Source organism: Oryza sativa, chromosome 2 (assembly GCF_034140825.1).
Source record: "Oryza sativa Japonica Group chromosome 2, ASM3414082v1".
In the NCBI taxonomy this organism is placed as follows: domain Eukaryota; kingdom Viridiplantae; phylum Streptophyta; class Magnoliopsida; order Poales; family Poaceae; genus Oryza; species Oryza sativa.
The window spans coordinates 23,223,951-23,295,835 of record NC_089036.1 but is presented as its reverse complement, the minus strand read 5'-3'; the positions used below and the strand labels follow the sequence as shown (position 1 = coordinate 23,295,835).

Sequence of the window (71,885 nt, the reverse complement as noted above, 5' to 3'; positions counted from 1 at the left end):
ACATGAACTTTTTCTGTCACTCTTCCACACTGGCGTGTCTAAGGGCATGTTTGGAGGAGTTTCGCACCTTCTCCTAGAATCTTTCAGCTGCCAGAAGTTCTCCAAACAGTTTAGAATTGGAAAAAGTACGAATTACCCCCCTGAAGTATTGGGTGAGTACAAATTACCCCCATAAACCAGAAAACCAGTTATTTTTCACCCTCAACCATCGATACCGGATGAAAAAACCCCCGAGCAGCTTTGCAAGCTATTTTGGTCTACGTGGCAGCCCAATCAGCAATTCTTTTCTTTTTAAATCAGCGGGCCCCTCTCTTCTACCCCTCACCTCTCTATCTCTCTCCAAAATACTCTCTCTTCTCCCTCCCTCACCAACTAACCTCGAGGACGGTGGCGGGCAGAACTCGAGGCGACGAAGGGGGAGGCAGAGCTCGGAACGATGGCAGTCAGAGTGGGCGGCGGCGAAGAGGGCGCGCGCAGCCACCAGTGCTCGGGACAGCGGTGAGGTCAGAGTGGGCGGCGGCGCGGCGGATGCGATAGCGCATGCAGAGCTCCAACCCGTTTGTCAACGCGCTGTCCAGCCTCGCCCACGACGCCCTCTTCCCTGGCGGCGAAGGTGCGGCGGTGGAGGCGAGCTCTTCATTAATGGCCAGATCCAGCCAATGTGGCTCTCGCCACTCGACGACGTCGGCGGCAGCGGCGAGCCAACGCGGGAGCATGAGGCGGGGGTGGAGGACGAGCGCGGCGAACGCCTCCCTACTGCGCATATGGCTGTCTCCGCCGCAACACCTTCATCTTCGACCGCGTCGTCGTCGCCCTCGCTGCCGGTCGTGCCGACAGTCACGCCACTCTCACCTCCGTCTCCATGCCAGGCGCGCTCGCCACCCTCGCCGCCGGTCGCGCCGCTCTCTCCTCCGTCTCCATGCCGGGCGCACTCACCGCCCTCGCCGAGGTCGCGTCGCTCTCGCCTCCGCCTTCATGCCAGGCGCGCTCACCGCCCTCTCCGCCGGTTGCTTCGCCAGTCACACCGCTCTCGCCTCCGCCTCCATGCCTCGCGCGCTCGCCGCCCTCTCCGTCGGTCGCGCCACTCTCGTCTCCGCCTCCATGCCTGGCGTGCTCGCGCCCCTCCTCCATGGCGAGCATGTGCGGGAGAGCGGGCCGGCCGCTTCTGCCGCGCGGTTCAGAAGGGGAGGGAGAAGAGAGAGGGGGGCGAGGATTTGACAAGTAGGCCCTAACTTTGTTAAAAAAAATGTTTGTTGACTGGACTACCACGTGTGCTATTCGAACCCTAAACCGCTCTCAACAGTACCATGGGAGGGGGGGGGTTTGTCCTGTATGAAAAATTCAAGATGAACGATGTCTGATTTTCGAATTTAGGGGGGGTAATTCGGTCGACTGTTATAGTTCAGGGGGTAATTCATACTTTTTCCTTTAGAATTTACTCAGATTTTGATAATCTATAGTTGTGGAATCCAGAAAATAAACTAAAAGCCAGAAACTGGAAAAGCCAACTTTTCTAGATTTTCACCTGCTAGATTCTCTCCGGCTGCTTCTCAGAATCTTAAACTTCCCCCAAACATGACCTAAATATCATGCCACAATGACAAAAGTAACGCAAAATTAGATATCACCTCTCCAATAATAGTTGTATAATTGGGCAATTGGAGAATCGAAGAGTGGCAGCTTAATTATAAGAGTGTTAACTTACATGAGTGGCAAATAGTCAAATGTCCCAAAACTTTTGCGGTATTGTTCGGTGGAATTCCTACGAGGCTATACTGTAGTATCAAGCGGAGGGCGAAGAATTATATGCAATTATTCAGTAAGGATGATTTTTTTATATAGATGAAAATTTCTTAATTAAAGAGGGTGTAGCGCGCGAGAGATTACCATTTCCATTGTTTTCGCTGCCTCCTACACCGATCACGCATTAATTGTATGGCATGATGACCGTATGAAGATGACCATATAACAAACAGACGATGATGGTTAGACTAAGTACAGTGTGGAGGATGGATACCGCTACACTTGTTGTACTCCTGTACTTGTAACATCATTTTCTCGTAACAGTGAAGCAGATCGATCATGCTCCACCTAACACAATTCCGTGAAAAAAAAAGATAGGCCTTCTGAATATTACCTCTAAGAATGAGACTTTGATTAACCATTTGAAATTCAACCACCAATCTATTATAGTATTTAAACAGTCTTAGAAGCATCGCATTTATTGTGTAGGCTAAAAATAGAAATACAATTTAAAAATAACTAAAATTCAGAATAAAATAAGAAATATTAAAAGAATAATCCATGTTGCGAAGATGTTACGGTTTTTTCTGGCTGTGAACTTAATACACCATCAGCGAAGATGGCAGATCTTCACTGGCGGTCGTCTATTTTACAAGCGGTCTACTTACACAACCGCTTCTAAAAATAACTTTTCACTACCTACACAGCTGCCCGGAAAAAAATTACTTCGCGCTATAAAAAAACCCTCTCCACCCCTTATCTTTATCCCTTCACTCCTCACCACTCATCCCTTCCTCCCATCTTCTCTCGAGTGCTGCAGAGGGGCACGAGTCGCGCCGTGGGCTACGGATCCGTCCTCCGGAGGGGCGCGGCCGATGGTTCCGGCGGCGGGAGGCACCTTGGGCAATGACAACGAGTGGGTGGCGAGGCTCCCGGCGGCTGACCAGCGGCCGAACTTGGGAGCCGCAGCAGGTCGATGGCGAAGCTAGGTCGGTGGCCGCTGTGAGGAGACGAGGTGGATCCAGTTCTGCTCCCGTCCACCCTACCTCCTGGCGATGTATTTTTTTTTCATATTCTTTGTGATTTGTGAATGGATATGAGTTTAATTAGTGATTTGTGATGGATTACAATGTTTGTGAATGAATTTGTTGAATGGATTATGAGATTTGTGTTGAATTTGGGATTTGTAAATGAATTAGGGTGGTAGAGAATTTTGGATTTGGGGTAGGGGATTTTGAACCTGTGGGGGATTTTCACTTGCGGTTCTCTTTACATACCTGCTAGCGAAATTATATTTTCGCAAGCAGCTCTCCTTACATACCCGCCAGCAAAATTACATTTTCACAAGCGGCTAATTTTCGCTTGTGAAAATTCTCTATTTTCACTGGCCTTTGATTACTGGCGGATGGGTTGGCCTTACCAAAAATATAAAATGGACGCCAGTAAAAATCATTTTGTAGAGGTGACTAAACGGATGTTTTCTACTTTTCTATAAATTATATAATTATGTTGTGCCTTCGTGATATCTTGATTTAAAGTTATAAATTTAAATGAGAACTTTGATGCCAATTATCCCGCATGCACGAGTATCTCTATTGGATGTGATTTTCTTAAATTTGGAACATAAATAAATATTCTTGTTTGTAATGAAGAATATTTTAATGAAAACAATTAATTCAACATGATCACGGTAGATTTGTACTCCCTCTGTTTTATGATATAAGTCATTCTAGCATTTCTCACATTCATATTAATGTCAATGAATTTAGACATATATATCTATCTAGATTCATTAACATCAATATGAATGTGGAAAATATTAAAATGACTTACATGGTGAAACGGAGGAAGTAGATGTTTTCGTAAACTTTATTTTCCTGTGATAAACTTAATCTGCATATATTATATATGCATGGGGTATTATTATATGATAATAAGCGAAACATAACTCAATTTTGTTTTTGAAATTATGATTTTAATATCTCTAGCATACATGATAAGGTAGATAATAATTTGATTAGTTACTACCGTCAAACCTGGTGGGACAAATTCGTTGTGCTGTAAGTGTCACGTTGAGTTTTTTTTTCAAGGGAATACGCCTCTACGTGCTGTTTTTTTTTTCTGACAGCCCTTCCTTTTTCTTTTATTCGTGACAGTCCCCCACAGCAATACGCATCCAGATGCCTCCGTTCCCCTCGTGTTTGTTCAGGTTTAGGATGCTTTGTTTTTTTTTTTTTAGGGATCAGGATGCTTTGTTTGGAAGCCAGGCCACGTTCAGAACTTTTTTACTTCTGTGACCAGGACCGATTCTATATCCAACGGTTGCTTTTGTTACCGTTGCTCTATCTGACGGCTATGATTCGTCCTAAGATTTATCTCATGATTCTCTCACTTGGAGAGAGATTGGGGTAACTTTTAGTCCTTTAAAGTGGATATAATAGTGTTTTTCTCGAGCTATTCTTGTAAATAATAAATAGAATAGCACAAATTTGTGACAGCTAGCAGAGGTCCTTCGACGTGCATCGCCAAAGGTGCTAGGTGGTGTACACTCATGATACACGATGGTGTAACTTTATTTGCCATTAGTTTACGGGCAAGTTTAATAGTACTTAGTATAAAAAACTATTAGCCATAAAATTCAACACATCATTTATAGGTAATTTAATAGTCTATTTATATAATAAATATATCATCAATTAATACTTGACACACCTCTGTAACACATACTTCTTCCGGTTTTTAAAATATGGCGCCGTTCTTTTTTTATGCATATTTTACCATTCGTCTTATTTAAAAATTTTATATAAATATATGAAAATGTAATTCATGTTTAAAATATCTTAGTGGATAAACAAGTCCCAACAAAAATAAATAATAACAATATTTTTCTACTAAGACAAATAGTTAAATATGGGGTTACAAATCTATTAAAAACTTGTTGAAACCCGTACAACTACTCTGCAACGTACATACTACAAATTTGTAATCTATTTTTTTTCTTTTTCTTATTATTTAAGCACAAATTTGATAGGGACAACTCTGGTATACTCTGGGAAAAAGATAAAACAACTTATGTAGTATAAATCAGAGGGAGCAAGAGTGCTCTAAAAGAAACCACCTCGCATCTAAGTTTTATAAAACTAGTGGGGGTGTGCGAAGGTAGGCTCAAGCGTTGATTCTGCTCGTTTAGCTAGCCCGCCTCTGACGCTGCATTATGGAGGGAGTAGGCTTGTAGCTAGCCCGCCTCTGCACGCTATATTTCAAGGAATCAGAGATCCATACAGACAGAGACGTTCAGCCATCAGACCTGCAGAGGCAATCCATCCATGGCATCTATCGTTCCTGTACTCCTGCGCCTGCTGCTCCTGCTGCTCCCGCTTCCCCTGATCCGAGACCACCTCTGGCCGAGCCACCGCCGGCCAACGCCGCAGGACGATGCGGGTGAGCTCCACCCGATCTTCCTGGTGCCCGGGGCGAGCTGCAGCGACCTGGAGGCGCGGCTCACCGAGGCGTACCGGCCGTCGACGGCGCACTGCGGCGCGATGAAGGGGAAGGGATGGTTTGGGCTGTGGGAGAACAACACGGAGCTGCTGGTCCACGACTACGCGGACTGCTCACTGGAGCAGATGACCCTGGTCTACGACCCCGCCGCCAACGAGTACCGGAACCTGCCCGGCGTCGAGACCCGGGTGCCCAACTTCGGCTCCGCATGGTCGTTCGGCTACAAGAACCCTGTTAACCGGTAAGTTTCGCTCCTACCAACCACGAGTCCACGAATCACCTGATTAAAATGGCAATATACTCTCTCGGTCCCTTATTCCCAGAAAAAAACCAACCTAGCTATAGCTAGAGCCTGTTTAGATCAATTTACTATGCCAATTTTTTTTGGTAAATGTTTTGATGGCAAAAGATTTGGCATTGAAGTTTTGGTAGTTGGTGTTTAGATGCATGGTAAAATTTTACCAGTTTATTAGTAATGACAGAGAGAGCACGGCTCCCAACACACTTTTTGGCAAAATGTGTTACTCTAGGCTCCCAAATGATAAATACCAAATTGCTAACTTTTTACCACTAGTGTTTAGATCCATTTCGGTAAAAATTGTTCCAAAACAATCAAACTTTTGCCATTTTGGAGGAACTAAACAGGGCCCTAGTTTGTGGGACAGATGAGCACATGGAGAGTGGATTTTAAACCATCCACTCGTTGTTTACATGTCACTAGTTATAAAAATATTTAGAAAACTATGAGAAGATATACTCTCCCTTTTTTTTATCCGCTGAACTAGGCCTAACCCTAGTACTGCCACCATGTGGATCTGCCTTCCATGCATTTCCACCTCCAATTGATGCAAAAATCGATTTCTCACTACTCCCCCATCATTTTTCATTTCCATTTTAATTCAACTTTTAATTCATCGAACCTGCATTGTGGGTTGAGTTGAGCCGAAGAGAGACAAGCCGAGCAGAGAAAGATATCAGACTGGGTTGGGGCTGAAAAAGATAGTTTAAAATAGTTTCCCATACACATGCATAGCTGACTCTTGAAAAGAGAAAGAATCATTAGTACTTCTTCCTTCAATTTCAGAAATAAATTATGTTTTAGATAAGATTGTAGTGAAAGTCTTAAAGCTTTAACTATTAATATTCTTTTAAAAAATAGTGTGTGTGTGTGTATATATATATATATATATATCATACAAAGAACTATAATAAAAATACAGTTGTATTTATTTATGTATATATTATAAAAAAGTAGTAAAAAGATATATTATGAAGACCATTTTGTTGTTCAAAACGTTAACAATTATACAAACCGGTGAAATTACGTGATTCAATGCTGGAGTAATTGCTTGATTACATATATATATATTTTAGTCTACAGAGAGCACAATGCCTTGGAAAGCTCAGAGACTGGCTGGAAGAATTGGGATACCGTGATGGGGACACCATGTTCGGAGCTCCCTATGATTTTCGCTACGCCCCGCCGGTACCCGGCCAAACATCCGAGGTGTACTCTCGCTACTTCAGCGAGTTCATGGCGCTCGTCGAGGCAGCGACCAAGAAGAAGCAGAAGAAGGCCGTCATCCTGGGGCACAGCTACGGAGGGATGGTCGCGCTCGAGTTCGTCAGGAGCACCCCGCGGGCGTGGCGGGACGCGCACATCGAGCGCCTCGTCCTGGTCGCGCCTACGCTCCAAGATGGGTTCGTAGGCTCGGTGATGAAGTTCATCACGGGGACGGGCATAATTTTCGTCCCGACAGCCACGTCCACGAGGCCCATGTGGAGGAGCTTCGAGTCCGCCATGGCGAGCTTCCCGTCCCCGGCCGTGTTCGGCCGCGAGCCGCTCGTGGTCACCAAGAGGAGGGACTACTCCGCGTGCGACATGGAGGATCTCCTAGCCGCCCTCGGCTTCGGCGAGGGCGTCGAGCCTTTCCGGCGACGGGCCGTCCCCAGGATGTACAGCCTCGAGGCGCCGATGGTGCCCATGACGTGCATCAACGCGGTGGGCAACAAGACGCCGCTGCAACTGGTGTTGTGGGACGACGACGACGATGACTTATTAGACGCGTCACCGGAGGTGGCAGCGTATGGTGACGGAGACGGCGAGATCAACCTGATCAGCATGTTGGCGTTTGACACGGAGATGGGTCGGCAGCCAGGACAGGAGAAGCGATTCAAATCCGTCAAGATAGCTAATGCTAACCATTCCACGATTGCCATTTATGATTTTGCACTAAAGAGGATCATTCAAGAAATTATTGAGGTGAATCAGGTACGTTAGTAGACACTCCGTACGTTGGGTTTCACGTATATATGTTGGGTTTCACTGTGCGCGGTAATCATATATATCACGTGTGGAATTCTGTGTAATAAATGAATCCCATGCAGCTTTGTGTATACCGATGGGTTGGTTGGTAAATAAAAACCAAAAATTACTGCTCCCACCATCCCAAATCAGAAGGTATATATCATTAATTTATTTCACGTTATATTCCAAACGAATATAAAATCAGTATCATATAAAAATACTTAAAAATATAAATCTAATGATATACATATATAATACTTAACATAAAAATAATTATTACAATCATTTTAACGTTATCGAGTTTGATTATCCTTCAAAAGATGACGCCCTATAATTTGGAATGATGCTAATATATTAGCTCAATTTAAGGTAATGGAAATATATTGCATCCTCGGCCTTTGTTATACTACGTACAATCAATAAGCTTTTTAGCTAAAAAGATAGTAGTTGAAAGGCCAAACCCTTACTACCATAACAAACAAAATTAGACAGTAGTTGAAAGGCCAAACCCTAACTACCATAACAAACAAAATTAATTGATAATAAACTTAAAAAACCATATACATTCTAACATATTACGTCACTCATAGTAGAATACAAATACAAAGATACTTGACTATCAACTCTAAGAAAGTAACACTATTGCGCGTAATATAATGCTCCTTCCACCATAACATCAACACTAATATTGAAGCTAGCTTAATGACATGAAGATAACCTGCGTGGAATTAAACAACTTTTTGTTATTAAAAACTTTATCATTTCATTAACATCAAAATTGACCAACGAAGTACACTAACCCTGAATAAAACCATTTTCAAGCGTCTAGCTAGACACTCCTCGGAGTAACTCGTCTAGCTAGGGACTCCTCGGTGCCAGTTACCAAAAATATTTCTGGTGGTTCGAGGAGGAGGGATATCCTATATATCTATAAAGTGATCATCTCCACTAAGTATAGTTAATGATATTTCTCTATTCTCTCATTAAGTCAAATCACCTCAACTGTTTCTAACTATTGGATGGTTGATCTATGGTCTAAATTATCTCCCTCCCTTTTCTTCTAATATAAAATCATACCACCATAGTTTTATTTTTTTATGATTAGTTTATATTACCTTGTTAATTTCTTTTTCTTCTCTCATTGAGTCACATTATCTTAGTTTTCCTTTTACATGATTAATTCATATATGATTTAAATTGTTATAAACCACATTATCATATGTTTTATATATACCTTTTTTTTCAATAGTCGGGCATAGATGAAAATTATACAAAATGTAGATATTTTACATGTTATTTGTACTAATATTATACAAAACTCCCATAAACGCGGGATATCATCTAGACACCATCATGCAAAACGAGCCATGTGGCAATCAAAGAATAGGTGCTGAATTGTTTTCTACACATTGCAGAAACCATCACTACCACAAAACAACCAATACAAGTCGGCACTATAGGTATCGGAAGTGCTAAAATCGACACCTATAGACCTTTTCCTACCTCCATGTAATGAAAACACAAACAACGACACCCTTAAGTGATTATAGGTGCCAGTTCTGTAAAAAACCAACACCTATACTATTGGTGTCGCTTTTTCAAAAAAAAAACAACACCTATAATAAATTAAAGGTGTCGTTTTTAACACCTTTTAAAAACTGAGCCGTGAGCCGAACCATCGAGGAGTGGATAATTGAGGAGAGTGCGTGGTGAGGAGACAAGTCTCTCTCTCTCTCTCTCTCTCTCTCTCTCTCGGTCTGATCGCTTCTCTCTCTCGCGCGTCTCTCTCTCGTCGTACCTCTCTCTCTCTCGCGCGAAGCAGCTCCCCATGGTCAGCGGCGCCCTCCCCTTCGCCAAATCCAACGGGAGGGGAGGGTGCCGGCAACTATATTTTGGATTTTTGGGTACTCGATCTAGCAAAACAAGTTAGATGGTCAAACTGTATCGGTTGACTACCCATAAAACATTTGTTTGTACAACACAAAAGAATAAATGAGTTACTAAAACATCAGTTAGTGACATAGAACGCAATATCAAAAATAAATAGAGAAAAAGAAACACCACCAAATCCACATAAAACATTAGGTTCTAATTGTTGAAAATCGTAAAATTAATACTTGTTGAAACATTAAAAAAACTACAACATTCACATGAACTATTGAAACACCATAAAATACTTATTGAAACATACAAATAACATCATACATAGCATTAAAAGCCCTATCGTTTTGCTTATGCTTATCCTTATTTTGTACGACTTGTTCACAACAAAAAAAACATGAGAAAAACTTTTATATACATGTTTTTAGCGATTCAAAAGCAAATGCTGTAAAACAAACTACAATAAAAAATTACAAAATTAACTCCAAAATTAAGTTTTAGAATTCAAATTTTAGCTTATAATCATAAGCGCAATGATGAAGATGCTAAAATATAAACTATTGCACCACAACATGATTCTCCTTGCCATCAAAGAAGGTGAACCTGGAATAATGCAGCCTTCTCAAATCGCTAGCTTTGATATGCTCTGCCCTTGTAACATTTGAAGGCTTGCGTGAAGACAACCCATGCAATGATGGATATGACAAGGAAGACCAAGAAAAACTTCACTGGGAAGGACACAATCATCATTACCATACTCTCAATTAGAGAGTGAGGTTCCACCCACCGCCACCGGATCCATGCATGGTCAGAACCCCTCAATCCGGGGCACATCATGAACCCCACCGATGGAGCAAACGGGATAGAGAGCACTACCTCTCTCATTCACTGGGGTGGAGACAATTGATCTTTTGTCGATGTCGTGTGGGCCAAACTCTTGCTGGGAGTCGTGTCGACCAAGGGAGGGATGTTGCACTGGTCGATGGAAATCAATGAATAGATGGGGAAGGAGTGGATGGGTGTGGTGCATGATACAAACATTTCTTTTTCCAGTATCGAGAGTTAGAGAGGAGGAGGGGGTGGATAATTGGTGTTATCTTCAGTTCCAACTACTTGGGGGGACATTGAGAACTAACAGTTGGTGAAACCTAGTGATCTTCAGTTTCACCTACTTAGAGGGGACATTGAGAACGATATAGTTGGCCAAACCTGGTGAAGCTGCAAAATGGTAAATACGGGGGTGGGTGTTTAGTTCAGGGGTGTAAAGTTTTACCGTGTCACATCGGGTATTATATAGGGTGTCGCATGAGGTGTTCGGGCACTAATAAAAAAACTAATTGTAGAATCCGCCAGTAGACCGCGAGAAGAATTTATTAAGCCTAATTAATCCGCCATTACCAAATGTTTACTGTAGCACCACATTGTCAAATCATGGAGCGATTAGGTTTAAAAGATTCGTCTTGCAAATTAGTTGCAATCTGTGCAATTAGTTATTTTTTAGCCTATATTTAATACTTTATGCATGTGTTCAAACGTTTGATGTGACGGCGTATAAAATTTTTGCTAGCTGACGCACTACCAGACTTCAGGTCTACCCTGTAGGCCGAAAACCGTCAGAATAATATGAATTACCATCAGAAAATGCTTTTCTGTGGGTGCACCGTCAAAAATTGCCGACAGAAAAAAGACTACGGAGAAATTAAATTTTTCTGTCGGTTTCCTGACAGAAATATCATTTTTGAAAGCTTATTTTTGATAGAAAAAAGACCACGGAGGAATTCCTGTCGGTTGGCTCACAGAAAAAATCAACTGGCGTCAGGTTTCTGAAAGCTTATTTTTGACGTGGACCCGTCAGGAAAAACCATCATCCACCGTCAGAAAAAATGAGTTCCACGCCCAAAAAAAAAATACACATGGCGATTTGGATAAATATATGAACATCAATCACAATCCATACATCAAAATTCAAGTTTGCAAAGCTTACATAAATAGTCCATCTAAGTTCAGTACATACAAATTCATTCAAACCGGATTTAGTAATATACAAAGGGTCCATAGAAAAGTTAAATGGTTCAGTTACAATTCATCAAACACATGTAAAAGAAAATTGTCTTCCAGCAGCAGTCCGTGTTCCGTGGTGCTTCAACCTTGGGCAAAGGAAGCTAAAAGGTTTAAAAAAAGAGGTTCAATTTCATAATTTTCTTCATTACAAAATAAATAACAATGATTATGAATACCCCAGTTATAGAGAAACAAATAGATTAGTACAGGGAAAAACTGAAGTGAGCAACATAAATTTCTCAACTACAAGCATGAAAATGAAATATGGCAACTGAAATGAAAAGTGACCATGAAAATACTTCCTGTAGTACTCTGCCAATTCAGATAAGACATAAATGCTAGGATAATAGGATCAGACTCATTTTCTATGGATGCTTAAATGACAAGTTTCATGGTGCAAATGCTAGGACATCTTAGACTAAGAAAAGATTTCATCCACTGAATGAGAAGCATACCTTGATTTTCATCATGTGCAACGTTCTGTAGATATTTAACTGCAGCACTTAAATATTCAAGCTATGGCATGTTAAGAAAAATACAAAGTGACATGAACAAGGTAAATTATAAAGGGTTTGTACATAAGAAAATTCTAAAAACAAGAGACTGAAACTAATTTATTGTTCTGATGGCATGTATCTATCCAACACATGTAGCAGTATGTGACTTGCCAAAAGATATACAAGGACTTAGACTTGTGAAGTATGTATATGCACTACTAGAGACTAGAAAGCACTAATGATTTCATGCATACAACCTGAGCTAAAAATATGTTTTCTTAGCTACTGAAACAGAGAAAATAAAACACTATAATACTCATTATTCACACAATCCTTACCATGAATTGCAAGGTAAAAATAGCATAAGAAAAGCATCTGCATTCTAACTAAATGTGACCAAGAAAGCATAGTGCATGATATTCCACTGATAGATTAATTTCATGTCAAACAACTCACTACCAGACACATACAAAGTTTTATGAATAGCAGGGACTCTAGTGTGGGAGTACCTGTCAATCTGTCATGCCACAATATTAGGTCTTCACAAAATGGCTAGAGAAAAATTAGTTGGTCCAGACATAATTACAAGGCTGAAACAAGAAACAAATCATTTAGATGTAAAATAAATATTATACTCTAGGAGTAATCCAAAAAAAATTAAATTTCTATTATAGAAACTAAATCACATAATGTAGACAATATGGGAACCAACTTGTCTTGCTTAATATTGGAAAAAATAATAATTAGCAACAACAGTAATGGATCAACTAATCCAATCTAGATTAGTTGATGAATGCAGCAACGCAGGTTTTGACACAAGAACCCAACCAATCTAGATCTACTGACATTCCACTGACAATCATTAAACTTGTTGTAAAGGGCCAATAACCCAATCCCTAGCAACTAATTGTGTTGAAACTATATCTACTACTGGGCAGTCATGTTAGAATAGGTGTCAAATATACTAGTCCTATTTGGTTACAGTTGGACTTGGAGTTGTAATAGGTGTTAGGGGGTGGAGTTAGAGTCGGACTCTGTAACCCGGCATCTCTCTTAAATAGAGAGGGGGGCACCACAATGTAACCATGGCGACTACAATGTAGCGTAGACACGCAGGGAGATGATGGCGGCGTGGCCATGGACTCGTAGTGGCTAGGAGCTATATTGGTTGGGGAGGAGCGCCCATAATCAGAGCCCCGGGGATGTAGGCTTCAGCTGAACCTCGTTAACAAATATCGTGTGTTCCTGTGTTGTCATCTGGCATGTCTTGGGTGATCGATGACTGAAGCGATCAGGAAGGTTAGTCGTCTTTCCGCTATATCGACTAACTTTTATAACAAGTGGTATCAGAGCATAAGGTTTCAGCATTGGATCAAGAAGACATGTGGAGGAGGAAACACGAGGTGGGGATCGCGCATCGACAGGAGATCGTCAGCCGTGGCGATGAGATCGATGGCGACAACGAGGACGTTGCGGAGGCCGCGACCTCGCTCGCGATCAGACCGGCGATGGCGGAACGTGACCGGAAGACGGGGCCGGGCGTGGCCGAAGGCGACCGGAGAGATCGGAGGGGTAGCGCCATGGACGGCGCGCCCGACGAATGCGGTGATCGCGGATCCGCGGCGGCAGGAGGCCAGTGACGGAAGGGCGAAACCGGCGAGCGTGGCGCGGCGTGGCGGACGTGGAGGGCCGGGGCGACGGGGTCGTGGATGGTGAACATGAGGGCTGCGACTGCGGTGCGTGCATAGGCACGGACAGATAGCACAGGTGCTGTCTTATACGTACGGCGTGCAAAGACTAAGGAGCAAAGGCAAGAAGCAAAACCAAATCGAGCAATTGCATGCAAACAAGGACAGGGAAGCTGCAGCTTTGGAACTCGTGCATGGCTTTAGCGTATTCACGTGAACATGAGCATGCAGGGCATGCATATCGTGCGTGCACAAGGGATCAAGGGGCAGCAGTACCAATGCTTCATACATATGGAAACTTTTGTGCCGTGGGAGTCTGACAGATTGATGAGCCAAAAAAGAAATCGAGTGGAGGAGTTGGATGATAAAACGACTTGTCGGAGTCGGACAAGGCTGACTCGACCGCAATTGCTATGGAGTCGGATTCAGAGTTATGTATGGATACGGACTCATGATCGCATCAGACTCGTATTGCTTGCCCTTTAAATAGGCAGCCGAAAAGAGAGAGCCGAACCAAAGCAACAAAGCGGCAGCGATTTTTTGGGCGGCTCGGCAGGACATTGGTCAGACGTGGTACAAGGGGCTCAATAGGCTTGTTGTGCAGAGGCTTGTGACAAAGTGCGCGCGTATGGGTGGACCAAGCCAGGCCGACGAGATCGTGCAGAGCAGAGGCACATCGAGGGCGGAAGATTGGTCACATCGGATTATAGCGAACGCGGTTTGCTGTTGAATATCTGAGATTGGATCACAAGACGGGATTGTGAAGACGAATACAGACGGTTCTGAGCAGGGCGAGTATTCTGGTGGCGACAGACCAGTCAGGTCGCGGGTTGGCAAGATGGCGCCGACAGGTATGAAATTTGATTTGGTGAATCCGGAAATTTTGGCTTGTGGCAGACTAGGGTCAAAGATTTGTTAGCTCAACAAGGAGTTTCAAAGGCTTTGAAGGGTGTCAAACCGGCCAAGATAGAGGATGACGATTGGGAGGAGATGCAGTTGCAGGCGGCTGCGACAATAAGGCTATGTCTCTCAGATCGGGTCATGTACCATGTGATGGAGGAGACCTCACCAAAGATAATTTGGAAAAAGTTGGAAGCTCAGTTTATGTCCAAGACTCTGACCAATAAACTGTATCTGAAGCAGAAGTTGTATGGGTTAAAAATGCAGGAAGGGGCGGATCTGACAGCACATGTGAACGTTTTCAATCAACTAGTCACTGATCTTGTGAAGATGGATGTGGAAGTTGACGATGAAGACAAGGCCATAGTTCTTTTGTGTTCGTTACCTAAATCGTATGAGCATGTGGTGACTACTTTGACGTACGGCAAGGAGACCATCAAAACTAAAGATATCACTTCTGCGTTGCTGGCTCGTGATCAGATGAGAAAGAATAAAGAGGGTGAAACATCTCAAGCGGAGGGTTTGCTAGTCAAAGAAGATCATGCTGGGCATAAGGTAAAGAAGAACAAAAAGAAGAAGATGGTGCAATGCTTCAGATGTGATGAGTGGGGGCATATAAGCAGGGAGTGTCCAACACTGAAGGGAAAAGCAAAGGCTAATACAGTGACTTCTTCAAATGACTCGGATAGCGATGGTTGTGATTTTCTCACGATGTCAAGTGCACAGTCTAAGGATGCAGAAGCGTGGATATTAGATTCAGCTAGCTTGTTTCATATGACGCCAAGGAAGGAGTGGTTCTCTTCATACAAGTCTGGTGAGTTTGGTTTTGTCTACTTAGGCGATGACACAAGTTATCCGGCCATGGGAGTAGGTGAAGTCAAAATCAAGCTAGAAGATGGAGGTGAACATGTTCTTCAGGGAGTCAGGCATGTACCAGGGCTAAAGAGGAATCTGATTTCGCTTGGAACCTTGCATGAAGAAGGGTTAATATTCCGCGGTAATCGGAATAGGAAGACCATTGAGATCATGAATGGCAAGATGGCTGTGATGACTGGAGAGAAGGTGGAGTCGCATCTTTATAAGCTGCGTGGGTGCACTGTTGCAGGTGGAGTCCAGGAGGAAGCGGTTGCTGGGATAGCAATTGCTTTTGGTGGCGGCGGGTCTGGCGCAGACTCGTCGGGCGGCTTGCAGTGAAGCTGCAAAGAAGACAACCCAAGTCTGGAGGACCGGTGGATCGGCATGGTGATTCTACTACTTCTAGGTGGCGTATATTCGCCAAGGTGGAGTTTGTTAGAATAGGTGTCAAATATACTAGTCCTATTTGGTTACAGTTGGACTTGGAGTTGTAATAGGTGTTAGGGGGTGGAGTTAGAGTCGGACTCTGTAACCTGGCATCTCTCTTAAATAGAGAGGGGGGCACCACAATGTAACCATGGCGACTACAATGTAGCGTAGACACGCAGGGAGATGATGGCGGCGTGGCCATGGACTCGTAGTGGCTAGGAGCTATATTGGTTGGGGAGGAGCGCCCATAATCAGAGCCCCGGGGATGTAGGCTTCAGCTGAACCTCGTTAACAAATATCGTGCGTTCCTGTGTCGTCATCTGGCATGTCTTGGGTGATCGATGACTGAAGCGATCAGGAAAGTTAGTCGTCTTTCCGCTATATCGACTAACTTTTATAACAAGTCACGTAATACAGATGAAAGCCAAAATAATCCACAAGTGTAAACTAGTATGACTTACCCTTTTTCATCCTGAAGGAGAACGGTTGGCTGCAACTTTGGAGCAGATTAAATTGAACTCCCAGATATCTCCGGCGGCGGCTATCTGAACAAATCGGTGGTTGGGATTAGCAGCGGAAACACATGCTAGCATGGACAGAGGTGCTCCAAACCGTTTCCTCACCATTGAAACACACATATTTTTGGATGCTTTTACTTACTGAAGAGGAGGGGAAGGAGGGCAGCGCCCATTCTCCTGCCGGCGCTGCCGGAGCCGAGAACCGCGAGATCTGGAGCACCCACACTCGGTACGGCTGGATCCGTGGTTCCCAGGGTTAGGTCATCCAGATCAAGAGGTTCTGAGCTTGGGCCTTGGGGTGGCTAGCACCGGCAGTGGAGGGGATGGTGGAAACTCGTCACCGGCAAGAGATGGTGGTGATGGTCGGCTGCATCTTGCCGATGGCGCTGGGCGGAGGCTCGGTAGCCGACCCGCCGTTCGTCGAAGGTATCGCACAGGCGCTCGCCATGCGGATCTAGAGAGAATAGAGGGGCGGCGGCGGCTCGAGGGTTTGGGAAGAGGGGTGGGGAATTAGGTTTTGGGACTTGGCTGCCTGAGTTTTATTTGATGGTTCTTGAGGCCCACTTGTCAGCGCTTTTTTTCTGTGGGTCTGTGTGAAAACCTATAAAAATAACACAATTTTTCTGTGGGTATAAGTAACCCCGTCAAGAAAATTAATATTCCTGTGAGTTGGCCGCGGAACCTACAGGAAATCTAGCGGCCCACAGGGTAGCTCTCAAGTCTGGTAGTGACGGGATGATCTTGATGTTTCATGGTGCCCGTATCAAGCAACTACTTCGTACTGTTGTGCATCTTAGGAATCCAAGCAATTAATCCTCCAACATCTACAGTTCTACGCCATCGTCGTTGGCTCGTTGTGTGCGTGGGCAGCATAGTACGTGTCCAGTTGTAAACCACTCATATAAAGTGACAGACTACCTAAGTAAAGTGACAGGCTACCTAAGTTTAGTATAGTGAACACCATAGTTGGAAAAAGTGTTTCGTCCCTTAAAAATATTTATTTTCACAATTTTATTATTTTTTAAATTTATATATGTATTAAATTTGTGGAGTGATATATCCCATATGATATCTATTGATATTTTTTTTATAAAAAAGTTATGTCACCATTCCGGTGGCATGAGTCCGATAAGAGCAGTGGAGATGTATTTTTATCTCTTATTAGGTCTTGTTTTCCCGTAAAGGAGGGATTTGAAGGAGATTTGTTCCATATCTATTAGTAGATATTCAAGTACGTTGTGTTTCACTGTGCGCGGTAATCATTAGTGGAGGATGGATACCGCCACACTTGTTGTACTCTTGTACTTGTAACATCATTTTCTCGTAACAGAGATGCAGATCGCTCATGCTCCACCAACCATAATTCCGTGCAAAGAAAAAAAAAGATAGGCTAGTCCTAACTTCTGAATATTACGTCTAAGAATGAGACTTTGATTAATTAATCTTTTGAAATTTCGACCACCAATCTATTATAATATTAAAACAGTCTTAGAGGCACCACGTTTATTGTGTAGGCTAAAAATAGAAATACAATTTAAAAATAATTGAAATTCAGAATATAATAAAGAATATTAAAAGAATAATCTATGTTGTGAAGATGTTGCGGTTTTCGCTGGCGGCGTAATTAATACACCGTCAACGAAGATGGCAGATCTTCACTGGCTCGTCTATTTTACATGCGGTCCACTTACTCGACCGCTTCTAAAAATAACTTTTCACTACCTATACAGCTGCCCGGAAAAAAATTACTTCGCGCTATAAAAAAAAATCCTCTCCACCCTTATCCTTATCCCTTCACTCCTCACCACCCACTCATCCATTCCTCCCATCTTCTCTCGAGCGCTGCAGAGGGGCACGAGCCGTGCCGTGGGTTATGGATCCGTCCTCCGGAGGGGCGCGGCCGACGGTTCTGGCGGCAGGAGGCATCTTGGACAATGACAGCGAGTGGGTGGCGAGGCTCCTGGCGGCTGACTGGCGGCTGAACTCGGGCGAGGCAGCAGGTCGACGGCGAAGCTAGGTCGGCGGCCACTGTGAGGAGACGAGGTGGATCTAGCTCTGCTCCTGTCCTCCCTACCTCCTGGCGATGGATTTTTTTTTTCATATTCTCTGTGATTTGTGAATGGATATGAGTTTAATTAATGGCTTGTGATGGATTACAATGTTTGTGGATGAATTTCTTGAATGGATTATGAGATTTGTGGTGAATTTGGGATTTGTGAATGAATTAGGGTGGTAGAGAATTTTGGATTTGGGGTAGGGGATTTTGGACCTGTGGGGGATTTTAGATCTGGTGGGGGATTTTCACTTGCGGTTCTCTTTACGTACCCGCCATCAAAATTACATTTTCACAAGCGGCTCTTCTTACATTCCCGCCAGTGAAATTATATTTTCATAAGCGGCTAATTTTCGCTTGTGAAAATACTCTATTTTCACAGGCCTTTGATTACTTGCGGATGGGTTGGCCTTACCAAAAATATAAAATGGCCGCCAGTAAAAAGCATTTTGTAGTAGTGACTAAACGGATGTTTTCTACTTTTCTATAAAATATATAATTATGTTATGCCTTAGTGTTACCTTGACTTAAAGTTATAAATTTAAATGAGAACTTTGATGCCAATTATTCCGCACGCACGAGTATATCTATCGGATGTGATTTTCTTAAATTTGGAACATAAATAAATATTCTTGTTTGTAAGGAAGAATATTTTAATGAAAACAATTAATTCAACAGGATTACGGTAGATTTGTAGATGTTTTCGTAAACTTTATTTTCCCATGATAAACTTAATCAGCATATATTATATATGCATGGGGTAATTATATGATAACAAGCGAAACATAACTTAATTTTGTTTTTGAAATTATGATTTTAATATCTCCAGCATACATGGTAAGGTAGATAATAATTTGATTAGTTACAAAAATTTGTTGTACTATAAAGATTCGTTGTACTTTATACATGCCGCTTTTTTTTTTCTGACAGCCCTTCCTTTTTTTTATTCGTGACAGTCTCCCACAGGCCACAGCAAAACGGATCCAGATGCCTCCGTTCCCCTCGTGTTTGTTCAGGTTTAGGATGCTTTGTTTTTTTTTTTTTGAGTGATCTGCTTTGTTTGGAAGCCAGGCCATGTTCAGAACTTCGTTCCCCTCGTGTTTGTTCAGGATAATTTGTTTGGAAGCCAGGCCACGTTCAGAACTTTTTTACTTCTGTGACCAGGATCGATTCTATATCCAACGGTTGGTTTTTTTTTTTTACCGTTGCTCTATCTGACGGCTATTATTTACTCAGAAGTCTCAGTGACGTGATTCGTCCTAAGATTATCTCATGATTCTCTTTGCACTTGAGAGATATTGGGGTAACTTTTAGCGAAAACACTAATTAGCGACCAATCGCGCGCGCCCTTCCGCACGTGACTGGACACGTGTCGCGCACGGAGAGGAGCGGCGGATCGCGCGTGTACGTACAGTTTTCCTTTTTTTTTTTCTGTTTTCTTCTGCGGACGGAGCGCGTGTACGGTTTCCTTTTTTTTCGTTTTTTCTGTTGTCTTCCGTATTTTCGGTTTCTTTTTTCCTTTTTTTTCTTTTTTATCTTTTCCAGGTTTTAATACATGCGTATGCAAACTTTATATACGTGTATTTTTTTTTAGATTTTTTTACGTATGTATACAAAGTTTATATACGCGTATACAAACTTTGTATATGTTTTTTGTTTTTTCTTGGCTTTCGGTTTTTTAAATATCTATGTATTTATATATACAAAGTTTGTATACACGTACACAAAGTTTGTATACAACAGTGTAACAGTAGTAGCAACAGTGTAGTAGTACTACTAGTAGTAGTATAGTAGTAGCAGTAGAGGTAGCAGATAGTTTACTGTAGCACCATATTGTCAAATCATAAACTAATTAGGTTTAAAAAGTTTGTCTCGCAATTTACACGCAAACTGTACAATTAGTTTTTTTTGTCTATGTTTAATACTATACACGGGAACTAAACTAGGCCTAAAAGTTTTTTACCTAAAAAGACAGTAGTTGAAAGGCCTAACTACCGTAGCAAACAAAATTGACAGATAAACTTAAAAAAACCCGTATAGAATCTAACAAATTACGCCACTCATATAGTAGAATAAAAAGATCCTTGACTACCAACTCTAAGAAAGGTAACACTATTGTGCGTAATATCATGCTCCTTCTACCATAACATCATACATCAATATTGAAGCTAGATGAAAGATATGAAGATAACCTATGTGAGATTAAACAACTTTTTTTTATTGAAAACCTTATCATTTCAGTAATGTCAAAATTGACAAACAAAGTACACTAACCCTGAATAAAACCTTTTTCAAGCGTCTAGGCACTCCTCAGAGCCCGTTATCAAAAAAATTTCTGGTGCTTCGAGAAGGAGTGATATCCTATATATCGATCCCTACTAAGCATAGTTAATGCTATTTCTTTTTTCTCTAAATTAAGTCTAATCACCTTAATTGTTTTTATCCCTTGGATGGTTGATTTAGGTCTAAATTATCTCCCCCTTTTTCTTTTGTTATAAAATCATATCACCTTAGTTTTGTTTTTATGATTAATTTGTATTACCTTGTTTCTTTTCCTTTTAAACGATCAATTCATATGTGATTTAAATTGTTATAAAATACATCATCAAATGGTTTATATATAGTTTTTTTTTCAATAGTCGATCAGAGATAAAAATTATACAAAGTGTATAGATATTTTTTCAATAGTCGATCAAAGTCCTAACCACATATATATCTCCCATTAATTGCCATGTCGGAAAGATTCATACCGTGAAAATTGATCTTAATTTCGACCCAGAGTGTAGGTCGCGTCGTGCCATTCCAACTGATCTCAGACCCGAGCCCGATCGCGTGCTCGGGCCGAACGGCTCATTTGACCATTTTCCATCTATAGCTGTTAGCCACAATAACGTATTCCCTACAATCGTAAATATTAGACGTTTACAGGGTTAAACTTCTAAAATATTGATCATCATTTTCTACTAGAATATGTTACTCTAATAGGTTCATGATATTATGTATGTGAATTTTAAGGCATTTTAAATATTGTATTGACGCAAGTGTAGATTATACGTAAGGCATTTTTAACCATTCGAGATGTTGTTGATGATGGAATTTAAAGATATTGATCTGATCTTATTTTAAACATCAAATAATTTTCATTAGAGGGATTAATGACTATATATGTCACGCTATACGTTATATTTTGCTAAACTCCCTCCATAAGCACTGCATTAATTCAAGCCATCAAACCTAGAGAGACACTCTCCACCCACACCCCCATGGCATCCATTCCACTCCTGCGGCTGCTGCTCCCTCTCCCTCTTCGGGAGCACCTCTGGCCAAGCCACCACCGGCCAAACGATGCCGGCGTCGGAGCCGGCGATCTCCACCTGATCTTCGTTGTACCTGGGGTTGGCTGCAGCAACCTGGAGGCACGGCTCACCGAGGCGTACCGGCCGTCGGTGCAGCCGAGCTGCGGCGCGTTGAAGGGGAAGGGTTGGTTCGGGCTGTGGGACAACAGCTCGGACCTTTCGACGTACCACTACGGCGACTGCTTCAAGGAGCAGATGAGCCTCGTCTACGATCCCGTCAGCAACGACTATCGGAACCTCCCCGGCGTTGAGACCCGCGTGGCCAACTTCGGCATTGCGAGAGGGTTCCACTCGAAGAACACTTTACACCCGTAATATATTCATATTATATGTTGTTTTAACATTTTCTTATTTGATTTAAATTAATTTTGATCAAACTTATAGAAATTATAGCTGCATTTCTAACACAAAACAAGCATATTATTAAATTATTCTGAATATTAGTTTTAATGAAACTAATTTGGTGTTTGATAGATTTTTTTATAAATATTCAATCACATCAATCTGCTGATGATGTAGTACTGTAGTAATCTGTAGTAATTATTACTTAGAATAGTTATAATGTTGCCTACGCTGATCTACTGTTTTTCTTCTGTGTGCCTGATTTGTAGAGAAAGGTGCCTTGCAAAGCTTATAGAATAGCTGGAAGAGATGGGATACCATGATGGAGACAACATGCACGGAGTTCCCTACGATTTCCGTTACGCTGCTCCAATCCCTGGCCAGGCATCCCAGGTTTACTCGCGACACTTCAAGGAGTTCATGGAGCTTGTGGAGGCTGCAAGTAGGAAGCATCGCAAGAAGGCCATCATCCTCGGGCACAGCCTTGGAGGGATGGTCGTTCTAGAGTTCGTCAGGAGCACTCCATTGGCGTGGCGAAACAGGTACATCGAGCACCTCTTCCTGGTTGCGCCTACGCTCGCTCCGGGGTTCATGGGCCCCGTGAAGAACCTTGCCTCCGGGCCAAACGATATTCTCTGCGTCCCAGATGCTACGGACTTGTCCCTGCGACCAATGTGGAGGAGCTTTGAGGCTAGCATTGCCAACTTTCCATCTCCCGGGGTCTTTGGGCACGAGCCGATCGTGATCACAAACCAGAGAAACTACTCTGCGTACGATCTGGAAGATCTCCTTGCCGCCGTTGGTTTTGGCGACGGCATCGAGCCTTTTAGGAGACGAATGGTTGCGAGGATGAGCTACTTCGAGGCGCCCATGGTGCCGTTGACGTGCATCAATGGAGTGGGAAATAGAACGCCACGGCAATTGGTGTACTGGGATGGCAACTTCGATGAACCGGCACAATTGGTGTATGGTGATCGAGATGGGGCTGTTAATCTGATTAGCATGTTAGCGTTCAACGAGGAGATGCGTCGGCAGCCAGGACAGAGGGGGCAATTCAAGTCGATCAAGGTCGAAAACGCTTCCCATAGGGGGATTCTTACGGATGAATGGGCGCTAAAGAGGGTCATGCAAGAGATTCTTGAAGCGAATCGGGATTCTTCGTAGGCTATTGTGCTTATAAAACTTCTGTTTGAATTGATTTACAAGTATGTACACCGGTGGTTCCCTAAATTGGGATTCTCTAGTATTCTTTTGTGAATCGGGGTATGTATAGGGAAGAAAGATTGATATATGTATCATCCATACCATTTGACACATGAAAAATGTTGCATATTTCCCATTGTATTAAATATTTCTTGCCCATTTATATGCAAATATCCTTGGGTACCACTACGACAAAACAATCATCCCTGTCAACTCATTTGTGCCAATAAAACTAAAACCGCCAAAAATAAGCCATCCGTGCTGGCGTGTAACAACAACGGGAAGCGATAATCCCTCAGAGTGTTATCCACCGGTATGTATACATCAGTGACTATGTGTGCCGAATCTTCTTACCAACTGTAACACCCCGAATTCCATATAACCGATGAGAACTGTTTTGAGGAAATCCTATGTTCAAAACTGTATTCCTTTGTGTGTATTAAGTATCTGGTTCTCAGGGTTATAGATACCACATACCTAACAGTAGTTGACTAAATCTCGACAGGACCCACCACATACCATGTCTTATACGGAAACAACCTTCGGATATAGGAGTAGTTCCGCATAAGGAAGGATGAATAAAGTTCTACATGGAAACGACAAGGACTACTCGGATTGTATCTATATTGGTTTCCCTAGCTCTACTTGGACAAGGGGACACCTATAGGTATAAATACAAGGCCTCCTAGGAGGAGAGGGGACACGGAACAATAGATCAAGACACAAGAGCAACATACGCCAAGACAAGCCGCCGGATATCGACATCGGAGATAAGCCTATTTAGTCCCCATACGGTTCCTACGACTACTGTCAGGAGGGATCTAGCGCTATCTCTGATCTCACCGGATGCGGATTCGAGGAGGAAGACTACCCTGTTGTCGACTACGAGTCAGCACTTCAGACCGCCAAGTCGACAACAGTTAGATAGGCTACCCCAAATATTGTACTGGTGTGATTATAGTGAATAAGAGCAACGACCGACTTCGGCCAACAGGAGTAGGGTTATTACCTGACAATTCAGGGGCCCGAACCTGTATAAAAATCCTCATCCTATCTCTTTTACTACAATCTCGCATATATCCTAATACCAACGATCTCCATACTATGCAAATACCAGAATCGCGACATCAAACATCAACACTAGTTTCAAGAGCTCAAATCAAAACAATCGTTGTAGCCCGAAAATCTCACTCTAAAGTCCTCCCTAAAATAAAATCTCGATGTCAAATTCAAATCCTATCTTAAACCCTTCTCCACAAATTCTTTCAAATTTCCGATATATCAAAATTCACTGAAATCAGGAAATCTCCTTTGCAACCATGTAGGTTGTCAAGATTTTCCAATAATAAATTAAATTCTAATATCTCTCCATTTCATGTCTTTTTCCAAATTTATTCAAATAATTCTAAATAGCGAACCATTCCAAAAGTTCCTTGAAATTCTTCTATTTCCCTCTCATCTGTCACCTTTTCTTAAATCTACTCAAATACATTTCAAAAACCACAAAATCTCATTAATCCCTCCCCTTTGAAAATGAACCAAATTAATCCAAAGAACATCTAAATTTAATTCAAGACTCAAACCTCATATGAAATATACCAAAACTCAAGCAAACATCCTTCACTAGAATTCCTATAATATGTGCAAATTTGTGCATCAAATTAGATTCCAATATTGTAGCGCCCGTTCCATCGTGGCGCCTAGTGGGAAAATTAAATCTTAAAAAACCTAATTGCGAAATATGTTTCTTTGATTGTTGTCAAGTATCCGTGCCTTTCCCGATCTTCATTTCCCAATCTATCGTCGAATTCGGTTTCCAATTCAAATCATCTTCCAAATCAGATCCTCCCGCAAAAGTCTATTTTGCCTCCCTCGGGTTCGTGGGCCGATTTCTTCTCCCCTTGGCCCATTTCCCTCTCAGCCCGCTTCCTCTCTCCCTTCCCGCACGTGCTGTGCACGAGCACCATCCGAGAGAGAGAGCTCATATAAACTGCGATATTTATATAAATACTGAACATCAACACAATTTGTAATATCTTACTTTGGCCAGTAAATATATAAATTTAAACTATTTTAAAAGACATTTATAAACTGCGATATTTAGTTTCACAATAAATACAGTAACACGAATCGTTCTTACATCATCAACTATTTTTTCCCCAAAACTAAAAATGTTTGATTGTAGTATAACTTTAAAAGTGCTTATATCTGTAGAGAGTGTACTACAGATCCACCGTCGCATTCTAAGGAACTACGGGAGTACTGATGTAATATTGCACGGGCTAGTTAAATGGGATTTGTTAAACAACAACTTATTAGCTCCTATTTTCATATGTATATATATGCCATAGATATTAGAAGTTCTAATGGATTTAATATACAACTTCTTTATTTTTTTTATTTATAGATACTGTTGTACTTTGTATACATGTTACTGTTATCAATCTAGTTCCATGACCATACGGCTTAGAGATTTTCCATTAATACTAGTATACGAGGTCGTGTATTCCTGCGAATATAGCCATCACGTTATCCTGTAATATACCGTGTATAAGAAAATTCATTAATTTAATATGTAACTGAAAAATATATTGTAAAGGATGCATAGGTAATGTTGGGAGACGACTCCGCGTCGGACGTCCGATATTCCACCAAATATCGGACACCCGACTGTTTACGCGTCATCACACCACCTATGTATACAGCATGCAAAAAAGAAATCAGTCAGTCAAATGTTCCAGTTAACTAACGAGTGAAACATCAAGTTATATAGGTTGAAACAAAAAATCATCAACTGAAACATTTAAAAAGTTTATGAAACATGGTGAAAATACACGTTGAGACATATCACTATCACATATGAAACAACTAATGTTAATGGATTGAAACATATGTTTTTCTTTCATCAAAATATAATCATGTGATATCTTGTTGTAAAAATTTAATTACAAAGAATACAACGGTGTGATCGGATAGATTGGATAATTAGTTTAAGAGAAAAATCGTTTTGAAACTAGCTAAAATGCATGCATGCATGCATGCATGAGGTGGAGAGAGAGAGAGGAGAGAGAGTAGTAACAGTTTAGTTTTGTGAAACATGCTGAAGACACGTATTGAAACATATCCCTATCACGTATGAAACAAAAGTGTTAATGGATTGAAACATATAATTAGTTTTTATCAGAATATAATCATGTGACATCTTGTTGTAAAGATTTAATTACAACGAATACAACGGTGTGATTGGATTGTAGATTAGATAAGTAATTTACGAGAAAATTTGTTTTAAATATCGTTAAAGGTGCATGTTATAGGCTTGGATAGGTGTATGTGTGTCACAGGCTGTATGTCCGATTTTTCACCTTGCTTCGGACGTTCGAGGAGAAGCGTTTTCCGTAATGTTGCCCTATTGCCGAGGTTGGGCTATTACATTGAAGATGTTCTAATTTTTCTTATGATATGTCTTAGTTACAACGATCGATACAAATATTATCATTGTTATGGTTATACATGTGAAACGTATATTGTTATTGATGTTTTTTTCACCCATTGCAATGCATGGCTAATTTTGCTAGTTAAACATGATGATCTCCTTGCATTTATTGATTTCTAAAGAGTGACAAAAGCCTGAAAACCAGTTATTTTTCACCCTCAACTATCGATACCAGATGAAAAAACCACCGAGCACCTTTGCAAGCTGTTTTGGTCTACGTGGCAGCCCAATCAGCAATTCTTTTCTTTTTAAATCAGCGGGCCCCTCTCTTCTACCCCTCACCTCTCTATCTATCTCCAAAATACTCTCTCTTCTCCCTCCCTCACCAACTAACCTCGAGGACGGTGGCGGGCAGAACTCGAGGTGACGAAGGGGGCGGCAGAGCTCAGAACGATGGCAGTCGGAGTGGGCGGCGGCGAAGAGGGCGTGTGCAGCCACCGGCGCTCGGGACAGCGGTGAGGTTGGAGTGGGCGGCAGCGTAGCGGATGCGATAGCACATGCAGAGCTCCAACCCATTTGTCATCGCGCTGTCCAGCCCCACCCATGACACCCTCTTCCCTGGCGGCGAAGGTACGGCAGTGGAGGCGAGCTCTTCATTAACGGCCAGATCCAGCCAATGTGGCTCCCGCCACTTGACGACGTCGGTGGTAGCGGCGAGCCGATGCGGGAGCACGAGGCGGGGATGGGAAACGAGCGCGGTGGACGCTTCCCTACTCCGCACATGGCTGTCTCCGCCGCCACACCTTCATCTTCGACCGCGCCGTCACCACCCTCGCCGCCGGTCGCGCCGCCAGTCACGCCGCTCTCACTTCCGTCTCCATGCCAAGCGCGCTCGCCGCCCTCACCGCTCTCGCCTCCGCCTCCATGCTGGGCGTACTCACCGCCCTCGCCGAGGTCGCACCGCTCTTGCTTCCGCCTTCATGCCAGGCGCGCTTGCCAACCTCTTCGCCGGTCATGCCGCCAGTCACGCCGCTCTCGCCTCCACCTCCATGCTTCGCGCTCTCGCGCCCTACCTACATGGTGAGCGTGAGCGTGTGCGGGAGAGCGTGCCGGCCGCTTCTGCCACGTGGTTCAGAAGGGGAGGGAGAAGAGAGAGGGGGGGGTGAGGATCTGACAAGTAGGCCCTAGCTTTGTTAAAAAATGTTTGTTGACTGCACTACCACATATGCTATTCGAACCCTAAACCGCTCTCAATAGTACTGGGGGGTTTGTCTGGTTTTTGAGTTTAAGGGGTAATTCAGTCGACTGTTGTAGTTTAGGGGATAATTCGTACTTTTCCCTTTAGAATTTACTCAGATTTTGAGAATCTAAAGTTGTGGAATCCAGAAAATAAACTAAAAGTCAGAAACTGGAAAAGCCAACTTTTCCAGATTTTCACCTGCTAGATTCTCTCCGTCTGCTTCTCAGAATCTTAAACTCGCCCAAACATGACCTAAATATCATGCCACAATGACAAAAGTGACGCAATATTAGATATCACCTCTCTCCGGTAATATTTGTGTAATTGGCTAATTGGAGAATCGAAGAGTGGCAGCTTAATTATAAGAGTGTTAACTTACATGAGTGGCAAATAGTCAAATGTCCCAAAACTTTTGCGGTATTTTTCGGTGGAACTCCTACAAGGCTATACTGTAGTATCAAGCGGAGGGCGAAGAATTATATCCAATTATTCAGTAAGGATGATTTTTTTATATAGATGAAAATTTCTTAATTAAAGAGGGTGTAGCGCGCGAGAGATTACCATTTCCATTGTTTTCGCTGCCTCCTACACCGATCACGCATTAATTGTATGGCATGATGACCGTATGAAGATGACCATATAACAAACAGACGATGATGGTTAGACTAAGTACAGTGTGGAGGATGGATACCGCCACACTTGTTGTACTCCTGTACTTGTAACATCATTTTCTCGTAACAGAGAAGCAGATCGATCATGCTCCACCTACCACAATTCCGTGGAAAAAAAAGATAGGCTAGTCATAACTTCTGAATATTACGTCTAAGAATGAGACTTTGATTAACCATTTGAAATTCAACCACCAATCTATTATAGTATTTAAACAGCCTTAGAAGCATCGCGTTTATTATGTAGGCTAAAAATAGAAATATAATTTATAAATAAATAAAATTCAGAATAAAATAAAGAATATTAAAAGAATAATCCATGTTGCGAAGATGTTACGGTTTGTTTTTGCTGGCGGCACACTTAATACACCGTCAGCGAAGATGGCAGATCTTCATTGGCGGTCGTCTATTTTACATGCGGTCCACTTACACAACCGCTTCTAAAAAATAACTTTTCACTACCTACACAGCTGCCCCAAAAAAAATTTACTTCGCGCTATAAAAAAAACCCTCTCGACCCCTTATCCTTATCCCTTCACTCCACACCACTCATCCCTTCCTCCCATCTTCTCTCGAGCGCTGCAGAGGGGAACGAGACGTGCCGGAGGGGCGCGGCCGACGGTTCCGGTGGCGGGAGGAACCTTGGACAATGATAGCGAGTGGTTGGCGAGGCTCCCGGTGGCTGGCCGGCGGCCGAACTCGGGCTTTTGGTCTGAAACCAAGGAGTATAACGTATAGCGATCAAAAACATTTTTACCCATTGCACGGACATTTTCTCTAGTGACTCCATCCACAAACATGCAAGTTACAACTAAAATTCTACACGTCACACCAAAAAACAAAATTGACCGTGAATATATTAACTATTTGTTTTTTGGTTGTGAGATGTTAAATTTGAACATACATATTTTATGGAGTGATATATCACATATTAATACATCTTCTCAACTTTTCTCAAATTATTTCATAACCTTTTAAATTGACATACAAACAAATTTCCCTCAGAGTTTAAAATAGTTTCCCATACACATGCATAGCCAACTCTTGAACAGAGAAAGAATCATAAGTACTTCTTACGAGACTAAGTTTGGATCCAGGGACTTAACTTTAGTCCCTACATTTAGACACTAATTTAGAGTATTAAATATAGACTGCTTACAAAACTAATTATATAAATGAAAGCTAATTCGTGAGACAAATTTTTTAAGCCTAATTAATTAGAGAATGTTTACTATAGCATCACATAGGCTAATCATGGATTAATTAGGCTCAATAGATTCGTCTCGCAAATTAGTTCAAGATTATGTATGGATTTTATTAATAGTCTACGTTTAATATTTATAATTAGTGTCCAAACATCCGATGTAATAGGGACTTAAAAGTTTTAGTCCCATCTAAACAGGGTCTAATTATTATTTTTTGGTAGCCTACAGAGAGGGTATTGCTTTGGAAAGCTCAGAGACTGGCTAGAAGAATTGAGATACCGTGACGGGGACACCTTGTTCGGAGCTCCTTACGATTTCCGCTACGCCCCGCCGGTCCCTGGCCAAACCTCCGAGGTGTACTCTCGCTACTTTGACGAGCTCATGGCGCCCGTCGAGGCGGCGACCAAGAAGAAGCGGAAGAAGGCCGTCATCGTGGGGCACAGCTACGGAGGGATGGTCGCGGTCGAGTTCATTCCGAGCACCCCACGGGCGTGGCAAGGCGAGCACATCGAGCGCCTCATCCTGGTCGCGCCTACGCTCCCATATGGGTTCCTAGGCTCGGTGGGGTCGAGTTCGATCCTCCTCCTGACTGCCACATCCACGGCGCGGTCCGTGAGGCCCATGTGGAGGAGCTTCGAGTCCGCCATGGCGAACTTCCCGTCCCCGGCTGTGTTCGGCCGCGAGCCGCTCGTGATCACCAAGAAGAGGAACTACTCCGCGTACGTAATGGAGGATTTCCTAGCCGCCGGTTGAGGCATTTGTATCCGCGCGGGGGGGGGGGGGGGGGGGGGGCGAAATCCCGAAATTGCGGAAATTGTCCGAAATTGCCTAAAATTTGAGCAAAATTTAGTTGAATTTGAACAAATATTACCCAAATTCATGAAAAAAATGAAAAAATGAAAAATTTCGGCCGAAATAATATTGTATCAGGGGTGACCGAAATGACCGAAATTTCCAACCCTGAGCCGCCCTCGGCTTCGGCGAGCGCGTCGAGCCTTTCAGGCGACGGGCTGTCACCAGGATGTACAGCTTCGAGGCGCCGATGGTGCCCATGACGTGCATCAACGCGGTGGGCAACAAGACGCCGTTGCAACTGGTGTTGTGGGACGATGACGACGACTTGGACGCACCACCGGAGGTGGCAGCGTATGGCGACGGAGACGGCGAGATCAACCTGTATCAGCATGTTGGCGTTTGACAGGGAGATGGGTCGGCAGCCAGGACAGGAGAAGCGATTCAAATCCGTCAAGATATAGCTAATGCTAACCATTCCACGATTGCCATTTATGATTTTGCACTAAAGAGGATCATTCAAGAAATTATTGAGGTGAATCAGGTACATTAGTAGATATTCACGTACGTGATGCGCGATAATCGTATATGTATCACGCGTGGAATTCTGTGTAATAAATGAATCCCCTGGTTTGTGTATACCGATGGGATGGTTGATAGATAAAAACCAAAAAATATTGCTCTACTTGTTTCAGGGTAGTGGAAATATATTGCATCCCGGCCTTTGTTATCCGGCATATAACGGTGTTTAGATTCAGGGGTGTAAAGTTTTGGCGTGTCACATCGGATATACGGACACATATTTGAATATTAAACGTTGACTAATAACAAAATTAATTAATTACAGATCCCCCTTTAAACTGCGAGACAAATTTATTAAGCTTAATTAATCCGTCATTAGTAAATGTTTACTGTAGCACCATATTGTCAAATCATGTACTAATTAGGTTTAAAAAACTTGTCTCGCAATTTACATGGAAACTGTATAACTAGTTTTTTTTTCTATGTTTAATACTCCATACAAGTGTCCAAACATTCGATCTAACATGGTGTAAAATTTTTGCCTGCGAACTAAACAGGGCCTAAAACTTTTTTACCTAAAAAGACAGTTGTTGAAAGGCTAAATCCTAACTACCGTAGCAAACAAAATTGACGGATAAACTTAAAAAAACCCATATAGATTCTAACATATTACGCCACTCATACAGTAGAATAAAAAGATCCCTGACTACCAACTCTAAGAAAAGTAACACTATTGTGTGTAATATCATACTCCTTCTACCATAACATCATACACCAATATTGAAGCTAGCTGAAAGATATGGAGATAGCCTGTGTGGGATTAAACAACTTTTTTTATTAAAAACCTTATCATTTCAGTAATGTCAAAATTGACCAACAAAGCACACTAGCCCTGAATAAAACCTTTTTCAAGCGTCTAGGCACTTCTCGGAGCCAGTTATAAAAAAAAAATTCTGGTGCTTCAAGAAGGAGTGATATCCTATATATTTATAAAGTTCATCCCTACTAAATATAGTTAATGCTATTTTTTTCTCTAATTAAGTCAAATCATCTTAAATATTTTGAGCCCTTGGATGGTTGATCTAGGGTCTAAATTATCTCCCCCTTTTCTTCTGTTATAAAATCATATCACCTTAGTTTTTTTTTATGATTAATTTGTCTTACCTTGTTTCTTTTCCTTTTAAACGATCAATTCATATGTGATTTAAATTGTTATAAAACACATCATCAAATGGTTTATATATAGTTTTTTTTAATAGTCGATCAGAGATGAAAATTATATATTTTTTTAATAGTCGATCAAAGTCCTAACCACATATATATATATATGTCCCGTTAATTGGCATGTCGGAAAGATTCATACCGTGAAAATTGATCTTAATTTCCCTCTCATTAAGCCAACCTAAAATTGAGATGTGCCTACTAATGAGACATTGAAGTGAGGTTTACCAAAAGAAATATAGTACATATGTACACTTCTCCCAATTAAGGAGGCAGTGACCAGCGCTATCATTATCAACTTGGGATGCGGCTTCCCTGTTCCTAATTTTTGTTCCCATCCCTGTTTCTTGCCAGATGTCAATCGCTTATTGGTTTCGTATTTTCTAGTGGGCCTCCACACCCTTGCGCCTCCGTCACACGCATGGCGTTAAGTCTCCGTTTAATTCTGAGCCATCAGCTATGGTACGGAGGTAAGCTAGCTTCATGGGGTTGCCGGCGGCGGCTGATTTGGTCCCTTGCAGCCGAGCACAAGCGACGGGCGAGCAGATCGGCGACCTCGCCGGCGAGCTCGAGCACCACGCAGTGCATTAGGCGACACAACATCAATCTCAAGTGCGGGCCACCAATTCGATTGCCTTGCTTCCGAGTTCCAGCTTGAGCTCTTGGAACTAGCAGGTACTTGTCTTTGATCCTAATCTTCTTTTGTGGTTTTGCTTTAAATTTGTTCTTTTGGTACAATATCACAATGATATTTTGTAGCATAACAACATTGCAAAAATATTTTGTAGCCTGAAGAAGTGAAGATAATTTTTGCAACCTCAGATCCCTAGAATGTATAGTTTAGTAACTTGCAAGTGTAAATTGTTTCCGTACTAAATTCAACTCAGATTCAATTAATTTAACAAAATGTAGAGCATAACATATTGATCTTACCGTTTCTATTTGCTTCATTCCCAGGCCAGCGGATGAATCATCAGGCTCAACAAGATTTGTGAATGACGTCGTTGCAGCAGATGTATTGTCCAAGAACATGGGACTTGCTCCTGCATCATGCAGTTGTGATGCCTTTGATGGAGGTATCATGCTGTTGTTTAGCATAGCACCAAGATCTGGCGTCGATGCCGGTGCTTGATAAGAGAGATTAATTTATCAAGATGCTAATGCATGTTTAGATGTGAGTTGTTTGGATGCTGGAGGATTTAACGGGAGAACTGAGACAAATGGCGCCATAATTCTTTTTCCCGCCAGCAATTCTATCTATTTGGCGCCTAAAATATGTTAGTAAAGTTAATGGTGTTGTTTGTAAGTATTAAACGGAGATGTAATGCCGTTCGTGAGACAGAGGCGCAAGGGTGTGGAGGCCCACTAGAAAATACGATACCAATAAGCGATTGACATCTGGCAAGGAACAGGGATGGGAACATGAATTAGGGACAGGGAAGCCGCATCCATCCACTTGACGAGGATGACAAATAACAAGCAGATCCACGGTAAGCCACAAATCCTACCAACCGCAATTAGGTGCCAAGTTATAAGGAAACCAATATTGGACAAGTATATATATGCTTGTTAGTATAGTTAGCCAAAAGGCTCGGGACCCGACAGCCGACCCAAGCATGGCACGGTTCGACAGGTGTCGGGCCCGTGTTGGCCCGGCCTGACCTTTGGACCATGCCTAGGCTTTTGCCACAGCACGATGGGTCGGCCAGGCACGGAGCAAAATAGACAAGGGAGCTATAATAGACTTATTCAAGCAATATAAAGCAAAATAGACTTATTCTCCAACCATATAAGAGACGGCCAAAAGATATAGGGGATGCAAAATAGACTTAATCCAGCCATATAAGACAGCCCAAAGAGATGAGGGAGGTAAAAAAGACTTTTTTCTAGAAGAGCACGATGGGATTTCATGCCTTTAGGTCAGTCCGGTACGGCCCGAGTCTTATTGTGCCTTGCCTGCCCCGTTGGTGCAGCAAGTGGGTGGACTCGGTCCGACCAAGAGTATAGTGTAGGTCATGTCGTGCCGTTCCGACTGATCTTGGACCTGAGCCCGGTTGTAATCGGGCCAGATAGCTCATTTGACCATCTTCCATCTATAGCTGTTAGCCACAATAACGTATTCCCGACAATCATAAATATTAGATGTTTACAAGGTTAAATTTCTAAAATATTGCTCATCATTTTCTACTAGAATATGCTACTCTAATAGGTTCATGATATTATGTAAGTAAATTTTAAGGCATTTTAAATATTGTGCTGACGCAGTGCAGATTATACGTAAGGCATTTTTAACCATTCGAGATGTGGTTGTTGATGGAATTTAAGCATATTGATCTAATCTTATTTTAAAAATCAAATAATTTTCATAATAGGGATTAATGACTATATATGTCATGCCACGTTATATTTTGCTAAACTATCTCTATATAAGCACTGCATTAATTCAAGCCATCAAACCTAGAGAGACACTCTCCACCCACACCCCCATGGCATCCATTCCACTCCTGCGGCTGCTGCTCCTGCTGCTCCCTCTCCCCCTTCAGGAGCACCTCTGGCCAAGCCACCACAGGCCAAACGATGCCGGCGTCGGCGCCGGCGAGCTCCACCCGATCTTCGTTGTACCTGGGGCTAGCTGCAGCAACCTGGAGGCGTGGCTCACTGATGCATACCAGCCATCGGTGCCGAGCTGTGCGGCACGTTGAAGTGGAAGGGGTGGTTCGGGCTGTGGGAGAACAGCTCGGACCTCTCGGCGCACCACTACAACGAATGCTTCAAGGAGCAGATGAGCCTCGTCTACGACCCCGTCGCGAACGACTATCGGAACTTCCCCGGCATCGAGACTCGCGTGGCCAACTTCGGCATTGTGAGAGGGTTCCGCTAGAAAAACCCTTCACACCCGTAATATATACTACATGTTTTGTGATAATATTATTACTAAATTTGTACTTCTTTGATAAATCTGATCCTAAATATGTAGTTTTATATATAATATAGTTCGTTTTATGGCAGTTTTGTGATACGCCATGTTTGACGAAACTATCACAAGACAAAATATTTACGATCAAATTTATCAAAGGATTACAAATATAAGACAAGGAATAGAAGACCACCAAACTACAGGCGATGTACTATTTGTCTGTAGCAATTATTACTCTCTCCGTTTCAGGTTATAAGACGTTTTGACTTGAAAAAAATAGTCAAGACAAATTTATTATGAAAATATATTCAATTATTGATTTGATGAAACTAATTTAGTATTATAAATATTAATATATTTGTCTACAAACATAGTCAAACTAAAAACAGTTTGACTTCGTCTTATAATCTGAAACGGAGAGAGTACTTATTATTAAAACAATCCTGCCTACGTACACTAATGTTGTTCTCACTATATTAATTCCTAGTGGACACTATACATAGCTGCTGCTGCTGCTGTTTTTTTTTTTGTGTGTGCTTGATCTGCAGAGAATGGTGCCTTGCGAAGCTTATAGGGGCACTGGAGGAGATGGGATACCGTGACGGAGACAACATGTACGGGGTTCCTTGCGATCTCCGTTACTCTGCTACGATCCCTGGCCAGGCGTCCCAAGTCTTACTGGTGAAGAAACCCTTTGTAGTCCCGGTTCATAACCCCCTTTAGTCCCGGTTTCCAAACCGGGAGTACCAATCCGGGACTAAAGATCGCTATCTTTAGTCCCGGGTGAAATAACCGGGAGTAAAGATCGATCTTTAGTCCCGGTTGGTAACACCAACCGGGACTAAAGATGGATCAGCCACGTGGCCGGCTGAGCCATCTTTAGTCCCGGTTGGTGTTACCAACCGGGACTAAAGATAGAGCTGACCTTTTTTTTTTGCATGCCCCTGTTGCTGCATGGTTTATATATATATATATATATATATATATATATATAAACCATGCATATATATGTTTCAATACATATATATGCATACATATATATATATATGTATTTATACATATATATGTTATGCAAATGCATATGTATATAGATATATATATGAACAAAATATATTTACATTATAGAAAATGTGTACACATCCATATAGAAACATATGTAGTCATGTATTAATTACAATCCATTATATGTCCTAGCTAGCTACGATTTCGACGTAGTAGTACTCGCTGCTAGCTCAGAAGCTAAGGACCGGTGAATTGTGTTTCCGTCGTAGTAGAATTCACCCTTGGGATCAAGGATTTCTTTGTTGATGAATCCCATGAGTTGTTCTTGAACCGCCGCGATAAATTCCTTGTGTGTGGTCAGGTTATCCCTCATGCGAATAAACTATATGAATGTATGAAATTGATTAGTAATTAAACAAGAAATCGCTACGTAATGAAATTTTGAATTTATTTGTACGTACATCGAGCTCTCTTGTGGTGATGATTTGGTCTGCAAGGTAGTGGCAATACTCGCACACGTAATAGCCGCACAAGTTAGTTCCCTGCTTTTGCTTTGCGCACTACAAATAAATGACAAACAACGAGAGATCTAATTAATATACACTTGTATGTATTTGAATCGGAGAAATATAAATGTAGAGCATGTGTACTCACAGGAAATTTGAACTTCCGCCTAAGTCTTTCTCTCCATTTGCCGCGGACCAAATGACGGAACCGATACCAAGCCCTACATGGAGTTTAAAGCTATGATTCGTAGTAGCAATTAACATAACAAGATTTTCTTAATTAACAAAGGAACTTATGACGGTACCTGTCTATAAGTTCGAAAACCTTGTCAAACGTAGACTCTTTTTTATCCATTGAGTCATATACGTTGACGGTGCAGGCCTCCAGGTCGATGAGTAAAAGCACCCAGTGGAATCTGCAATGTGCGTGGGATGCATTACATATGAAACACTTAGCAAGTTCGTACGGGAAATGAAATTTGGTATGTAGGAAGACAGTAAAATTAAACTAACTCTGTGTTGTATGGCAACAGTATGAACGTCTTGTAATGCTGCGCCTTCAGGAGATGGACGAGATTGTCTTCTGTTTCTTGTGGATATTGGTCGAGCATTGCGACGTTTACTTTCCGAGGGTCGATGAATCCAGTATCGAAAACCCTCCGCCGTCGGGCCCTTTGAATCTCCATTCTACAACGATAAAAGGGAGTATATTATTTTCTATGGTCTACTTATATACAAGGACCTAATTAATTAAAGGAGACGTATAGTAAGAAATCTAACTGAACGATATACTTACAAAATCCAGCAACTCATAATAGAGACGTCGAGGGCGTCCAGCTGGTATAGTTCGTAGATTCCCCTGAAATTGATCCAGAGAATGTCATCTCCTTGCAAGAAGTCCGTGTCCCTGATCCTCACTCCGATCATCTCTCTACCGGTGGCGCTCATCTCCATGTACAGCTGATGGAACTTGTACATTTGTGTGGGTAGGGACTGCAGCAGCTCAGGCTTGACAAGCGGTTTACCGAGTTCGTACATGTATTTCACTTCCGCCTTTTCGATTGGTGCGACTCCTAGCAATTGATCCGTAGTTAGACCGGTGTCAGTAATAAATTGTTCTATCGTCATTTCTTTACCGGTCACCAACGGCTCGATCTCCTGGTTTGGTTGCTCTCCAAGCTGAGGGACTGGTTTGGACTTTCCAGAAGATGCTTTCTTCAGCGTTCGCTCATAGTCCGATAGCTTGATGGCCTCCTTGACAGATGCAGACATACCCCTGAAGAAGTTCCTGACACTGGGGTCTATAGGAATCTTCTTTTCTGGACTTCGAGGCTTGAATTGTCTCTTGACTTCTGATGCAACGTAAGCGTCAAGCTCCTCTTGCGTGCAATCGTACCCCGGGTCCTTGATCTTGGCGGCATCAACTTTCGCCTTCTTTGTTGCCCTTGTGTGGGCAAGCGGTGGAGCTGGGGGGCCCCTTGACTTTGAAGGTGCCGGAAGAGGAGCTTGCGGGGGAGTAGGTGTAGGAGCACGAGGAGGAGTCGGTGCAGGATCCTGAGGAGTCGATGCTGGAGCCTGAGGTGGAGACGGTGCTGGCGGAGCATGAGGAGGAGACGGTGCAGGATCCTGAGGAGGAGATGGCGGAGCCGGAGGAGATGGTGCACGAGACGCCGCTTGTCGCCCAGGGAGGATGATGTACCGCCTGCGCCATAGAATAATGGCATGGCATGTGTCTCGTAGATGCGTCTCACCGTCTCCTCCAGGGTAATCCAGCTCGAGGTCCTCGTACGCGCCTTCGACCAACTCAACTTCGACCTTGGAGTATCCTGCTGGAATCGGCCTGCAGTGGTAAGTACCTGAAGGGTCTGTTGGGATGGCCATGCCCGACGCCACCTTCATGTTGTGAGAGATTATTTATTAGTAATCAACATATATAAGCAGCAACTAGCGGAATGGCTAAATCTTACCTTTATTGATAAGTTCTTCAAAGGAATATGCAGCTCACATGGTGTCCGCTGAGTGATGTCATCAACGGGACAGGTCGATTCGTCCTGTGTTTGCATGGCGTCCATGCTCTGTGATCCTACCTGCCCCGTTGAGGCGCAGCTGCTACGGTTTCCTGACGGGCTCACCATTGCAGGAGGAATGGTCGGCTGGGGATCATGGGACCGATGTGCGGCCATGCGTTCATCAACCTTCCTTGCCACCTCCTCTTGCATGTTGAGTTCATAGCTCGATACCCGGAACTCTAGGTCTGCAATCTTCGCCTCGGTATCTCTCTTGCTCCTCATCCGACTCCTGTACGTGTGGATGTCCTCCTTGAAACCAATCTTCCAAGGAATCACCCCTTTCCCTCAAGTTCGTCCTGGATGCTCTGGAGTCTGCAGGGCGAGTGTCAGCTCGTCCCTATCTCTGTCTGGTCGGAACGTGCCCTGAGAGGAGGCTTCCACTGCATCTGTTAGTCGTCGCGCAGCCTCTTGTATCTGATAGCCGAAGACCAGTGAGCCATCAGCTGGGTTGAGCGTTCCACCGTGAGCATAGTACCAGAACTTCGATCGTTCCGGCCATTTGGCTGTTGCCGGTTCGATACCCCTCTCAATCAAGCTAGCCTCCATCTGCTCCCACTTCGGCATCGCGACGCTATAGCCTCCTGACCCCAAGTGGTGATGGTACTTCTTCTTGGCGGCATTTTCTTTGTTTCTTTCCATCATCGCCTTCCCTTGTTCACCTGTCTTATATGCAACGAACTCGTCCCAGTGATCCCTTAGCTTTGGGAATGTGTCGAAGTTCGGTGTCTGCCCCTTCAGTATATACTTCTGGTACAGATCTCCCTTGAAGCTCTGAAATTGTTCTGCCATTTTCTTCAGAGTCCACCTTTTCACTTTGTCCTCTGTACCCGCAGGAAGGGTGAATGTCTCGAGCATTGTGGTCCACAGCATCTCTTTCTCCGAATCTGGGACAAAGCTCTCATGATCTCCGCGTGCCCTTGTTCTTCGCCAGTACACCGTACTGACAGGCACGTTATCCCGCACAACCCAACCGCTGTGACGTACATAGTTCTTGGCGGCTTCGGCCGGGGCACTAGGACGTCCATCTTCTTCCACTTCCGTTATGATGTGCCGACCCTCAAGCTTCTTCGCTGCACCTCGTTGCCCGCGTGCCCTCTTCTGTCCAACGGAGGGTTGACTACCACTAGCCTCCTCCTCCTGGTTCCCCTCCACATCCCTTTCCACGTGCCCCTGCTGGTTCCCCTCCGCATCCCTCTCCACGTTCCCTTCCTCGTTCAAGTACTGGTTTGGATCCTCGTTCCCCTCTTCTTCATTCCAGTACTGGCTGCTTCCTTCCGCGATTGTATCGTACAATATCTGTTCCTCATCGCGGTCAGCCATCTGTTGATACAAGAAACATCTGCTAAGTCACGAGACATTTATGTTTTAACAATCTAAGTCATGTATGCTAAGTGTAAATGTCGTACATTAGAACCCTACACAACCTTACGTGCTAAGTCTAATTACAAATCGTGATATAAGCTAAGTCTAGGTGACGTATATTATACAACCCTAGCTAGTAAATAATTATATACTAAGTCTAATTACAAATAAAATAATCTTATATTAAAACTCAAATAATATTACATGCTAATACTAAAATAGTCATGTATATGCTAAGTATTTCGTGCGTATATGCTAAGTCTAATTAAGACTACAATAGTCAATTGCTACTTGTCGCACCAATTCCGTAGTCAATAATTACATACCAAGTCTAATTACAAATAAAGTAATATTATATTAAAACTCAAATAATATTACATGCTAAGACTAAAATAGTAATGTATGCTAAGTGTTTCGTGCGTATATGCTAAGTCTAATTAAGACTACAATAGTCAATTCCTAGGAGTCGCACCAATTCCGTAGTCAATAATGTCATACTAAGTCTAATTTGCAATAAAATAATCTTATATTAAAACTCAAATAATATTAGAACACTACACAATCTTATATGATAAGTCTAATTACAGGTCTAATAATCTTAATTAATTGCATTTCAAATATAACAATCATTTATATTATTACGTCACTTGCCTACTCCAATTCCTTCTAGGGCTAGCTCTTCCACTCAGGCTTGACGGACGACTCCGACAACACGTCTTTTCTGCAAGATAAAAAAAATGTATTAGGATAAATGCGAAGTAACATATATATATATATATATATATATATATATATATATATATATATATATATATATATATATATATATATATATATATATATATATATATATATATATATATATATATATATATATATATATATATATATATATATATATATATATATATATATATATATATATATATATATATATATATATATATATATATATATATATATATATATATATATTGCATTTCACGTTAACGTTCGTCCTCGTTCGTTCGCTCGTTCACGTTCGTTCGATCGTTCTCGTTCTCGTTCACGTTGTCGCGGCAACGTACGTTGACGTGTTCGTTCTCGCTCTCGTTCGTTCGATCGTTCTCGTTCTCGTTCGTTAACGGCGGTGTGGCGGCATCGGGGCGGCGGTTGGCGCGGCGGCGGCGTGGCGTTGTGGGGCCGTGGCGGCGGCGGCGTGGCGTGGCGGCGGTGGCGTGGCGTGGCGTGGCGGCGGCGGCGTGGCGTGGCGGCGGCGGCATTGCGTGCGCGGCGGCGAAGGCGGCGGCGGCGTGGCGACGGCGGCGGCGGCGTGGCGTTGGCATGCGGCGGCGGCGTTGCGCGGCGTCGAAGGCGGCGGCGTCGAAGGCGACGGAGAGAGATCGAGATCGGAGAGATCGAGATGGATGAAGGGAGATGCGGCGGCTCTCACCCCAGAGATGCGGCGGCAGCGGAGGAGGCGGAGGCGGCGGCGAGGACGACGAGCTCGAGACGACGGCGAGATACGGCGGCGTCGGCGCGGGGATTTGCCCTAGGCAGTGGCGGCGAAGGAGAGAGGCCGAGAGAGATCGATCGGCCGAAAACGTTTAAGTGTTGGTGAAGAAGACGAGGGCGCACCGGGAATATATATACCCCTGGATCTTTACTCCCGGTTGTTCTCAACAACCAGGACTAAAGATATCTTTAGTCCCGGACTAAAGATATCTTTAGTCCCGGTTGTTGAGAACAACCGGGAGTAAAGAAAAAATCTTTTCTCCCGGTTGTTGAGAACAACCGGGAGTAAAGAAAAGATCTTTAGTCCCGGTTGTTCTCAACAACCGGGAGTAAATATCTTTTCCCGCTATTTCGAAATTATTTTTAAACCCGGTTAGGGTTAAGAACCGGGACTAAAGATTATAGCACTGCATATGATTTTCGCTTACATATGTGTTTATAAAATAGAAGTTAATGCATTAACATTATTTAAAGTACAAAGATTGATGACAATTACTTCGAAAAATTATTTTTGTCTGTAATAAATTAAGTGGATAAATCGTAATAAGCAAATATATGACTTATAATTAATAAAAATTCCAATATATATATATTCTTAGCATATATATGAATGATATTATTATATTGGTAAAAACTCTAATTAAGATATTAATGTACATACTGCATGATTTAAAATTAATAAAAATTGTAATCATCATATGTACTTAGCGTAGGAATTATATTAAATTAAATGCTAAAAACTCTAATTAACATATGTAAATGCCACATGCATGATTTAAACCTTTTAAAAATTCGAATAGTCATATATAAGTAGCATATGAAAGATAGTAAATTAAATTGTGAAAAACTCTAATATATGAATGATAGTTTTAAAAATATATTAAATTTAATACTGTTAAAAATTCTCCAGTCAATTATAATTAGCATATGAATGATAGTAAATTAAATGTTAAAAACTCTAATTAACATATGAAATTGCCACTTGCGTGATTTAAAACTTTTAAAAATCCTCTAGTCAATTATAATTAGCATATGAATGCTAGTAAATTAAATGTTAAAAACTCTAATTAACATACATATGAAATTGCCACCTGTGTGATTTAAAACTTTTAAAAATTGTAAGTATCACATATAACTAACATATACATGATTTAAACTTGTTGAAACCTCTAATAATCGTGCGTAATTAACATATGCCATACATCAATTGATTTATATGGATAATCAATACATCCAAAATAGTTTACATCGTGTACACAATAATTACGGCATTACATCGGCGGTGACGGTTGACCGCACGTACTTTCTCCTCACTATTGTTCCCTCCTTGTGATCGCTGCGTGAGTAAGGGGTGTCTTCATTTGATAGGAGGATGCTAGGGTCAATCGTCACCGTGAAAGGGGGTTGCCCATCCAACTGATCGTAATCCTCGTCAGTCTTGTCCTCAACTCCGACGATTTTTCTTTTGCCTGGGAGAACCACTTGACGCTTAGGCTCATCAGGCCCTCTGCCCTTCTTTCCTTTGCTAGACATGTCCTTCACGAAAAAGACTTGCGTTACATCATTGGCAAGGACAAAAGGTTCGTCCGAGTATCCAACCTTGTTAAGGTCAACAGTTGTCATCCCACTGTCATCAATCATTACGCCTCCACCAGTCAACCTAACCCATTGGCACCGGAACAGAGGAACCTTGAGAGGACCATAGTCAAGTTCCCATATGTCCTCGATGGCACCGTAATACGTGGCAGTTGTTCCATCGTGTCCCATGGCATCGACACGAACAGCGCTGTTTTGGTTCGTGCTCTTCATGTCTTGGGCTCTCGTGTAGAATATGTACCCATTGATCTCATATCCCTAGAATGTCGCGATCGACCCAGACGGTCCCCTCGCCAGGAAGGCAAGTTGTTGGTTGATCGACTCGTTACCCATGAGATGTTGTCGTAGCCACGCGGGGAAAGTATCAATGTGATGCCGTGTAATCCATGCATCGGACTTACCGATGTTCCTGGTGCGAACTAGAGCCAAGTGCTCCTCGATGTAAGGAGCTACCAATGAAGAGTGTTGCAGAACAGTGAAATGGGCTTTACGGAATAAATTGTTGTCTACCGTTATTATTGCTTTCCTTCCGAGAGTTCCCTTTCCCCGTAGTCTCCCTTCATGGCGTGATTCAGGTACCCCGATTGGGCGAAGGTCTTCGATAAATTCTACGCAAAATTCGATGACCTCCTCTGTTCCATAACCCTTGGCGATGCTTGCCTCTGGACGAGCACGGTTACGAACATACTTCTTCAGAACGCCCATGTACCTCTCGAAAGGAAACATGTTGTGTAGGTACATAGGCCTGAGAATACAGATCTCTTTCACAAGGTGACAAAGCAGATGCGTCATTATATTGAAAAATGAAGGTGGAAATATCAACTCAAAACTGACGAGACATTGCACCACTTCATTCTGAAGGGCTTCTAATCTATCCGGATCGATGACCTTCTGCGAAATTGCGTTCATGAATGCACATAGCTTTGTTATTGTTGCCCGGACATTGTCTGGAAGGATACCCCTTATTACAACTGGTAGCAGTTGTGTCATCAACACGTGACAGTCATGAGACTTTAGGTTTGTGAACTTCTTCTCCTTCGTGCTTATTATTCGCTTGATATTCGTGGAGTATCCAGACGGTACCTTTATGCTCTCCAAGCATTCAAACATACTTTCCTTCTCTGCCTTGCTAAGAGTGTAGCTGGCTGGACTCAAGTAATGGCTTCCTTTCTCCTTTGGTTCCGGGTGAAGGTCGCCGCGTTGTTCCATATGCTTCAGATCATTACGTGCTTCCAGTGTATCTTTCGACTTTCCGTATACACCTAGGAAGCCAAGAAGGTTTACGCAAAGGTTCTTAGTGAGGTGCATCACGTCGATTGCGTGGCGTACGTCCAAGAATTCCCAATATGGTAACTCCCAAAATATAGAGTTCTTTTTCCACATCGCCGCGTGACCATCTTCGCTCTCTATATGCTGGCTTCCAGGCCCCTTTCCGAACACTACTTTAAGATCTTTAACCATAGCAAACACTGTTTTCCCGCTGCGATGTTTAGGCTTCGTACGGTGGTCGGCCTTATGTTCGAAGTGCTTGCCTTTCTTCCGTACCGGGTGGTTTGCTGCAAGGAATCGACGATGACCCATGTATACAACCTTCCTACAGTGCTTAAGATACGTACTTTCTGTTTCATCCATACAGTGAGTGCAAGCCTTGTACCCCTTGTTGGACTGTCCGGATAGGTTGCTAAGTGCAGGCCAATCGTTGATGGTTACGAACAGCAGCGCTCGTAGGTTAAACTCCTCCTGTTTGTCCTCGTCCCACACGGGGACACCTTCCTTCTTCCACAACTGTTTAAGATCTTCTACCAGTGGTCTTAGGTACACGTCGATGTCGTTACCAGGTTGCTTGGGGCCTTGAATAATAATCGGCATCATTATGTACTTCCTCTTCATGCATAGCCAGGGGGGGAGGTTGTAGATACACATCGTAACGGGCCAAGTGCTATGGCCGCTGCTCATCTCTCCAAAAGGATTCATGCCATCCGTACTCAAACCAAACCGTATGTTTCGTGCGTCCTTTCCAAATTCTTTAAATTTTCTGTCGATGTTTCGCCACTGCGAACCATCGGCGGGGTGTCTCAGCATCCCGTCCTGTTGACGCTCTTCAGCGTGCCATCGCAACATTCTAGCATTCCCCTTGTTCCTGAACAAACGCCTTAGCCGTGGTATTATAGGGAAATACCACATCACCTTAGCAGGAATTCTCTTCTTTGTTAGCTGCCCGTCAACTTCTCCTGGATCGTCCCGTCTAATCTTGTATCGTAGTGCTTTGCAAACAGGGCATGCTTCTAGGTTCTCATACTCCTCACCGCGATATAGGATACAATCGTTCGGACATGCGTGAATCTTATGAACTTCCAGTCCTAACGGGCAGACTATCTTCTTAGCCTCGTACGTTGTCTCGGGCAATTTGTTTCCCCCCGGAAGAATGTTCTTGACGAGTTTCAATAAATCGCCAAATGCCTTGTCACTAACCCCATTTTTTGCCTTCCATTGCAACAACTCCAGAGTGGTATCCAACTTTTTGTGCCCCTGCTCGCAACCTGGGTACAACGAAGTTCTGTGGTCCTCCAACATCTTGTCCAATTTATGGGCCTCCTTTTCACTTTCGCAGTCTTCCCTGGCGTCCTGCAACATCTGACCAAGATCATCCGCAACGTCGTTACCATCAGCAGCTATTTCCTCCTCGCCCGTTTGATTTCCTTCAAATCCAACATACTGAGCAAAGTCCGGAATATTGTCGTCTTCCACTTCATCTTCTTCCATTTCAACACCTTGCTCTCCGTGGGATGTCCAACAATTATAGCTTGGCATGAACCCCGACTCAAACAAGTGGAAATGAATAGTCCTGGATGCAGAATACTCCTTCTGATTCTTACACTTATTGCATGGACAACAAATAAAACCCCTTTGCCTGTTAGCTTCGGCCACTCTCAAAAAATAGTGCACGCCGTCAATAAACTCTTTGGACCGCCGGTCAGCGTACATCCATTGCCGATCCATCTACATGAGTCAAAAAAACCGCACACAAATAATTATTCTTACAATAATGACAGTCATACAATAATTATAAGATATCTTTATTCATACAAAAATCATAAAATATTACACCAAATAATTCTTAAAAACTATTTGTAAAGTTTTAAACTAATTTTAATGTGTTTTACTTCTTTTAATTTTTATTTTAGTTTGTTTTCTATTATTTAATATTAACTTCCACTAGAGTTTTCCTTCTCAACTATTTTATAAAACCTTGTTTAGCAAATGAACTAAATTTCTATATATTCTTTCTTCCCCACACACATTTTCTCTCTCATCAACTTACAACTAAATTTTGGAGACAAAAAAAGTGTGCAAAACATAGGTGCAAATGTAGTATGACAAAAAAAAACATTGGAGGATGAAGTTGCAAACCTTTTAGGCACCTCCGATTTGTATGTAATCACCAAAATAAATTCAATAGAAATTTTGGCATGACCTCCCCTCTTTTTTGAAGAAATTTTGAAGCTTGCTCGGGCAGCTGGAGGAGGAAGAAGACATATATATAGGGGTGGGACTTTAGTCCCGGTTGGTAGCACCAACCGGGGCTAAAGATCACCGGGATCATTAGTCCCGGTTGGTATTACCAACCGGGACTAAAGTTAAGATCTTTAGTCTCGGTTGGTAGCACCAACCGGGACTAAAGATCTTAACTTTAGTCCCGGTTGGTAATACCAATCGGGACTAAAGATCCCGGTGATCTTTAGCCCCGGTTGGTGCTACCAACCGGGACTAAAGATCCCGGGGGGGCCTGACAGGTCCTGACAGCATTCGAACCGGGACTAAAGATGATCTTTAGTCCCGGTTGGTAACACAAACCGGGACTAAAGATCAAATATGCCCGTTACCCTTTTGAACCGGGACTAAAGATCATCTTTAGCCCCGGTTTTTATTGCATCCGGGACTATTGTGGAAATCGGCCGACCGACGAAAGATGGTTTCTCCACCAGTGTCTACTCGCGCCACTTCAGGGAGTTCATGGAGCTCGTGGAGACAGCAAGCGAGAAGCAGCATCACAACAAGAAGGCCATCATCCTCGGGCATAGCCTCGGAGGAATGGTGGCGCTAGAGTACATCGAGCACCTCTTCCTCGTCACGCCCACGCTCTCTCAAGGGTTCGTAACCACCGTGAGGAACCTCGTCTCCGGGCCGAGAAATCTCGTCTACGTCGCGGACGCTACGGACCTGTCTCTGAGGCCAATGTGGAGGAGCTTCGAGACGAGCATCGTCAATGTTCCATCTCCCGGGGTGTTTGGGCACGAGCCACCGATCGTGGTCACCGAGCGGAGGAACTACTCCGCGTACGATGTGGAGGATCTCCTCGCCGCCGTCGGTTTCAGCGACGGCGTCGAGCCTTTCAGGAAACGGACGGTCGCGAGGATGAACTACCATGAGGCGCCCATGGTGCCGCTGACGTGCATCAATGGAGTGGGGAACAGGACGCCACAGCAATTGGTGTACTGGGATGGTAACTTCGATGAGCCGCCACAGATAGTGTACGGTGAAGGAGATGATATCATCAATCTGGTTAGCATGTTAGCGTTTGACGAGGACATGTGTCCGCAGCCCGGACAGAAGGTGTCACACCCCGAACTAGTCCCGAGCGGAACTAGCCCGTGACGCTCCAAATTAGCCTGTTAATCGATACCAGTCCCAGGAAACAGTGCTGGTATCACAGGAAGACAGAATATCACAGCAACAGAGGTCTCTTTATTATAGAGTAGGAGTACAGTTATGTTGGGCTGCGGACAGATCCCGAGCTCACAACTGCATTACAAAAGGGAAACGGAAGCCAAGACTTGGACCACACATCACAGGCGCGACTTGGGAACTAGGCCGAAACCCTAAAACTCATCGTAGCCGGCTTGCTCCTGGAAGAACTCCTCGTCAGCGGGATCCGCTTCATCTTCTTCAGCAACTGGGGGGGATTATTTATATAGAGCAAGGGTGAGTACAGGAGTACTCAGCAAGCCATGGGAAATAAGTGTTTAATGCAGGCTTCAAAGAAAGGATGTTGTTTTTGCGATTGATTTTATTTAAACTCTTTTCCGAAACAACTAAGGGAGTGCTTCTCAAACGACACGGATGAGACAGTGCGTCTCGTCCGGTCGGAGTATGTGCAATGTGTCAGTCTTTTGAATTGATCAAGATTGGCACCCGGCCAACAGCTTTCAAACGGCCACCCGGGCTTGGCTGATCCCGTCAGCCGCCGATTTTCCAAACATCAAACCCATTCCACAACAGCAAATTTCACAAGGCAGTAGTCAAACAAAACTACGCTAGGAATCACCTCACATCCGCCCATGACCGTGGGTACGGCTGTTCGAACAGTTTTAATAACCTCTGCAGAGGGGGTACACTTTACCCACACGACATTACTAACCCGGATCATCCAGCCCGTGCAGAACGGCCACGACTAGAGACCTTAAGGCTTTCATGACAAGGCATTTCGAAAGCCGACACAGGTTCACCATATGCCAACGAGAGGGGTCCCAGACCAACACCAGATTAGGTCCCAGACCATACTGTGCCAGGAAGCCCAGGGGTCCTCCCCGACACCACCCCGGCGAATCCACATGTCTCTTAGCATCATGGCTCCCCCGATAAGTTAGTTACTCAGCCAGGGGTGTCCCATTCCACCCATGTGGTCGTACTTGTCTTATGTTCGGATGAAATTTCAAGGAAACGATCCTTAAGTGCAAGAGCGGGAAACTGTACACCCGGTACGTTCCCCGGTCCGCGGTTTTGGAAATTCATTTAGTTCGCAAGCATCGACCCAGGTGTCGGGTTTTCCAAGTCTTTTTGTAAAACTCAAGTTTTACCCAAGATGTTTCTTAGAATTTAAGTTTGAAGGCGGTCGTCGATACCCGTGCAGAGTGCACGATTACCGAGGCGCAACTAGGTGGGTACAAGGGAACATGGTATAACAATTACAATGGAAGGGTCAAATGCAATAATTTAGGTAGGTCCGCCAATCTGCCTTGCAGACGGGACAAGCAGATTAAGTGCGACCCTATCAATGCATAATATTTTTCAAGCAACATAATTAAGTTCAAATATAGGCTCAAGATGTTCAAAGGTGGCTTGCCTTGCTCGAGATCTTGAGCTTGATCCTCGAAATTCTCGCACTGCGGGTCTTCGGGCTCCGAAACTACACGCGAAACGGGACAACTCAACAAACGGTGAAAATAAAGCCCTATTAATGACCTCTAAGCGTGCCATTAGATAGATCTCGAGATTTGAGGAATTTTGGAAGTTGAACAGAGTCAAACGGACTTACGGTTGGGAAGATATTGAATTTCTAAGATTATTGGATTTTTGGTCTAAAGGAAAAAGGATTTATTAAAATCCTTTTTGAAAAAGAAAAGAAAAGAAAAGAAGGAGGGAGGGAAATTAGACTTCCCTCGGGCGGCTAGGGCGCGGCCCGAGAGAATGGGGCGGCTCAGCCGAGATTAATGGGTCGGCCGGCCCAAGAAGGCGGCCCAAGGCGCGCGCGGGCGGGGAGGGGAGAGAGAGAGCCGGTGGGCCGGTTCCATCCCGCGTGGTCCTGGGTGGGACCCGCTTGTCGGCGACTCGGCTCACCATGAGCGAGGTGCACGCGGGGCGTGCTAGGGTTTGGGGAGGGAGGCGCGGCGCAGGCGCGCGGTTCGTGGAGGACGCGGTGCGGCGGGCCCACGCGCAGCCTCACGGCTCGCGGTGGACCGCGCGCGCGAGGGGGGAGGGAAGCGGCGGGCCGGGGTCTGCTTGACCCGGTCGCGGCCGAGGTGGCGCCGACGTGGCTGCCACGCGGGCCAGCGGGAGGTAGACGACGACGCAGGCCGGAACGGACGGCGGACGACGGCGGCGAGCGGCGGAGTGAACCACTGCGATACAGGCGAAAGCGAGCACACCGGGAGGTTGCATGGGACGAGGGGAGACGAGCCAACGGCTCGGATTCACCGGTGGATGCTCGACGGCGGCGGATTGCGGCGGCGGCAACCGGCAGAGAGAAAAGGGGGAAACGGCGATGAGGTCACGAGGGGCCGATTCCCGGCGGTGAGAGCATCTACACGGATACGTGAACCCATCCCTTGCGCCGGATTAGGAGGAAACGCATCGAGGGAGGCCGGCGACGAGAGGCGCTTCCGAGCTCGGGCGGCGACGGCGGCGAGCACACGGCGAGCGACGGCAGCAGTCGGGGCGGCGCCGGCTAGCTACGGGGAGGCTACACATGCTACTACCGAAAACTAAGGGGAAGAGATGGATTGAGGAGGGAGAACGGGGAGATGCACTACCGTGCGGACGGGGCGCAGTGACGATGGGCCGACGGCACGGGAATGATCTCTCCGGCCTCGGGCCGGGGAAGAGGAGGAAGACGAGCTCCCGGAGTCCTCTTCCGCGTCCACGAACGCACCGGCTCTCCCGGTGCTTGGCGATGAACGGCAGAGGCGAGATAGAGGGGCGGCAATGGCGCGGTGGCGGCGAGCGAAACGGGAGGAGGAATCGATGGGAGGGCGCCTTGGTTTATAGGACGATGATGTCGGTTTGGAAACCGACCTTGGGCGGTCAAGGCGCGAGCTGGCGCTAGGCGCTCGCGGCCAAAACGGTGACAGAGGCGGATGACGCCGGCGGGGAGGGGAAAAGGAAAAAGGAAGGGAGAAAGGGAGCTTGCCCCTTGCTACTTTGGGAAAAGGAGGAGGGAGCGGGGGCGACGCGGCAGAGGGAGGAGGAGCTCTGCCTCCGTCCCTTGGAGGCTAGCGCGTGGAGTGGCGGGGGCCGAGTCGTGACAACGGCGATGACGGCGAGGCGGTGTGGAGCGGAGCGGCGACACGGGCGGCAGGCGCGGGCAGGCGCGGCAGATGCTGACGGCGGCAGCGACCAGGCGGTCGGCCACCATGGCGCTCGCGCGCGCGGGAAGCAACGGGCGGCGCGGCGATTTCGGCGGCGTCGGCGGGAAGCGGCAGCGAGGGCGGAGGGCGCTCGGCTCAGCGCGGCTCTCGCGCACGCGTGCGCAGCGCACTGGCAGAGCGGGGGAGAGGGAGAGGGAGAGAGAGAGAGAGAGATGGGGAGGGAGGGGGAGATGGGCCGAGAGGGATTCGGCCCATCGAACCCGAGAGAGGCAAAATAGACTTTTGCGGAGGGATTTGATTTGGGAAGGATTTGGATTCGGGATTGAACTTGACGATAGATCGGGGATTTGAGATCTGAGATGGCACGGACACTAGACAACAAGCAAGGAAACGGATTTCGCAAATAGGGTTTTTAAGAGATAATTTTCCCGCTAGGCGCCACGACGGAACGGGCGCTACAGAAGGGGCGATTCAAGTCGATCAAGCTCGATAATGCTTCTCATGGTTCAGTTCTTACGGATGAATGGGCACTAAGAAGGGTCATGCAAGAGATTCTTGAGGTGAATCGGAATTCTAAGTAGGCTCTCGTGTCTATATATAAACTTCTGTTTGAATTGATTTAATTACAAGCATATATACGATGGTTGTCTATTCTTTTGTGTGTCAGGGCTTGTATAGGAAAGAAAGATAGATTTGCATTATCCGTACCATTTGGCAAACGGATGTGTTATAGGATTGTACACGAAGAGCAAAGCCTATAGAAGCAGTGGCGCAGGTAGGGGGGTGCCAAAGGGTGCCAACACCCCCCTATCCAAACACTATCACCATTACACCCCATGTTTTTACTCTATATTAAGTTAGCTAAGATAAGTATTTATCTAGTTTATTTTGTGTAGCTTGAAAGTATTATCAGTTTAGTTTGTTAGTAAGTCTAAAAATATTAACAATAAACATGATTTATAAAATTAGTTTGTGATTTCTCATCTTTTTCAAAGTAAAATAGATGATACTTATTTGTGAGATTATTTAATAGTTTACATTAAAAGAATTTAGCAATAAAGACTAGTTTCAAACTTACAATGATATTACTAAAGAGCTGAAATTCAAGTTTTTTCTTAAAAGGACTAGTTTACGCATTGCTTATTATTTACGGTAACTATTTGACCCTCTTTACTATCAATATTAGTTATTTGGTCTCATGGTTTATCTTCACCCTACACCCCCTAATCTCAAATTCTGGCTTCGCCCCTGTATAGAAGGGGGTAAATGGTACATAACATCAACGAAAGTCAAATTATCAAACTTTAAAAGATTAAAACATACTTCAACTTTAAAAACCAATAGAACACACATTTGATGGTCTATCTGACCTATTAGGGTCGGTCTAACCGAGACCCGGCCAGTCCGACCGTAGGTTACTCGGCTCTGATTGACAAGCCTAAAAGCAGCCTGACAAAGCTACGGTAAAAGCACGTCTCCAAAACCAATCGGTGGATCGAGCAGAATAAAAGTAGATAGACCTAGGAACTAACTCCAAAGAACGGATTTACAAACTAAACAATGGTTTAAGAGAAAACACCCTCGAAAGTCGGCTGTGTCAAAAAATTCAGTAAATTTGAACAAAACCTAGAACTTAAGCAGACTTTAATCTAACAATAACACAATCTTTCTATCCCGATGGGTACCTTTGAAAATCGGACCGGTATATTTTTAGATTTACAAAATCACTGTAGTAGTCTAGTTGTCGATAGATACACATCATCCACCACTAAAATAATTAGCCGTAAATGTAATCACCATCCGAATTTATATAATTGGTATCAGTACGTACCAACAATTTAGCAACCGATCGACTGAATAATTAATTCAGGCAAAGAAATTTTGGTTTCTTAAAATGAAAACCGAACTTGACACCAATGATTTAGCAACCGATCATAGTCAGTCCTGGTCTTGCAGATGAACAGGTGATATGTAGTTTTCTCAATTACGTAGGGCAGCGACCGGCGCTACCATTTCCAACCTTAGTTTTCATTGAAAAAACACACCGTTTAACAGTTTGAAAAACGTGCACGCGGAAAACGATATGGGAAAGTTGGCAACCGGCAATGCGGAACACACCCTTGGCTTGCCACAGTTTCTTTTTATCCTTCCTAGGACCTCTAAAAAAACAAACCTTATAGTTTTTTAGTTTATTATCTCGTAGAATTTCTTTTTATAAATTTTTAGAATTCCCATCGAACACTACCACCGTACTTCTTTATAGCCCGCTCGTTGCACCCCATTTTATTGTTATTGGAAGTTTAAAAATCGAACCTAATCATCATTAGGGGTTTATTATTATTATTATTATTATTATTATTATTATTATTATTATTATTATTATTATTATTATTATTATTATTATTATTATTATTATTATTATTATTAATTTCTAGAAATCCTATCAACAGTCACGACCCAACTCCTTCACACGACCCAACTCCTTCACAGCCTGCCCGCTACCCCTCCTCTTAATCATCATCGGAATACTAAAAATTAAATATAATAATCACTGAAGTTTTGTTTTATAGTTTTTAGATGTCCCATCAACCGGTACTATCCTACTTCTTTACGGCTCATCAAGTGTACTGCCTCTCTCTTTAACTCCCATTTTCAAGTTGTATTCTTATTTTTCTAATTTTAGAATTTAGTTTATTTTTTATTTGAAATTTTAGTTAATCTTATATTGTGTTCTATATGGACTATTTTATCAATATTCTTATCTGTTTTATGAATTTAAGTTATTTCTAAATTATATTCTTAGTTTGAACTCTTATTTTTATTTTTTTTATTTCAGAATTTATTTTATTTTTTATTCTGAACATTAATTGACCATGTGTTCTGTTTAAGATGATATCTTATTTCATATTCCTAATTACTTATTTCGAATTTTAGTTATTTCTAAATTATATTCTTACTTAACTCCTATTTTGCTTTTTCTAATTTTGAAATGAACTTCTATTCTAAATTTTAATTAATCTCGTATTGGGTTCTACATGCATCGTTCTTTCACTATTCTTTATTTTTCATTCAGAATATCGGTTATTACTAAACTGTATTCCTAATAAATTGTCACGTGAAGACGGCGATAGATAACCGACACCTATGCAATGTTAGAGGTGTTGATTATCAATAAGAACTAGGAGTATAGTATGTGACTGTTCGGTTCAAAACCTGACACATATAACAGCGTATAGATATCGGTGCTTGTTCACAAATCAACACCTATATGTAGTTACATGTACCGATTGTAGAATCGACACCTATATGGCATCTTATCGGTGTCATCTGACAGGTGCTAGTGACGAATTCGGTATTGAAGATCAGTCCAACCGATGTTAAAGTGGATTTTATGTACCAGTGATTGTGAATTTGGGATCTGCATCTCCACCAAACCGGGATAATCTTGGTCGTTGTAACCTGTCAAGATGCACGGTATGCATATATATGTAGTTTTCTCGATTAAGGAGGGCAGCGACCGGCGTTATCATTTCCAAATTGTTAGTTTTCATTGCCTCCAGCAAAACTTGTCTGGACGACAATAGCAGCCACAGATCACGCTCAGACACAAATCCCACACCAACCGCAAATCCGCAATTAGGTGCCAAGTTGTATACTTGTATATGTATGGAAACCAAGACTGGACGACAAGCATGTCTATTAGCCATAATAATGTATTCCCTACGATTATAAACATGGAAAGTTTACTACGAGATTTAATTAAACTTTGAAGATATTAACCATCTCTTCTATACGCAATAGGTTTATGATATTATGGTATAGAAAGTTTCAAGACAATTTTTTTAAACACAGTATGCACATACAGGCGCTCATATACATGTTGTCCACTCATCTTCACGAACTTACACCCTAGCTACCCCTATCAGCACCTCCGAAAACGTACAGGGCAATTTTGGATTGATGAAAATCATTAGTGACGCCACGCTATCAAGTTCTCACTGCCGATGAGTACTTTGTCTACCGCTAAAAAAATAAGGCAACAGTCGTAAATACGAGTACTCGTGCTAAGACAAGGAATCTAACCAATCGAGCCTTCGCATTTTCAAGACAACTCTATACACGCCATTTGTCTTGTTTTAAGTTGATCATTTCAGAAGTTATATATCGACGGCGGAAGTTTAAAAATTATGTTCAAATCTTACTCTAAACATCAAATATGTGTGTGTGTCTGTGTGTGTAAGCGTTTAATATTTTTCATAAGAGGGACTAGACTATGCCACACCACGTTATATATATTTTAGCGAAACTCTAACCCTCAGACCTTCAGAGCCACTCCAACCATGGCATCTATTCCACTGGTGGTAGTACAGCTGCTGCTCCTGCTGCTTCCACTTCCCCTCCGAGAGCACCTCTGGTCAGGCCAACACCGGCGAAACGACGTCGATGCCGGCGAGCTCCACCCGATCGTCGTGTTGCCCGGGGTGGCATGCAGCGACCTGGAGGCGCGGCTCACGGAGGCGTACCGGCCGTCGGCGGCGAGGTGCGGCGCGATGAAGGGGAAGGGGTGGTTCCCGCTGTGGAAGAACAGCTCCGACCTCTCGACGCACCGCTACAACGAGTGCTTCCTGGAGCAGATGAGCCTCATCTACGACCCCGTCGCGAACGACTACCGGAACTTCCCCGGCGTCGAGACCCGCGTGCCCTACTTCGGTCTCGTCAAAGGCTACCATCAGAAATGGCCTTTTGACAAGTTAATTCCTCCCCCAAATTAACCGTTCACATATGCGTCCATGCTACTGCCCGTGTCATGCATGTGCAGATGTGCTTCTCCTTAGTTTTAATCTGGTCTCTGATCAAGTGATCAGCTCGATCGATGTGATGTGCGTGCTTGCAGGCCATGGTGCCTTACACCGCTTATACGAGCCCTGGAAGAGATGGGATACCGTGACGGGGACAACATGCACGGAGCTCCTTACGATTTCCGTCATGTTCCTCCAGTCCCTGGCCAGGAATCCCAAGTCTACTCGCGCTACTACGAGGAGTTCATGGAGCTCGTGGAGGCCACAAGCAAGAGGCATCGCAAGAAGAAGGTGATCATTCTCGGGCACAGCCACGGAGGATGCGTCGCCCTTGAGTTCGTCAGGAACACCCCGTTGGCGTGGAGAAAGGAGTACATCAAGCACCTCTTCCTGGTCACGCCTACGCTCTCCGCCGGGCTGCTCGACCCGGTGGAGAACCTTGCCACCGGGCCGCACAACCTGTTCTACGTGCCAGACGCGACGGAGCTGTCGCTGCGGCCAATGTGGAGGAGCTTCGAGACCAGCATCGCCAACCTCCCGTCCCCGGCCGTGTTCGGGCGCGAGCCGATCGTGGTCACCGAGCGGAGGAACTACTCCGCGTACGATATGGAAGATCTCCTTGCCGCCGTCGGTTTCGGTGACGGGATCGAGCCTTTCAGGTAGGGATGCAAGCGGGATTTTTTTTCCGCTTATCCCACTTCTAGTTTATTTTTTCTTCTAAATTTTGTACTACCATGTGGGAAATAAACTAGCAAACGGATTTTTATGCGGGTAGTGGGACTACCCACTTGCATCTCTACTTTCAGGAGACGAATGGTTGTGAGGATGAACTACCTCGAGGCGCCCATGGTGCCGTTGACGTATATCAATGGAGTGGGGAAGAGGACGCCACGGCAATTGGTGTACTGGGACGGTAACTTTGACAAGGCTCCGGAAAAAGTGTATGGTGATGGAGATGGGATAGTTAATCTGGTTACCATGTTAGCGTTCGACGAGGAGATGCGTCGGCAGCCAGGACAGAGGGGGCAATTCAAGTCAATCAAGGTCGAGAACGCTTCCCATATGGGAATTCTTATGGATGAATGGGCGCTAAAGAGGGTCATGCAAGAGATTCTTGAAGTGAATCAGGATTCTTCGTAGGCACTTGTGCTTATGAACTTCTGTTTGAATTGATTTACAAGCATGTATACTGGTGGTTCTCTAAATTGGGATTCGATATCTAGTATTCTTTTGTGAATCGGGGTATGTACAGCGAAGAAAGGTGGATATGTATCATCCATACCATTTGACACACGAAAAATGTTGCATGTTTCCCATGGTATATTAAATATTTCTTGCCCATTTACATGCAAATATCTTTGGGTACCACTACTACAAAACAATAATCCTTGTCGGCTCATCCATGCCAATAAAACTAGAATCGGCACAAATAAGCCATATGTGCTGGCGTGTTATAGGAACTGGAAGCCATAAGCCCTTCGAGTGTTATCCACCGGCACCTTTGTAACACCCCAAATTCCATATAACCAATGAGAACTGTTTTGAAGAAAACCTATGTTCAAAATTGTATTCCTTTGTGTGTATTAAGTATCTAGTGCCAAGAGCTCAAATCAAAACAATCGTTCTATAAAAATGACCATTTTACCCTTTGGATGAACATAGAAATTTATGAATTGCATTATTGAAAATGTAAAAGTTTGTCGCATCACACTAGTATAAAGTTTGCTATGCGAAATATTATTTATGACAAAATTTATTTTTAGATAACGAAATAAAAAAAATATGTATTTATTTTATTTTTTAAAGGTCATATAAAATGAGCATCATTCATACAAAGATAGGTCTACCAATGCTCACAATATTTTATTTATGAATGCTCTCAATAAAAAAATCCATTGTCCTATTAAAATTTCAAATACAAATTTTAATTTATTAAATTTATTTTATTTTCAAAATTTAAGATAAAATTTTCTGCACTAATTATTTAGTCTCATTAGTTTCATAAAATGCACATACTATGCACTCAAACAAAGTTTTCAATCTTTTTTCAAGCTTATATTCATACTTAAATCATCAAGGGCATAAAAGTCATTTGCAACCAAACGTAGCAGTGAAATGAAAGAAAAATTTAACGATAGGGGCATGGAAAGGATCAAGTTGAAATTTCAGAGGTATAGAAGGGATTGGATAAATTTTAGGGATATGAAAGGGATTGAATGAATTTTAAAGGATACACAGGGAATTTACTCTTGTATATACCTATGGGCTGGTTGTGTAGTATTAATGTGCAGTGAAATGTTTTGTGATTTTTGAGCGTTCACGCATCCACAGTATATTATGGATGTATGAGTTCCCTCCCCTATTTAGGTATAGTTGGCCAACTAGACGGCACGGCATGGTGCAGGCCCAACCGTGCCAGCCCACGGGATGCATACATGGCTCAATACGACTAGGGCCGTGCCGGGCCGGCCCGAAGGCACACTGGACCATCGTGCTTCTTCATAGAAAAAGTCTATTTTTCATCCCTCAACTCTGCGGGCTGTGTTCATATGGCAGGAAAATAAGTCAATTTTGTATTCCTCTTCTTTTTGGCCTTGCCTTATACGATTACTAAAGTCTATTTTGCATCCCTATATTTTTCTCGATTGTGCCGTGCCAGGCTGGCCCACCGTGCCGAGGGTGCAGCTCAGGCATGGCCCGGTAGTCGGGCCAGGCCGGCACGGGCACGACCCAGTCGAACCGTGCCGTGCTTGGGTCGGGCCAAAATGGTATGCCTTGGGCTAGGCCTCGGGCCATATGGCCATCTATATACTTAGGACAATCCCAACTCAAACACTACGAAGTAGTTTTCATACTTGTAAGTATAGAAACTATATACCCAATGGGTGTTATCATCCAATCACCACCTCTCTTTTCTCTCCTTTTATCCACATATCCCTTTGTTTTTATTTTTGATTCTTGTGTGGAGCTAGTTTTTTGCATGAGGCATCCACAATGTTATGCAAGAGTAATCCATAGGAAATATAGTATTCCATTGGGTGAATAGCTAATTTAGTCCCTTAAGTTTTACCCAAGGCTCAATTTGGTCCTTCATATTTCATTTTGTCCACATAGCTACTCTAAATATTTATTTTGGCTTGAAATCATCCTTGGGCCCACTTAATATGCCATATGGCAATTTCTAGTCAATATTTCTATTAGAAAATATCCCTTTTGCCCTTAATTTGTATACAACTATATACTAGAAAAGAGAAAACCAAGATGAATAAACAACATTACAGATGTACTTCCGATTATTTCAACATGTGCACATATGAAACTTAAGCAATTGTTGCCGTATACACTTTCTTGTACATAATTTATTTTTGTTTTACATAATTTACTAGGCATTATCTATAAAAAAAAGTCAAGCATGCAATTTTTGTCTCATATATGTGAATGGTGGGGGTATAAGTGTCATTTATCAAGAGAGTTGTTGGTTCAAGGATAAGTTTGAACTAAAATGAAAACATGAAGGACTAATACGGATAGATTGAAACATCAAGGACTAAACCGAGCCTCAGATGAAACTTGAAGGATCACTTTGGCTATTCACCATATTCCATTCAGCTATCTATTACCATTGTGTAACTAGTTTATATAGAGAAAATAACAAAAAGACACTCATATGTATATGGACTATCCGTATGGAATAAATAATATTACCTATATCTATTTCTCTCTCATTTCCTAATACTACCTTGTATCTATATACATTATGTAGATTTTTTTTTACTGGACATTATGAAGATTGTTATAGTTAAAGTCTATTTATGTGTTTCCCATCTATATGGATCATTTTAACCATATACATTGATAATGCTCTCGAAATATTTTTTTTCTTTTTTCTCTCTCTCTCCTCATTAACTATTTTGCTATCTCAATTATTTACTTATTTGACAGTATATTCAATATAGTTGGAGGGTTGGGACTACTCTTATATATCTACAGGGCATCTGAAATTGTACCTTATTCGGATGATATAGGTTGACTTGAGAAGCACATGCGTTCTTTTTCCTCTGTTTATCCCGGGAAGAGAAACTAGACATATATACTTTGCGAAAATGTGATGTATATCAAACGACAAATTAAAACGAGCTATCAGTGACCAGAAGGATTGGTAGGCTAAAATAGCGGGTAGATAACGAAAGAATAGTTTGGCTCGGCTCGTTCGTTTGAGCTCCCTGTCTTAACCTTAACGAAAGAATAGTTTGGCTCGGCTCGTGAGCTTGCTCGTTAATGCACCTATTCATTTCACCTTTGTAATTTCAAATTTACCATTTTATCGTATAAAAACCTAAAGTGTAACACCGCTAGTCAGTCTTGGCCTTGGTGATATGTACAGGGCGATATGCAGTTTTCTCAATTACGTAGGGCAGCGACCGGCGCTACCGTTTCCAACCTTAGTTTTCATTTCTCAATTACGGGGACGACAATAAGCAAGCCGATCATGCTCAGCCGCAAATCCCACCAACTGCAAATCCGCAATTAGCTGCCAAGTCGTATACGGAAACCAAGACTGGATAAGCATACCAGTTAGTGTTAGCCATAATAATTTATTCCCTACCGTCATAAATATTAGACGTTTACAGCAAGGTTAAACTTTAAAAATATTGATCATCATTTTAGATTAGAATAAGTTAATCTAACTAGCTAAGCGAGCATGTGTAATTGCATAACTAGCACCCGTACAAAGTTTTCTAATTTTTTTACGCATACTTTTTCTTTAAGATTTATTAAATAGTCATCTCATTGTGTTATGAATTTTAAAAATTGAACATTTTAATTTTATAAGTTTTAAAAAGTCCCATCACGTACTACCCCTTAATTTGATCCGGATTTTTGGAGAAAGCCAAACATGGATACAAAGTCTTGAAAAAACAGAAAAAGGTCACAACACACCAGACTAGAAGAACTTGCTGGGATCTCAACTACTCCCTCCGTTTTTTAATAGATGACGCCGTTGATTTTTTCTCACATGTTTGACCATTCGTATTATTCAAAAAATTTATGCAAATGTATAAGATATAAATCACACTTAAAGTACTATGAGTGATAAAACAACTCATAATAAAATAAATTATAATTACGTAAATTTCTTGAATAAGACGAATAGTCAAACGTGTGAGAAAAAGTCAACGGCGTCATCTATTTAAAAAATGGAGGTAGTACGTATAAAGCACACACATCAAACCCAAAACGCTCAAACACAGGAGCTTAAACCCCTCAGAAATGAAACAGCACACAAAAGGCAACGCCTAGAACGACACTAAAGATCTGCAGGCAGCGTAGACGGTCTCAGTAACTTCACTTTGTTCACTATAGCTTCAAGCATACTACCCCTTCTTTCATAGTCAGTCCTGGTCTTGCAGATGAACAGATGATATGTAGTTTTCTCAATTACTTAGGGCAGCGACCGGCGCTACCATTTCCAACCTTAGTTTTCATTTCTCAATTACGGGGACGACAATAGCAAGCCGATCATGCTCAGCCGCAAATCCCACCAACTGCAGATCCGCAATTAGGTGACTGGATTAGCGCGCATACTCCCTCCGTCCCAAAAAGTACATTCCTAGCATTACAATGAGAGAGTAGTGAAGAGTAAAAATGACAAATATGTCTCTCATTATTAGAAAATGTAGTAATGTTGATAAATAGGTAAAGGGTATTTAAGAGATAAAACTCCGACGTTAGGTAGGATGATAGAAGTTGATTTTTTTAGACAAAATTTAAACTATAGAAGTTGAGTTTTTTTGGGGACGGTGAAAGTACCTGTTAGCCATAATAATGTATTCCCTACCATCATAAATATTGGATGTTTACAGCAAGGTTAAACTTTAAAAATATTGATCATCATTTTAGATTAGAATAAGTTAATCTAACTAGCTAAGTGAGCTTGTGTAATTGCATGTCTAACACCCGTACAAAGTTATCTAATTTTTTTATGCATGCTTTTTCTTTAAGATTTATTAAATAGTCATCTCATTGTATTATGATTTTTAAAAATTAAACTTTTAGTTTTATAAGTCCCATCACATACTACCCCTTCTTTCTTTGACGCACCTATATTTTTTTTCCTTTATTTACTTGTCTAACTTGCCACACGTTATTTTTATCCTTTCCTAGGACATCTCAAAAACAAACCTTATAATTTTTTTTAGAGTTTATTATCTCATAGGATTTCTTTTTTTCTTTTATAAATCTTTAGAATTCCCATCAAACACTTCAACCGTACTTCTTCGTAGCTTGCTCGCTGCACTCCATTTTTTTTGTTATTGGGAGTTTAAAAATTGAACCTAATCATCATTAGGGGTTCTTTATTATTATTATTTTCTAGAAATCCTATCAACAGTCGCGACCCTACTCCTTCACAACCTGCCCACGGCCCCTCCTCCTCTTAATAATCACTGGAATACTAAAAGTCAAATATAATAATCACTAGAGTTTTTTTTTATAGTTTTTAGATGTCCCATCAACCGGTACCATTCTATTTCTTAACAGCTCGTCAGGTTACTCCCTCTCTCTTAAACTCTCATTTCTAAGTTGTATTGTTATTTGAAATATCTTTTTTTTCTAATTTTAGAATTTATTTTATTTTTTATTTAAAATTTTATTTAATCTCATATTGTGTTCTATATGAATTGTTTTTTTTTCAATATTCCTTATCTGTTTTATGAATTTAAGTTATTTCTAAATTGTATTCTTACTTTGAACTCTTATTTTTATTTCTTTAATTCCAGAATTTATTTCATATTTTATTCTGAATATTAATTAACCATGTGTTCTGTTTTAGATGATATCTTATTTCATAATCCTAATTAATTATTTCGAATTTTAGTTATTTCTAAATTATATTCTTAAATTTTGTATTTCCTAATTTTAGAATTAACTTTTATTATGAATTTTAATTAATCTCATATTGGGTTCTACTCGGACCATTCTTTCACTATTTTTTATTTCTTATTCAGAATATTGGTTATTACAAATTTATATTCCTAATAAATTGTCACATGAAGAGGGTAATAGATAACCGAGGGTAAGAGATAACCGACACCTATGCGATGTTAGAGGTGTTGATTACCTAACAAGAACTAGGAGTATAGTCATGTGACTGCTCGTTTCAAAACCTGACACCTATAACAGCTTATAGATGTCGGTGTTTGTTCACAATCGACACCTCTATGTAGTTACATGTGCTCATTGTGGAATCAACATCTGTAACGCATTTCATCGGTGTCTTCCGACACGTGCTAGTTATGAATCCAGCATTAAAGATCGGTTTCCAATCGGTGCTAATTAAAGTGGATTTTATGTAACAGTGATTGTGAAATTGGGATCTCTGCATACATCTCCACCAAACAGGGATAATTAATCTTGGTCCTTTTGTAACCTGTCAAGATGCACGGTATGATATATGTGTAGTTTTCTCGATTAAGGAGGCCAGCGACCGGCGCTATGATTTCCAAATTGTTAGTTTTCATTGCCCTCCTGCACAACTTGACGGGGACGACAATAGCAAGCAGATCACGCTCAGCCACAAATCCCACAGCAACCGCAATCCCACAATTAACCAAAAAAAATGGAAATTTACTCTTAATAGTATTACACATATATGCAAAGTCTCATATTCAAATTCATATATTTTAGCCATAAAAAAAGATAGAATTCTAACGGTTAATTTTAGGAGTAAAAATCGGTTAGAATTTTGTCTTTCGTTTTTGTTATGACTAAAATATAATGAATTTGAAGATAAGATTATACATAGGTGTAATACTATTAGAAGTATGCGTCCAATTTATTTTATAATTTTCTATGACATTTAATAGTTGGTGTGAACGGAAAATTATGTGCATAGGATATGCTCCCTCCCTACAATCATAAGCTAGCATGGAAAGTTTACAGCAAGATTTAATTAAAATTTTAAGATATTAACCATCACTTTTATATTAAAATACATAATAGGTTGATATTATGGTAGAAAGTTTCATGACAATTTTTTTAAACACAGTATGCATACATGTGCTCATATACATGCTGTCCACTCATCATCACGAACGCACACCCTAGCTAGCCCCATCAGCACCTCCAATAAAGGCAATTTTGAGATAGATGACAATCATTAGTGATGCCATGGTACTGAGGTCTCGTTGCCGATGAGTATATGTTGCCTACCGCTGAAAAATAAACAGTCCTAAATTCAAGTACTCATACTAAGTCTAGGAATCTAACCAATTGAGCCTTCACATTTTCAAGACAACTCTACACATGCCATTTCTTTTAAGTTGATCATTCGAGAAGCTATCGACGATGGAAGTTTAAAAATTCTGATAAAATCTTTCTTGATCTAAACATCAAATATTCTTGTCCTATATATAAAAAGGTTTAATATATATCATAAGATGGACTAGACATATATACTGTTGAAACACCGTACGTTGTTGCGGAAGCTTATTATTATAACGATACGTAAAAATAATGTACTAGATAGCTTAAACAACATACGGTTCCATAAATATAAGTTTACATCAGTTGATGTGATTTACATTTAATTCAAATACGAAAGTAAGATGATGTGATTTTACGAGGAAAAAAAAGGAAGATAATTTAGACCATAATAAAAATTTGAGATGATATGGCTTAATAAGAAAATAAAAAAGATAAATAATTTTAACCATAGATTATATATAATCGTATAAGGATTAAAAAAATTGATGAGATAGGATATAATAAGAGAAAAGAAAAAAATAAGAACCAAGTAAGGATAAACTATAAAGGTATAGGATAAAAAATATGGAGAGATATATTTATATATTATGTGAATTATAGGCTGTGCTCGTTAGTTCTGTTTCCCAACCCAAACAGTACGCACGGATAATGGAGCGGTCCATTAACGCGTGACTAATTAAGTATTAGCATTTTTTTCAAAAAATGGATCAATATGATTTTTTAAGCAACTTTTGTATATACATTTTTTCTTTGTAAAAAATGCACCATTTAGCAGTTTGAAAAGCGTACGCGTGGAAAAAGAGAGGGGAGAGTTAGGAACCCAGATCTAGTAGCGAACAAAGCCTTAACATGCTTACATTTTAAATATATAAAATTTAATAAATTATTAAATTATATATAATGTAGCATGTTTGTATGATATTTAAATGTAATAATTGTTAGTGGATGATGATGTGGCATCTTTGCATGTTAAGTTTTAGAAATTAGTGGGCTATAACTTTACACTAACAAAGGATTTAGCGTATAACTCCATATGTTCACTTCGTTAAAATCAAGCCCTTATTAGGGCCCCGTTTGGTACTCCAACTCATAGTTCCCAACTCCGACTCTAGCGAGAGCTAGCTCCTATAAAAGCTAAAGTGGGTACAAAAGTGTTTGGCTAGATTAATTAGCTCCACTCCACCACGTTCCTTATAGGCATTTTGTCAAACATCTGGTTGGCGTCGCCTTGCCACTCTGTTGCCGCTTTAGCGAATGTACTAGGGTAGTCGTAGTTGGCAGGGACAGAGAGAGCTGGGGCGAATGTACTGCTCGATCCTGGGCTAGAGCCAACGATGGCGACGCCTGTGGGTGTCGTTTTCCTTCTTAAAGTCTTGAAGTCTGTCACAAGTTGTTAGTTTGTTCTTCATGTGGGTTTAGCCTGGTTTTCCTCATCAAACAATGCTTATACGAGGGTTTTCTCTCCAAAACTACGCTAAGTCTCTTCTTCTTAAATGAAAACCTACACTCTATGTTCTATTTTGAGGTTTTCTTAAAAAAGTGGATAATCTAGTGCACATTTCGATCTTGGGGGAGAAGAACATGAGGATTTCTTGGGTCACCGATGACCTGAACGCACCGTCCGGTGGTGGAGTACGGGACATCGCCGGGAAAGTACGTAAACGGCGTCGGCGACGGGCGACCACCCATGTACCGCGCTATTTCTTCTACAAGTCCAGCGCTGATCCACCACGCCACCATTGGCCCACTGGAGCCGAGCACGACGTACTACTACGTACCGGTGCGATCGAGAAGGCCGACGATGAGTTCAGACTCAGGACGCCTCCGGCGAGGCTGCCCCGTGGAGTTCGATCGTCGTGGTTGGCGACCTAGCTAGGGCAGACCGGGTGGACGGCGTCGACACTGTCCCACATCGACGGCGCTAGCGCCGGCGACTACGACATGCTCCCGGGTGACCTGTCGTACGCCGATGTTAGAGTTAATCTTGTTGTTTATGTTTTCATTATATTCAGTCATGTGTACGTAGTAGTCTGAGTCCAAATTAGCTAGTGTGTTTTGCGTGGCGTGGTGAGCTGATCAGCCGTTAGTGAAAGCACAAAGTGGTGCAGGGAGTTGGGTAGATTAGCGTGTCATTAGTGTGCTAATTGGAGTCAAGGAGGCAGTTGCACGCTGATTTGTTCAGGACGTGCATGTAGGAAGGATGAGTGAAGTCTGAACTACAAGCTTGTACACACTGAAATTAGTTGGTGAGTGGTGAAATTAGTGCGTGCATGCAGGAATAGTGGAGGTGATCCTGCTGCATACTCGTGCAGTTAGTTGTGTAACTGATTGACCAGGTTGTGCGGCTAAACGTGCATGGCTAAGTGTGTGTGTGTGCGTGTGGGGCTATTTAAGCCATGTAATCAGCCTGTTAATGATCAGAGTGTGGTGAATAGAAGTGCAGTAGTGTGCGTGGGTGCATTTGCTGCTGGTGCAGTGCCAACACAAATTCGATCTCCATCGTGTGTGTGTGCACGCGCGATCTTGTGTTCAAGCTAACAGACACGGCGGGACACGTTCGAGCGGCTGCCGTGCAAGCTCGCGGCCATGGATGGTGACAGAGGGGAGCTACGAGATCGAGACGCTGCCGAATGCCGATGGTGGAGACCTCATTGTTTCGCTAGATGCGGATAATACGCCCTACGAGATATCAGCAAAAAAAAATTATGAGTAAAATTTTGGTACGTATCTTTCCTAGTGACTTAAATGCCAATACTGAAAAATAAACTTCGATGAAAAAACTTTAAAATCAATTCCAAAGTTAAGTTTTAAAATTTAAATTTTGATGGCATATAATGTTGTATTGAGAAAACGATGGAGCTGGAGTTCGCATTGTTCCTAGCGTAATACGCGCGGTCCCACCGCCGTTGTCACCGACATCCTCACCCGGCTCACCGCTTGGTTCATCTGCCAGTGCCATGCTGTGTACAGGTCGTAGCACGCCCTATCACCTCGTGTCGAGCTAACAAGTGGGCTCGAACATTTGCCATGTAAGCAAAAATAGAGGAAAATAGGATATATATACTATCGTGGGATCCAAATTACACGATTTTGTATAGTTTAGAGATGAAAATTTTTAGTATTGGGGATAAGATAACTTGAGGTAAAGCTGAGGGATGAGAAGTGGACTTATTTCTCAGGTAGCAAGGGTATCGGTCCAAAAGGAGCCCAACCAAACAGCACTTTAGGTCATCTACCAACACGATGTTTCGCGCCACAGCGTACGCACTACACAATACAGCAGTGTACCAGGAGACTTCAAGAAATAGAAGACGTTAGTATACTGGAGGACTAGTCCAAAAAAAATAAGAGACTTTTCCTGTACTTTAAGACATCGTGAATTTGTAGTTCTAGGCATAGAAGAATACAACACAAAGTGACTTTTGGGAAAATACACCTATAAACGTGGAAATTAGTCCATGGACACCACGCCTATTAGGATAATCTTTTCTGGTTGAATAAGAGAGACAAACCACATGAAAGTTCTCAAATAACCTAGACCCACATACCAGGTCTCCTATCTCTATCTCTATCTCTTCTCAAGCACATGGTAGATAGAGAAGAAGAGAGCTCAGAGAGTGAAAATTCATGCGCACCGCCGCTGCCATCCATAAGCATCATAATCACTGCTGTTGTCGCCACACTGCGCACGTTGCCCGCCAACCCAACTGCCATCATCATGATAAGCCAATCAGCAGACGAGGTCGACGTCACTTCCTTATGCCTCAAGTCGCCGTCGCCGTGTCTTCATCACCGACCTCCGCTACAACCGCGATGCGCCACCGCCTCTCACCTTCTATACAAGACAACGAGGTTGCCCTTCCCTCCCCACCACCGAGCTCTATTCTTCTCTCTCTCTCTCTCTCTACCATGCCAACCACCACCTTGCCACCGGTTGATCTCCCTTACCCGAGCCTCACCAGCCAAATCCTTATGCCATCAACTCTGCCTCGCCAAGATGAATCAATTTCCCATATTTCCACTCTCCTTTAATCACCCTATCCCGCCACCACCATCATCTCCTTGTCGGTCGGAGCTGAGCTCCTCTACCCGTCGTTGTGGCTCTCCCTGTCACTCTCCACACTGGCCTCCCACCTTTTCCAGGCATGCCAGGCCCAGGAACACCTCACCCTGACCTCTTGTGGAGCGAGAGGAAGAAGAAGTAGAAGGGGAAAGAGATCCTCCTATGAGAGCGTGAGGAAGATGAAATAGAAGGGGTAAGAGAGATAGAGATAGAAAAATGGAGACCTGTCATGTGGGTCCATGGGTAGCTCATAACTTTCACGTGATTTCCCTCTTTTATTTAACCAGAAAAGAATTCTAATGGGCGCGGTGTTCATGGGCTAATTTCCATGCTTATAGAGTGTCTTCCCACAAAAGTCAATTTGTGCGATGTGCTATAAGTAAATCACAAAGCCATGTTGTTCTATAGCAAAATTTAGCAAAAACAAAAAAGGGAAAAGGCTACCACCTACTCCCTCTGTCCTAAAATAAACCAAACTCGTACGGGATTTAACACATCCTCTTATAATGAATCTGGACACAATGGTGGCTCGATTCATCGCACTAGGATATGTCACATCCGGTATGAGGTTGGTTTATTTTGGGATAGAGGAAGTACAAGTAGGGAAAAAAACAAAAATACTACAAATCGGTAACACCATTCTACGGAATAGCTGACGTCGTAATATGTTAGCATGGTGCGTAAATATCAGATCCGATACCTACAAGATATCATATCCGATACGGATCTGACATATACAGTATCATGCTGATGTCAGCATGATACTTTAGATACTAGATCTGGATACCTATGTATCTATAGGACTATGTCGACATCATCATGAAGGTATCATGATGTGCATAATATCTACGAAATACTTCTTTGATTTTAAATGTATCATATCCGGTATCTACGATATGATGCTGACATCGTGATTACATTACCTTCCGTATAGTCTTCTTTAAAGAAAATCATATCGGCAGTACTATGTATTATCCTAGGACGCCGACGTGTTCCATCACCCATGAGGGCATGCACAATGTAAAAATAAGGGGGGCCTTAAGCCTCTTGAGCGGTCGTTATACATCGTGGAGATGATCCTTATAGGAGGTTTTTGGATGAGCCGTCCTTATGGCTAAGGACCGGTCTCAAGGATTAAAAAATTAGTTCTTTCTCCAGCTCTGTTGATTGCCGCCAAGGGAATGGAACAAAGAAGATTAAGGCCCGGGAAGGGGGAGTACCGAGAACCCGTGTGGAGTTGTGCTGCAAGCCCTACCGCCACCGGAGATCTGCCACTGGAGTTCGCGCGCAGGCCCCACCTCCACCGCCGGAGATCTGTCGCCGAAACCGCCCGTGAGTGCCGCCGACGCCGTTCGCGAGGGCCGCCGCGGATCCGCGAGCGCGAGCTCTGCCGACGCCGTCCGCGAGCGCCTCCGTGGATCCGCTCACGTGAGTGCCGCCGCCGCCGCCACCATCGAGGATCCGCTCACGACCTGGCGTCGTCATCATCTGCAAGCTCTGCTCCGACGCCTCCTCCTCCGATGAGCGCCTCCACGGCGGTTCGATCTGCGGGCCGCCAGCAGCGAGCACCACCGTCGTCACGGATCCGCTCACGCGAGCTGCCGGCGTCGTTGTCTGCAAGCGTCGTCGTCGTCGGTGGGGTGGGGAATGGCCGAACAGGTGGGGAAATTTTGGGTGGCTGGAGAGAGAATGGGTGATTGAGATGGTAATAGGTATTTTATTAAAATGTGGGGCCCACCTTAATACCTCCTTCCTCTCATATACATTGTGAGGGATGAAATATGTTTAGCGGGACCCACCTGGGGCCCACCATAATGCCTGGTTGTAACCCATACATTGCTGATGCCATTACTCAAAAGTTGAAATAACTAGTAATCCCTCCGTTTGAAAATAAGTATTATTTTACACCATTAATGTCCAACATTTAACCGTTTATCTCATTTAAAAATTTTCTGTGAATAATATTTTTATTATTGTTAGATGATAAAACATTAGCAGTACTATATAACTAATTATTTTTAATTTTTTTATAAATTTTGTAGATAAGACGGACAATCACGTTGTACACGGGTGCCCATAGCTATACTCATTTTGATGCGGAGGTAGTGGCACTGCCGTACGGCGACTGCCATTATATGTTCTAATCTTCTCTCCTCAAACTTCACAAGCTGCACCATGGATGCCTCCCCGCTGCACGTCGTCGTCTTCCCGTGGCTCGCGTTCGGCCACCTCCTCCCTGCCCTCGAGCTCGCCGGCCGCCTGGCCTCGCGCGGCCTCCGCGTGTCCTTCGTCTCCACCCCGCGCAACATCGCTCGCCTCCGCCGCCCGTGCCCGTCCGTCGAGTTCGTCGAGCTGCCGCTCCCGCGCGTCGACGGCCTCCCCGACGGCGCCGAGGCCACCACCGACGTCCCCGATCACATGTCATCCGCTCTCTGGAAGGCCTCCGATGGGCTCACCGCGCCCTTCTCCGCCTTCCTCGACGCCGCCGCCGCCGCGGGGAACAAGGTCGACTGGCTCATCCTCGACGGCATGCTTTCCTGGGCCGCCGCCTCCGCCGCCGACCGCAAGGTTCCCTGCGTCCTCATGATGCCGTACACGGCGACGGCGTGCGCGCATTTCGGCGTGCCGGATGAGGCGCGGGACGCCGACCGTTTCCCCTCCGCCATAGCCCGGCGGTTCGTCTCGGCCTTCCGGAGCAGCGAGCTTCTCGCCGTGCGGAGCTGCGTGGAGTTCGAGCCCGAGTCGGTGCCTCTCCTGTCGAACATCTTCGGCAAGCCGGTCGTCCCCATCGGCCTTCTCCCGCCGCCGCAGGTTGACGGCGACGGCGACGGCGACACAGCTCTCATGTCCTCGTGGCTCGACAGGCAGCCGCCCAAGTCCGTCGTCTACGTCGCGCTCGGGAGCGAGGCGCCGCTGACCGCGGAGCAGCGGCGCGAGCTGGCGCTCGGGCTGGAGCTCTCCGGCGCGCCCTTCCTCTGGGCCCTGAGGAAGCCTCACGGCGGCGACGACGACGGCGGCCTCCTGCCTCCGGGATTCGAGGAGCGGACGCGCGGGCGCGGGATGGTGAAGACGGAGTGGGTGCCCCAGCTCAAGATCCTGGCGCACGCCGCCGTGGGCGCCTTCCTGACGCACTGCGGCCACAGCTCCGTCATCGAGGGGCTCCGGTTCGGCCATCCTCTCGTCATGCTGCCACTGTTCCTCGACCAGTTCACTAACGCGAGCTACTTGGAAGGGGCGAGAGGGGTTGGGGTGCAGGTGGCCAGGGATGGCGAGCACGGCGGCGCCTTCGACCGGGACGGCGTCGCCGCAGCCGTCCGGGCCGCCGTGGTGGATGAAGAGAGCAAGAAGGCGCTCGCCGCCAACGCCGGGAAGATGGGGGAGGTGGTGGCCGACACGGAGTGTCACGAGAGGTGCATCGACGCTTTCATTCAGCAGCTCAGGTCCTATACAACGACAAGGACTGGTTATTAGTACGTACCTCCATTGGACACATCATCCCTGCCTAAGATTCGCATGTGTTTTATTCAGTGC

General features: G+C 43.3%; 5 protein-coding genes and 2 pseudogenes across 7 annotated transcripts in view; 6 read left to right on the top strand and 1 right to left on the bottom strand.

Annotated features, from left to right (window-relative positions):
• Window positions 1-4,849: 4,849 nt before the first annotated feature.
• LOC4329826 (lecithin-cholesterol acyltransferase-like 1) lies at window positions 4,850-7,686 on the top strand. Its single transcript, XM_015768049.3, has 2 exons — window positions 4,850-5,485; window positions 6,619-7,686. Exons 1-2 carry the CDS (start codon window positions 5,070-5,072, stop codon window positions 7,523-7,525), a joined length of 1,323 nt encoding a protein of 440 aa, XP_015623535.1. The 5' UTR covers window positions 4,850-5,069; the 3' UTR covers window positions 7,526-7,686.
• Window positions 7,687-18,229: 10,543 nt separating this feature from the next.
• LOC9268578 (lecithin-cholesterol acyltransferase-like 1) lies at window positions 18,230-23,476 on the top strand. Of its 2 annotated transcripts, XM_066307883.1 has the most exons (4): window positions 18,230-18,424; window positions 19,391-19,450; window positions 19,544-22,101; window positions 22,402-23,476. In XM_066307883.1, the coding sequence occupies exon 4, from the start codon at window positions 22,442-22,444 to the stop codon at window positions 23,294-23,296; it is 855 nt and encodes a 284-aa protein (XP_066163980.1). In that variant the 5' UTR covers window positions 18,230-18,424; window positions 19,391-19,450; window positions 19,544-22,101; window positions 22,402-22,441; the 3' UTR covers window positions 23,297-23,476. The 2 variants fall into 2 exon arrangements, with proteins under 2 accessions (XP_066163980.1, XP_066163981.1); XM_066307884.1 differs by lacking the exons at window positions 18,230-18,424; window positions 19,391-19,450 and having other exon boundaries at window positions 21,639-22,074.
• A 4,171-nt stretch (window positions 23,477-27,647) lies between these two features.
• LOC4329824 (lecithin-cholesterol acyltransferase-like 1) lies at window positions 27,648-31,229 on the top strand (annotated as a pseudogene).
• A 3,646-nt stretch (window positions 31,230-34,875) lies between these two features.
• Window positions 34,876-51,808, top strand: LOC9271193 (lecithin-cholesterol acyltransferase-like 1; annotated as a pseudogene).
• LOC136355052 (uncharacterized) lies at window positions 44,186-45,297 on the bottom strand. Its single transcript, XM_066307156.1, has 2 exons — window positions 44,266-45,297; window positions 44,186-44,191 (listed from the first exon to the last, which is right to left on the bottom strand). The coding sequence occupies exons 1-2, from the start codon at window positions 45,283-45,285 to the stop codon at window positions 44,186-44,188; spliced, it is 1,026 nt and encodes a 341-aa protein (XP_066163253.1). The 5' UTR covers window positions 45,286-45,297.
• Window positions 51,809-55,414: 3,606 nt separating the features above from the next.
• LOC4329823 (lecithin-cholesterol acyltransferase-like 1) lies at window positions 55,415-57,379 on the top strand. 2 transcript variants are annotated; one of them, XM_015768476.3, is made up of 3 exons: window positions 55,415-55,977; window positions 56,122-56,685; window positions 56,833-57,379. In XM_015768476.3, exons 1-3 carry the CDS (start codon window positions 55,568-55,570, stop codon window positions 57,164-57,166), a joined length of 1,308 nt encoding a protein of 435 aa, XP_015623962.1. In that variant the 5' UTR covers window positions 55,415-55,567; the 3' UTR covers window positions 57,167-57,379. The 2 variants fall into 2 exon arrangements, with proteins under 2 accessions (XP_015623962.1, XP_015623963.1); XM_015768477.3 differs by having other exon boundaries at window positions 55,492-55,977; window positions 56,802-57,379.
• A 12,204-nt stretch (window positions 57,380-69,583) lies between these two features.
• LOC4329821 (putative UDP-rhamnose:rhamnosyltransferase 1) overlaps window positions 69,584-71,885 on the top strand; it is a 2,616-nt gene continuing 314 nt past the window's right edge. The window contains exon 1 of the mRNA XM_066307882.1: window positions 69,584-71,885. This exon is cut by the window's right edge and continues 314 nt beyond it. Within this exon, the coding sequence (XP_066163979.1) occupies window positions 70,530-71,825 (1,296 nt within the window). The 5' untranslated portion in view covers window positions 69,584-70,529 and the 3' untranslated portion in view covers window positions 71,826-71,885.

What these genes read in the sequence shown, in the direction of transcription:
- LOC4329826 (XM_015768049.3), top strand. Translation starts at nt 5,070, where the DNA reads ATGGCATCTATCGTTCCTGTACTCCTGCGCCTGCTGCTCCTGCTGCTC. An exon ending in TACAAGAACCCTGTTAACCG is followed by an intron (nt 5,486 to 6,618) that starts GTAAGTTTCGCT and finishes TATATATTTTAG; the next exon opens with TCTACAGAGAGCACAATGCC.
- LOC9268578 (XM_066307883.1), top strand. Translation starts at nt 22,442, where the DNA reads ATGGGATACCATGATGGAGACAACATGCACGGAGTTCCCTACGATTTC.
- LOC136355052 (XM_066307156.1), bottom strand. Translation starts at nt 45,285, where the DNA reads ATGTGTATCTACAACCTCCCCCCCTGGCTATGCATGAAGAGGAAGTAC.
- LOC4329823 (XM_015768476.3), top strand. Translation starts at nt 55,568, where the DNA reads ATGGCATCTATTCCACTGGTGGTAGTACAGCTGCTGCTCCTGCTGCTT. An exon ending in CAGAAATGGCCTTTTGACAA is followed by an intron (nt 55,978 to 56,121) that starts GTTAATTCCTCC and finishes GCGTGCTTGCAG; the next exon opens with GCCATGGTGCCTTACACCGC. An exon ending in GACGGGATCGAGCCTTTCAG is followed by an intron (nt 56,686 to 56,832) that starts GTAGGGATGCAA and finishes CTCTACTTTCAG; the next exon opens with GAGACGAATGGTTGTGAGGA.